The sequence below is a fragment of the Haliotis rubra genome, unplaced genomic scaffold (genome assembly GCF_003918875.1).
Source record: "Haliotis rubra isolate DU_JTF1 unplaced genomic scaffold, ASM391887v1 Scf95, whole genome shotgun sequence".
NCBI classification, from domain to species: domain Eukaryota; kingdom Metazoa; phylum Mollusca; class Gastropoda; order Lepetellida; family Haliotidae; genus Haliotis; species Haliotis rubra.
Window position 1 is genome coordinate 1973043 of NW_025767690.1, and position 72089 is coordinate 2045131.

Here is a 72089-nt window from a genome sequence, read left to right on the forward strand (position 1 = left end):
TTCAATGTGTGGTGTGGTTCCACCTAGAAGGGTGGTAATCTTGAGATCATTATCATCCCTCTCATTCAGTGACATGTGTTCAATGTGTGGTGTGGTTCCACCAAGAAGGGTGGTAATCTTGAGATCATTATCATCCCTCTCATTCAGTGACATGTGTTCAATGTGTGGTGTGGTTCCACCTAGAAGGGTGGTAATCTTGAGATCATTATCATCCCTCTCATTCAGTGACATGTGTTCAATGTGTGGTGTGGTTCCACCTAGAAGGGTGGTAATCTTGAGATCATTATCATCCCTCTCATTCAGTGACATGTGTTCAATGTGTGGTGTGGTTCCACCTAGAAGGGTGGTAATCTTGAGATCATTATCATCCCTCTCATTCAGTGACATGTGTTCAATGTGTGGTGTGGTTCCACCAAGAAGGGTGGTAATCTTGAGATCATTATCATCCCTCTCATTCAGTGACATGTGTTCAATGTGTGGTGTGGTTCCACCTAGAAAGGGTGGTAATCTTGAGATCATTATCATCCCTCTCATTCAGTGACATGTGTTCAATGTGTGGTGTGGTTCCACCAAGAAGGGTGGTAATCTTGAGATCATTATCATCCCTCTCATTCAGTGACATGTGTTCAATGTGTGGTGTGGTTCCACCTAGAAGGGTGGTAATCTTGAGATCATTATCATCCCTCTCATTCAGTGACATGTGTTCAATGTGTGGTGTGGTTCCACCTAGAAGGGTGGTAATCTTGAGTTCATTATCATCCCACTCATTCAGTGACATGTGTTCAATGTGTGGTGTGGTTCCACCAAGAAGGGTGGTAATCTTGAGATCATTATCATCCCTCTCATTCAGTGACATGTGTTCAATGTGTGGTGTGGTTCCACCTAGAAGGGTGGTAATCTTGAGATCATTATCATCCCACTCATTCAGTGACATGTGTTCAATGTGTGGTGTGGTTCCACCTAGAAGGGTGGTAATCTGGTAAACTATAAACAAGAAACTCTATAAACAAGAAACTGGGTTTAAACAAGAAACTTATATAAACAAGAAACTCTTCCAGCATTATCATCCCTCTCATTCAGTGTGCTAAACAAGAAACACTATAAACAAGAAACTCTATAAACAAGAAACTCTTTAAACAAGAAACTATAAACAAGAAACTCTATAAACAAGAAACTCTATAAACAAGAAACACTATAAACAAGAAACTCTATAAACAAGAAACTCTATAAACAAGAAACTCTATAAACAAGAAACTCTATAAACAAGAAACAATAAACAAGAAACTCTATAAACAAGAAACTCTATAAACAAGAGCTCTATAAACAAGAAACTCTATAAACAAGAAACTCTATAAACAAGAGAAACACTATAAACAAGAAACACTATAAACAAGAAACTCTATAAACAAGAAACTCTATAAACAAGAAAAACTATAAAAACAAGAAACTCTATAAACAAGAAACTCTATAAAGAAACAAGAAACTCTATAAACAAGAAACTCTTTAAACAAGAAACACTATAAACAAGAAACTCTATAAACAAGAAACTCTTTAAACAAGAAACACTATAAACAAGAAACTCTATAAACAAGAAACTCTATAAACAAGAAACACTATAAACAAGAAACTCTATAAACAAGAAACACAAGAAACTCTATAAACAAGAAACTATAAACAAGAAACACTATAAACAAGAAACTCTTTAAACAAGAAACACAAGAAACTCTATAAACAAGAAACTCTATAAACAAGAAACACTATAAACAAGAAACTCTTTAAACAAGAAACTCTATAAACAAGAAACTCTATAAACAAGAAACTCTATAAACAAGAAACTCTATAAACAAGAAACACTATAAACAAGAAACTCTATAAACAAGAAACTCTATAAACAAGAAACACTATAAACAAGAAACTCTATAAACAAGAAACTCTATAAACAAGAAACTATAAACAAGAAACACTATAAACAAGAAACTATAAACAAGAAACTATAAACAAGAAACTCTATAAACAAGAAACTCTTTAAACAAGAAACACTATAAACAAGAAACACTATAAACAAGAAACTCTATAAACAAGAAACACTATAAACAAGAAACTATAAACAAGAAACTATATAAACAAGAAACTATAAACAAGAAACACTATAAACAAGAAACTATAAACAAGAAACTATAAACAAGAAACTCTATAAACAAGAAACTCTATAAACAAGAAACTCTATAAACAAGAAACACTATAAACAAGAAACTCTATAAACAAGAAACACTATAAACAAGAAACTCTATAAACAAGAAACTCTATAAACAAGAAACTCTATAAACAAGAAACACTATAAACAAGAAACTCTATAAACAAGAAACTCTGCCTGTATAAACAAGAAACTCTAAACAAGAAACACTATAAACAAGAAACTCTATAAACAAGAAAGTCTATAAACAAGAAACTCTATAAACAAGAAACTCTTTAAACAAGAAACACAAGAAACTCTATAAACAAGAAACTCTATAAACAAGAAACTCTATAAACAAGAAACACTATAAACAAGAAACTCTTTAAACAAGAAACACTATAAACAAGAAACTCTATAAACAAGAAACTCTTTAAACAAGAAACACTATAAACAAGAAACTCTATAAACAAGAAACTCTATAAACAAGAAACACTATAAACAAGAAACTCTATAAACAAGAAACTCTTTAAACAAGAAACACTATAACGAAGAAACTCTATAAACAAGAAACTCTATAAACAATAAAAATTTAAACAAGAAACTCTATAAACAAGAAACTCTATAAAGAAGACACACTATGCACAACGACTTGCACAAATACGGATTTCCTTTGTTAAGAATAATTTGTGAAAAATATAAAAATGTATGAAGAAATATATGCACAGTAATATTGTCAAACAGACGTTCACTGAGTGCATTACGCTTAGATACTAAACTGCAGCAGTTGGTGTTTCACGACATCATCACACTCGGTGTCACGGAGTAGGCACATCCCATCTACAACAGGTGATACACCAAGTTTAACTAGACTGTACACTGGTCTGATTGGGATAGGGTACAGTTCACACATTCCACCAGTCTACAGTCCGTTTGAGTCAGAAACGGACCGATGAATTGCAAATTTTATCATTGTACAAAATTGCCACATAAATATAAATAGTACACATGTTTATCATTTACTGATACCCAACAGCTTTCTTATATTTGAAAATTTTCCGGACTCCACCAAAAAAGTTCTTTAAGAAACTATCATTAAAATTTTGACACAGTTCACTATTTGTTACGAGGGAGGAGTGCAGAGAAAGGGACAGCCAGTTGTGCGAGAAAGGATGGAGACGGCACAGCACAGGCTAATGAATCAATAACTTGGTGGGCACTTGTGCACGTGCTTCTCTAACACCTGGATGTCCCTTTCTCTGTACTCCTCCCTCGTAACAAATTGTGAGTGAGTGAGTTAATATTTAACGTAACATCGGCAATATTTCAGCCATATCGTGACGAGTAACAAATTGTGAGCTGTGTCAAAATGTTAATGATTTTAAAGAACATTTTTGGTGGAGTCCGGAAAATTTTCAAATATAAGAAAGCTGTTGGGTATTAGTAAATGATAAACATGTGTACTATTTATATTTATGTGGCAATTTTGTACAATGATAAAATTTGCAATTCATCGGTCCGTTTCTGACTCTAACGGACTGTATGTCGGACAAGAACCATGGCGTCTGCTACTTTTCTATTTATAGTTCTACCCCATTCCAGTTTGCACGGAAAGCTACCAGTCTTCATAGGTTCACTCACATATGACCAGAAATCGTACTTTTGATCAGTTTTTCAGATGATCATGGGTTAACCACATATCACAAATGTTATCAACAATAAACTGTCCTATTCTATACAGGAATACTATTGAATGGATGCTTCCAGTATCTGCGCAACATAGCCTGCAGAAAAGCATGACTTTAAGGTCTGTCGATGGTTCCATGCATTGACCAGAAACCCAAGCTTTGCTGAAGTTTGATGACCGTTTATGGAAGTTTTGAACAATACGAGCAAATAAAAGTCGATCTCGCTCCATGATGTATATTCGGTTTCCGTGATGTTTGTCCATAATTCACAGGCATAGAATGCACAAGGTAGTAAGACTCTACGCCAAATCTTGACACATCATATAGGACTTATAGAATCAGCCTTTAAGCCGACATCCTTTAGGGAATATCGCAGTTTTCTGGCTTTTGCACAGGGACGTTCTGTTCGTTCATCTTGTTGTGTATTATTTATAAGGGATCCAGCATATATGGTGTTACTCACTGTCGGGAGAACACTTTCACCAAGTCTAAAACACAAGTTTTTGTCAACCGAATGGCCACCTTTGAATATCATCACACAGCTTTTATCTACATTGTACGTAAGGCGCCATTTAATAGCCTACGATTTCAGAGTGTTAAGCATGACCCGTAGTCCGTTTGGCTGAAGACTGAGCAGTGTTGTGTCGTCTGCTAGTAGACTACTTGGGATATGTTCATCTCCAATGACGAGGCTGCGTGATGAGGTCATTAATGTAGACAAGGAACATGAAGGCAGAGAGTACTCTCCCTTGTCCTACACCTTGCTTTATGTTGAGCGTCCGGCTTGTAGATCCGTTATGCACATGAGTGTTCATAGCTGTGGTTCACAAGGTGCCAGGCACGGCCTTGTATTCCAAGATTATACAGTTTCACTAGTAGACCATTATGCCAAGTGCGGCCAAATGCTTTTTTATTGTCGAGAAGTGCAGTTTATACATTTAATCCTCTCTGTGTTTACTGGGAGATTATTTCTCTCACGATGAAGGTTGGCACTGCAGCTCAGAATTATGACGAAGAGTCCCGGCTTCTTAAGCTGGTTATACAATAAGCAAACACACAATAACTATATAGACAATTGGTGGAATGCACACATACAGTAATGGGGTTCTTGTTCAACCTCGGGGCGTTCATGTGTACAGGCACTCAAGTTATACATGTCTTGGTCAATGGTTAAATAACATATATCCCCTTCACCAGTACCCGAGGGCGATGAAGAAACGTACATGTCATTGTCGATTTTTATGTTGTATGATACGATGTTACACTTTCTGGTTTGCCGAGGAACACACGCTCACGAGCTCCCGCCAGTCCTTCAGACTCCCTGACCGTCCTGGAAAGCCGCCTCACGAAATCCTGTTCTGATGCCGCCTGTCCGTTTTGCTCCGATTGAGGCTCAGCACGCGCGGGATGGAGCAGACGATTAGATACGATGATTCTCTTTCCGCTTTGCCGAGGAACAGACGCTCACAAGCTCCCGCCTGTCCTTCAGACTCCAATATTCCCTAACCGTCCTGGAAAGCCGCCTCACGAAATCCTCTTCTGATGCTGCGCTGTCGGTTTTGCTCAGAACGAGGCTCAGCACGCGCGGGATGGAGCAGACGATAAGTGATGACAACAAGCTGACGATGACGGACATCTCGTGATACTTACTGAAGTCCTGAATCAGATCGATCGTGGTTGTTATGAGAAGACAAATGACTGCTAGCTTCAGCACTGACAGGAACACACACACGCGGAAAGGACGATGTTTTTCTATGACAGTCTCAAACAGATCTTTGGGTATTCCAGGACGACTGTCACAAGTCTTCACGAACAACACGTGCATAGGACTGTCACGTATTACAACCCCATGCTCCTCTGCCATGGATGTTTCTTCAACAGACGCAACCGTCTTCCTGGTTGTCGATCTGCCTGGAGTTTTGAAACTTGGTGGTTCTTTTTGTAGGTTTTTACTCACGTTGATAGTTTCTGTAAAGAGGTTCATATAACCAATATCGATGTCCCTGACAGTCTTCCATGTATAATATAAACACGTGATAACGAAGGTATAATAGCCGAAAGCAATGTTGGGGTATGCAACTATACCGATGTAGGTGAAGGTCATCACTCCAAACACGAATGTGAAGCTGGAAATACAGATCGCACAGAATGTATACAGGCAGTATACAAGAACCAGAACCATCGACATGGAAACAGGAAACATCAGTAGACGCAGACTCCTAGCGACAGGATTCTTAGAATTGTTCAACCAACCAATATTGTTGAATGTGTCCAAAACCAACTTGAAGTACACTCTCAAGACAAGCGTGAAAAAATACACAATAGGAAGGCCGTAATATACGACGCAGAGCAGAATCTCAACCAAGCAGACGACAAGATATACTGTACAAATTGCTATCATTAAGACATATTTAAATACAGCTGGTAGAGATTTCAATTTGGTTGATATACTTTGAAGACGTGCATACTGGACCTTCACCACAAAGCTCCAGAAATCAATGTTGATTAGAAGAAACAAGTTGGCTCGAAGAACCCTTGACACCAGTTTGTAGCTGTTATCCTCGCTAGAGCAGTTGAGTCCTCCCAGACGAGATGTATTCACCAAGCCTAAAGACAAGGGTGACCAGATCTTTGCGTGACATTGATGGAGAACGCTACACATGGATTGGGACAGGTTTCTCGGTAGACATAGGAGCAGAGTTCCTATGGTGAAATACACGCCATGGAGGACGTAAGGTCCCCCAAGAGCCGTGAACACATTACGCCGACTTAACTCATGACCAAAGAATACAGAAAGGTAGCCTATCGGAACGTTAACCTTGATACAGTCCTGTAAATACTGAAATTCGCTCGAGTAGTAAAAATACAAACGGATGTACGTGATGGCGGGAGATAGCAACATAAACAACAGACGTTGTATGCGTGACGTCATGTGGGGGTGACGTTTCAGACAGGGAAACGTCCTGGTAAATATTGACGAGAATGTCACGGGGCTGCGCGTGCCTCGATACAGCCAGATGACGTCATGGGAAATATCCATTTCCAGAGTGCTGGTCCGTTCCATATCGGCGTGGCTCGATGGAATGGATTTGGGAGACATGTTGAAGGACCATGCACACAACAAGATCGGGAAATAAAGAATACCAATGACACCAAACACGTAAGGTAGTGTGGTCGTTGTGAACGTCGGTTCCAGGGGTGATTCGCTGCAAATGGCTGTACGCAAGCGGGTTTCGGTGTCGAACTTTAACCGACAGCAACTGTTCACCAACATTCTCGTCTGGATACCTAATGAGTTGGCAATGAAGTCAGACAGATCAATTGTATGTTTGATTTCCTGATAGCACCAAATGCTGCGGTTGTAATCGGCGTTCACGACGCTGACTTTAGTCTTTATGGCATCACCAATTGCATCACTGATGGCTTGAGTTGTCGCCTTGGTACCAAGATGGACGTCGCAGTTCTGAGGACGCGCGTGCAAGGTCACGTCGAGGTTGTTCGTGAAGCTGTCAAGGACACCAAAAGAGAGAACTCTGTAATCCCGTGGCCATGATAGAAAAGGCGCAGCACCCAACGGCGTACGGAATGTCCATATCCACTGCAACGGTCGGAATGCAGCCTTTGTCTTCGACGCAATCGACGTGTTCATCAACGACAACGTCATATACACGACTCTTGGTTTCTTTGACCTTCCAAGGTAAGCGAAGTCATCCACACTATTATCATCTACAGTGAAGACACACCGTGATGCTGCAGACGATGATGGGGTCGTTGTTGCTGGAGTTGTTTTACGTTCAGTGTTGTTGGTTACTACCGAGGTTTTGAAGTTGGTCGCCGATGTAATGGAGCTTACCGATGACCCGACAGTCAACACCAACAACACAAAGACCAGAGCATCCACGCCAAGGTGTAAGTTGGGCATTTCAATTCTGAAATAGATATAAATGGAAAAAACGTGTGATTATATCAGCTTCATTTGTCATGTGACACAAACTCTTTTAGCCGAACGGCGACCTCTGTATATTTCTTTTCCGGATGAAGGTTAAACCCATGTACATACTTTAAAGGCACTGTATCACACCCCACTTCTCTAACAATAGATAATGCATCTCTGAATAATATTAACTATCAGACCCCAGAGAAGCTACCATATTCTTAATTCCAAATACAGTTACGTTGTTAGATTTCAATACTAAATTTAAAAGTTCGAATGAATTAATGCAACGTTGCATTAAATCGACCCTCGCGCCCTCTACCGGCCGAACATTATTTCAAGCGAACCCCATAGAGTTATGTCCCTTGGAGCGCTCTTTACGAATATCCTATAACACAACTTGCGATTGAAACCAGTTCGGCAAACACCGACAACACCGCCTGCGGCAGTTTTCGATGTACGGAGTAGTTGTTTACATTTCACATTTGGCAAGTGTTCTCTGTTTGGAAGCTGTTCGCCTCGAAGTTTCAATATCGATTTGGATCAATAGTCAATCAATAGGAAGCTAAAGTGAGTGCATATGCTCCAGTGTATATAACATATAGGCCAAAATATTGTGGAAAGATTCAGTTTACGTTGACCGATGGATTCGTTAATTTTACATATGGACAATACATGATACAAGACTACCCGTGAAGGTCCGGATTAGAATATTGATCTTCAGTGACCCATGCTCGTCGTAAGAGGCGACTAACGGCTTGTCATCGGTTCCCAATTGCGCAGATCGATGCTCATGCTGTTGATCACTGGATTGTCTGGTCCAGACTCGATTATTTACAGACTGCCACCATATAGCTGGAATATTGCTGAGTGCGGCCTAAAACTAAACTCACTCACTCACTTAATACAAGACCTTACTCCTAAAATGTGTACAGTCCATTTGAATACTCTTCGATGTCAAGATAATAACACTCGTGAAGATCAGGGTTAGAATTGGTCTTCAGCAACCCATGCTTGTCGTAACGGGATCGGATGGTCAGGCTCACTGACTTGGTTGGCACCTGTCATCGTATCCCGATTGGGTGAGTGAGTGAGTGAGTGATCGATGTCCAAGATGCTGACCACTGGATTGTCTGGTATACACTCTATTATTTACAGACACACCGCTGAGTGCGGAGGTTAAGGGGAAGTGTACACGAAAAACATCGGGTTTTTTCTTCATTTGAAACAAAATGGATCTTTTGAACTAGTTAATATCAATGCTTGAAGATATACACTCATTTTTATCACAATGAAAGTATAACCCTCAATATAAGTTCTGATATGTTTGTCTAGCTAAGTTGATTTAGACTAGTCTCCTGTCTAGTGCCAAAGCATATTATATTAAGATTGAAATTAATCTCGTGAAAAAAGTATGTAAATATACGAAAGAAGTATTATAACTAAAAATGTTAACAACAGTATAAATTGATAGTAACAAACAAGATAATAACATTCGTCTAGACGTTCGCGTCTATTCCTCTGAAGCCGTACCGTCAGTAATTGACGTGCCGCTCCAGTGAAGGGGAATCCCCTATTTTTTCCTTTTACGAGCAACGGTGATGAATACATATGTCGTACACATCACAAAACAATTTGCTTATCCTTTTCGCGAGATTTTAGTTAGTATTTCAACCCAAAACAACACAGTGGGGACAGCCAAGTGGTTAAAAACGTTCGCTCGTCACATGGGTACAATGTGGCCCATTTCTTGTGTCCCCTGCCGTAATATTGCTGGAATATTGCTAAAAGAGGCATAAACCTAAACTTACTCAATGCAGCTTGGAACACTATTCCCCCGCCGTGATGTTGCTGGAATATTGCTAAAAGCGGCGTAAAACCAAACTCAGTCAGTCAGTGGAACACTATTCAATTACATCACGGCATGCCAACTGAACATGAGAGCGCACTTAATAATCACTGATGTGACTGTATAGGGCCTTACCACTTTGGACTTATGACAAGCACGGCTTGTCGAGGACAAATTATAACCCTGGTTTTTACGGGTGCATTGTGCTGAATATAGGTCGAGGTGTTATTGTGTGTTGTGTGGAGCTGCCTTACTCAATATTACTAAGAATACTGGTACACAGTTTGGGTGAATATCTCATGTAAAGTAAGGCGTGAGTAATTGAAATTAGTTTTACGCCGCTGTTAGCAATAGTCCAGCAATATGACTGAACTCGTAAAAATAGTAAACTTTAACAAGTATACAGTCATGAAAAATGAGATGAGAAAATCCTTAAATCAATTATTTTGTATATCGTTTAGGATAAAAGAAATACAGGTCGAATGGTATATGACGTTTTTCGTAAAATATATTGTGTACGTGAACCTATGGAGAGTACATCTCAATTGCATCAGCTCGCACCAGAAACCTACATTTTGATTTGAAATTTCAAGGGGTAAATATGACACTCTCCTGTAAACTCATCGATTTTGGATGATTTAACAACTGTCAGTTTGACATCTCGCCGCCCTTAAATACCAAACTAAGAAAACAAATCGTTTACCTTATACTCGCCAAGTCGTGTACCTCTGAGCCGTACCAACAGTGTAAGGGTGTGTCTCGCCAGTGAAGGGGAATACCCTTTTTTCCCCCATGCTGCAGGACTGCTAGTATTCAACGCTGGTGAATTTCGCCAGTAGTGCTCACAAGCCGACCTAGACTAAGGCTTAGTCTCTGAATATATATAATTTTGATAGTAACAAACAAGCCCATTTATATTGAAAAGGAGCCCTAGGGAGACCAGAGATTCAGAACCTGAGGAAATCTAGACTTGCTTTATTTAGGGCTTTAGCAGCGCAGAGAGGGCTTGGCAGTAGGGAAATTAATGTGGTTCAGGGACTGTGAGACAGACTAAAGCCGACCCTGCTCAGGTTTCAACAAACCATCGTGTTCAGTTTCTTTTCAGTATTTTCCTGGCGTCTATGTTGCCCGCGGGCTTGTTTCACAATCTGCTGATTCAGACTGACGCAATAGACTCTGCTGTTTAACGCGAGTAGTGACTGAGGTTTGTTTTACGCCGCTTTGAACATTATTATACATAAATTAAGACGTATCAGCTTATCGGAGGAAAGGTGTTGCAGGGTAACCTCTTTGGGGAAGGGACGGCAGGGTGGCCTTGTGGTTAAGGCGTTCGCTCGTCACGCTGGAGACCCGTGACATGGGTACAATGTGTGAAGCCCATTTCTCGTGTCCCCTGTCGTGATGTTGCTGGAATATTGCTAAAAAAAGGCGTAAAACAATACTCACTCACTCTTTGGTGAAGGGTCATCTCCGTGGTGTAGTGGACAGAGCGTCTGTCCGGAGGGCGGTGGTTCGATCACTGGTCGCGCAAAGTGAGTGAGTGAGTTGGGGATGACGCCACTTTCTGCCATATTCCGGTAACATCACGTCGGGGGACAGCAGAAATAGACTCACTCATTGTACCCTTGTGGAGAATCGAACTCCTCCCATCGGCGTGACGCGGATGCTTAAACCTCTAGGCCACCGCCATGGTCGCGCCAAACCAAACTACGTTACAAGTGATGAAATACCCAATGCCATTTAGAAAGTGGTCAAATGTAGCATATGTTATATTTGGGATTACGTTTTCTTTGTAAAGTACAGATTTTAGTACTTTTGTTGGGTTGAGTCCCATCCGGGATTCGAACCCACGCCCTCAGACTCAGGCACCTAATCGCCATTGTGTGCGTCTGACTTTGTGTGCTAACATATGTTACGTTAAAAGTTGATACTTGTTATTACCCTGCCTGGGGCTCAGCGTTATAGGGATAAGACAAGGACTCGGAGTCAGTATGTTGTGTGTCAACAGGGTACCCATGTTAAAACTGTGGCATGGCATCTCAGTTGGGTAGCATTAGTCCTTACTTCAACTAGCAGCTAAACTCACACATGCATCCACGTCACTACATAGGAGCATGTAACACTAAGCACTAGCATCATGGTCGATATTGTCACTTACCGGGTCTTAGAACTATTTAAAACAAAGGCGGTGGGGTAGCCTTGTTGTTAAAGCGTCCGCTCGTCACGCCAAAGATCCGGGTTCGATTCCCCACATGGGTGCAATGTGTGAAGCCCATTTCTGATGTCCCCGGCTGTGATATTGCAAAAAGCGGCGTAAAACTAAACTCACTCACATAAACGTAAAGGTGTTTAACGAACCCAACCCACAAAGTTCGTTTCAGGACGAATTCAACACTCCTAGCTGTACATATGCCTATAAAACTATTAATACACAAATTTCAATGGGGGTTGACCTACAAAATAAGGCATAAATCACAAAAATCGAATTGGGAGCTAGGGTCTTAAGAAGCCTGAAGAATCGTAATTTCCGGCCATCTTTGCAACTGAGTTCCGTCTGAGCGGAAACGAGCCCAGCTAAGAGAAATTGCCGAAACGGACTGTTCTGTATAATGATTCACATACATTTTGCAGATACTACTCAATCATGTCTTGGGCATATTTTTTAGACAAGACGCACATCAAATCAGAACATATTCCTGGAGGATATTTTAACAAAAATATTTGACCGAAATACTACAATTTTGACCGTCATAAAGTTTCATTTAGTCTTTTTACGGTTTACGGAAAGGGGCGAGAGTTGATGAATGCAACTAGTCCCTTTGACTGGTTCTGGTTGTGTTTGCGCTGAGTCTTCCAACGATTGACTGTCACAAAACTGCAAAGGGTCGTTGGAGTCCAGTGTGACATTGTTGGGGAAATCGTCGTTGGGCAAACGGTATGTATTCTGATGAAATCAAGAATTACTTCGGACTTGGGCGCTTTGGCCAATCATGAACAAAATCTATGGTCTTCCGACGTCTGAGAACTAATGGAAATCTCATTCAGATGTCCCTGTCCGCTGTTAAACTATTTATCTCATTAAAAATCCAAACATCAACAGTTGTGACACCTTTTCTTGAATATGCCCCACTTTTTGAAAATAGTACAGATGTGATTCTTAAATCGTTTTTTTACTGTCTGGGAATAGATAATATATAAACATTATAATAACGTCACTGGACTGAAAACAGTTCCCGACAAGAATACAATCTTAATTGGTCCTCAACATCCAGTGATCAACAGTATGAGCATCGATCAACCCGGTTGGGATACGATGACGAATGGGTTGGGTTGCTGAAGACCAATTCTAACCCGGATCTAAAAGTGTCCTTCACAATAGACCCCAAACCAGAAGCATATTACGAAAAATGTGGTGTCGATTTGAAAGACTATGGCTGATACAGACACGTGGAGGATGGTGGCTGCAATGTCCGCGTGGTCAGTCAGGCTTGTTGAGGAAGTGGGGTGTATTTATACAGCTGCACCGTCGTGGACAACGTACCGTCTCCGTGCTTCGTGGACAGCCAGCAGTGACAGGGGAACTCGTAGACACCAACTCCATCCTCTATGGTGACCTGAAGGCATATTTCAGCTGACAAGAAAAAGCCTTTAAAAAAACGTTGGTTGCACCTTAGTAAATTAAGAAATTTTGTGAGAAGGGCGTGAGATGATTTGGGGTGTGGGATGGGGTGTGTGTGGGGGTGTGTGGGGGTGAAGCTGATTTCAAGCGCATCACAGTGATCATAACTCCGTCAATTTGAGACTTGCTTCTCTTAGAGTTCGGTACTCGCATCGCAAATACGGTACTCCCATCTCCAGTATATGACATATCATTTCAAAGGTCTTTGTCATGTCTGACCGTGTCTGGAAATGAAGTACTAGTGACGGGCGGAGGAAACATGGTCCTATACAGTGCCACTGTCGGGTCAGCGTCTATAAGCACCGGTGGGTTCGCACAGTTATTGCAAAGACGGTATAACATGTACGGTCAGCACTCCGGTACTGTTACTGAACACGCTTCTCGAACCGATTCTAGGAAACCAGTTGACCTTTTCGCTAATTTCCAGGAAAAGCTAATGGGTGTTACTGAAATGGAATGGATTTTCCGATTCTGCAATTCGAAATTATGCACTGAACTAGTACAAGTGTGCTCTATTACGTGTAAAATTGTTTTGAATTGAAAGTGTATCGGTTTATTAACGTATTTGATCAGTAAAAACACAGAAAGTGTTCAAATTAAAGATTTATAGAAAACTCGATTTTCGCATTAACTTTATATTACGGAAGCGTCCTAGTGCAACAGTCAGAATATTTTTATCTCCTAATTAGGACATAACTATCTCCTAATTAGGAGATACTATCTCCTAATTAGGACTTAATATCTCCTAATTAGGACTTAGCTATATATATCTAAGTCCTAATTAGGAGATAGCTAAGTCCTAATTAGGACTGACTGACTGACTGAGTTTGGTTTTACGCCGCTTTTAGCAATATTCCAGCAACATCACGGCGGGGGACACCAGAAATGGGCTTCACACATTGTACCCATGTGGGGATTCGAACCCGGGTCTTCGGCGTGACGAGCCAACGCTTTAACCACTAGGCTACCCCACCCCCCATCCTAATTAGGAGATAGTATCACCTAACTAGGAGATAGCTAAGTCCTTATTAGGAGATAGCTAAGTCCTAATTAGGAGATAGTATCACCTAACTAGGAGATAGCTAAGTCCTAATTAGGAGATAAAAAAATTCTGACTGTGGCACTAGGACTAGGAAGCGTCCTAGTGCCACAGTGTCCTAATTAGGACATAACTATCTCCTAATTAGGACTCAATATCTCCTTATTAGGACTTAGCTATCTCCTAGTTAGGACTTAGCTATCTCCTAATTAGGACTTAGCTATCTCCTAGTTAGGTGATACTATCTCCTAATTAGGACTTAGCTATCTCCTAATTAGGACATAGTTATCTCCTAATTAGGACTTAGCTATCTCCTAGTTAGGTGATACTATCTCCTAATCAGGACTTAGCTATCTCCTAATAAGGACTTAGCTATGTCCTAATTAGGACTTAGCTATCTCCTAGATAGGTGATACTATTTCCTAATTAGGAAGGGGGGTGGGGTAGCCTAGTGGTTAAAGCGTTGGCTCGTCACGCCGAAGACCCGGGTTCGAATCCCGACATGGGTACAATGTGTGAAACCCCCGCCGTGATGTTGCTGGAATATTGCTAAAAGCGGCGTAAAACCAAACTCAGTCAGTCAGTCAGTCCTAATTAGGACTTAGCTATCTCCTAATTAGGACTTAGATATCTCCTAATTATGACTTAATATCTCCTAATTGGGACTAAGCTATCTCCTAATTAGGTGATACTATCTCCTAATTAGGACTTAGCTACCTCCTAATTAGGACTTAGCTATCTCCTAATTAGGACTTAATATCTCCTAATTAGGGCCTAGCTATCTCCTAGTTGGGTGATACTATCTCCTAATTAGGACTTAGCTATCTCCTAATAAGGACTTAGCTATCTCCTAATTAGGACTTAGCTATCTCCTAATTAGGACTTAGCTATCTCCTAATTAGGACTTAGATATCTCCTAATTAGGACTTAATATCTCCTAATTGGGACTTAGCTATCTCCTAATTAGGTGATACTATCTCCTAATTAGGACTTAGCTATCTCCTAATTAGGACTTAATATCTCCTAATTAGGACTTAGCTATCTCCTAGTTAGGTGATACTATCTCCTAATTAGGACTTAGCTATCTCCTAATTAGGACTTAGCTATCTCCTAATTAGGATTTAATATCTCCTAATTAGGACTTAATATCTCCTCATTAGGACTTAATATCTCCGAATTAGGACTAAGATATCTCCTAATTGGGACTTAGCTATCTCCTAATTAGGACTTAGCTATCTCCTAATTAGGACTTAATATCTCCTAATTAGGACTTACCTATCTCCTAATTAGGTGATACTATCTCCTAATTCGGACTTAGCTATCTCTTAATTAGGACTTAATATCTCCGAATTAGGACTAAGATATCTCCTAATTGGGACTTAGCTATCTCATAATTAGGTGATACTATCTCCTAATTAGGACTTAATATCTCCTAATTAGGACTTAATATCTCCTAATTAGGACTTAATGTCTCCTAATTAGGACTTAAGGATCTTATAAATATGTTTGAAAAAGTCAACCAGTAGTCATTCACTTCTTCTGTTTGGGTTTAGCATCTTGGATGAAGTCATGGATGAAAGCATATGCATTTGTTTCATGTTGGGCATGCAGTATTCAGAAATTGTGTCTTGTTTGGTCCATGTAAATGGCATCATTATCAGCATGAAGACTTTGAAAAGGAAATCAAAACGACTGAATCTGTTTAGGCGAAGACATAATAGTGATATTGCAGAAGTTGCTATGTTCGTAGTGAAAGTGAGTAAGTGAGTATGGTTTTACGCCGCTTTTAGCAATATGCCAGCAATATCACGGCGAGGGACCGTAGTGAAAGAGGTGGAAGAATCAGGACAAATGTCATTCTCTTCCCACAGAGGTTACTCCTGTCATATCTTCCTACGTAACCTCTGTTCTAATACGGCCCTTTCATGGTGTGAGCGTTCAAGACTCGTGATTGGAGACAATCAGATTTAGTTGTGCAATCAGCAACGTTGTTTCAAAAGTGATCATTCGCAAGGCCTCGGTAATTTCCGTATGCTTCGAGAAAACTAAACTTCTTCCCCTGCGCGATGCGCAAACGTTTCTTCTAGACAGAACTCAGTTATGTTATGGCGGATCAGTGGCGTCTCCATCGCCCTCGTTGACAACGGACAAGCTAGCCATTAAACGTCTTGTGTGTAACATCAACACAAGTCCCCGGCAGATGGGGGATATTTGTGGCCCCACATTTGCTTGTGTTAGTCAAGTTGAATCTAAGTCGATGTAACAGGTGTTCTGATTGGATAGAAAGAAGGGAGATAATTTGTGTTGCGATCTTTTGCCGCTAGGGGATTTTACGAGAACCGGGAAATATGGCCGTATTAGAACAGAGGTTACGTAGGAAGATATGACAGGAGTAACCTCTGTGGGAAGAGAATGGACAAATGTGTGCTTACAAGCTTATGCATCTGAAATGCATACAAGAGGGATTCATTATCAGTCAAGACATGGTGCTTCATTTGCTGCATTTAGTAGTGGCAGAAATGAGAGTACAAGAACACCCAACTGCATGTACTTCCACAGAGATCGGGTAGACTCCCTGAATGTGAGAGGCTACCACACTGATGACGTCACGAGGGGGAATCCCCCTTGTTTCCTCTATAGCATGGCCGACGCCATGTTGAAAAAAACTCAAGTCGTCCGTTTGTGTAATGACTCATGCCTGCACAAATGCACATTTATAGAGCGAAATAACAATGACAACATACAACTTCTACACACAATATTTAATATCCCCGTGCATGGGTCGGAGAGCCTCCCCAATCCACCCTTACAATCTATATACAAATGTCTCTTGAAATATACAAAGACACTTTACACATTTCTCTACCATGTGGTGGTGTCTGGTGGTTTGTGGTGGTGAATGGTGATGGGTGATAGTGGTGTGTTGTGGTATGTGGTGGGGGGTGGTGGTAGGTGATGGTGATGGTGGTGTGTGGCGGTGTGTGTGTGGTGGTGTGTGGTTGATGTGTGTGGTGTGTGGTGGTGGTGCTGGTGTGGCTGTGGCTGCTGCTGCTGTGTGTGTGGTGGTGGTGGCTGCGTCTGTGGCTGCGTCTGCGTCGTCAGCGTCAGTGGAACCACATTTTGGCATTCATCAGAATGTTTGACTCTCATGTGTCTCTTCAAATCATAGGGGCGGTGGGGTAGCCTAGTGGTTAAAGCGTTGGCTCGTCACACCAAAGACCCGGGTTCGAATCCCCACATGGGTACAATGTGTGAAGCCCATTTCTGGTGTCCCCGCAATGATGTTGCTGGAATATTGCTAAAAGCGGCGTAAAACCGCAGTCAGTCAGTCTTCAAATCATAAGACCATGTATAAGTATTTCCACACAAAGAACAGATATTCATCTTGTTGTTTCTCCTCCAAAGGTCAGTGACAGAACAACAAGGTTCTGGGTTATTCATGCCTCCATTCATTGGCTCTTCTCTGATTTTCCAATGACCATAGGCCATCTTCGGGACGATATCGCTTGTCATTGAAGGGAGACGACCGCATATCAGTGCATAAAATGGGGTAATATGGGAAATGCTAACGGAACTACTATTAAATTAATTGTTGTGATTGCACGTGTAAAAATGACTGTAAAACTTAGTGATTACATTTTGTTTGTTTTATAAACATGGTTTACAATATAGTTGTGCAAGATGATTTGAAAGGTAGGCCTACTAACCCACTGACCTAGTTATACAGGTCACGTCTGTTGTACATAGCCAGGCGTGTGTGCACAGGCTAAGACTCGAAATATATTATTGGATACAAGTGGACAGACATTACACGATATGTAAAACTATATATAAACCTGGGACAGCCTTCTGTTCAGTTGGGAAGATTTATGTATGTAGCCTGTCACAGATTCGTAGGACAGTAAGGACTGTGTTTATATGACAAGGCATGCTTACATGACGATGTGAAAAAATGTGACTGTTGATCTCATAGATTATATGGATTATGCGACACTGTGGATAAATAATAATGAACAGGTGACGTCATTGGCGTTGGGCGTTCTGGTACTCTTATTTCTACCACTACTAAATGCAGCAAAGACGCACCGTGTCTTGACTGACAGCGAATACCTCTTGTGTGTATTTCAGATGCATAAGCTTGTAACTACATATTTGTCCTGATTCTTCAATAACATATGTTATATTTGGGATTACACTTTCTTAGTAAAGTACAAATTCTAGTACTTTTGTTGGGTTGAGTCCCATCAGGGATTCGAACCCAGAGTCAGGCATCCAATCGCCAGCACACAAAGTCAGCCGGCTCAGTCACCGCGACTTCCAGCAACCGCTGGCGATTAGGTGCCTGACTCTGAGGGTGTGGGTTCGAAACCCGGATGGGACTCAACCCAACAAAAGAACTAGAATTTGTACTTTACTAAGAAAGTGTAATCCCAAATATAACATAGGTTACATCTGACCACTTTCTAAATGGCACTGTGTAATCACTGATTCTGCTACCTCTTCTACCTCTTCCACTAGTATGTCTTCGCCTACACAGTTTCAGTCGTTTTGATTTCATTTTCAAAGTCTTCATGCTGATAATGATGCCATTTACATGGGCCAAACAAGACACCATTTCTGAATACTGCATGCCCAACATGAAACAAATGCATATGCTTTCATCCATGACTTCATCCAAGATGCTAAACCCAAACAGAAGAAGTGAATGACTACTGGTTGACTTTTTCAAACATATTTATAAGATCCTTAAGTCCTAATTAGGAGACATTAAGTCCTAATTAGGAGATACTAAGTCCTAATTAGGAGATATTTAGTCCTAATTAGGTGAGTAAGTGAGTGAGTTTGGTTTTACGCCGCTTTTAGCAATATTCCAGCAATATCACGGCGGGGGACACCAGAGATGGGCTTAACACTCTTAATTAGGAGATATTAAGTCCTAATTAGGAGATAGTATCACCTAATTAAGAGATAGCTAAGTCCTAATTAGGAGATAGGTAAGTCCTAATTAGGAGATAGTAACTCCTAATAAGGATATAGCTAAGTCCTAATTAGGAGATATTAAGTCCTAATAAGGAGATAGTATCTCCTAATTAGGAGATAGTTATGTCCTAATTAGGAGATAAAAATATTCTGACTATGGCACTAGGACGCTTCCGTACTTCCGTATTATATGAAGGAAGTAAAGCGGGACAATTATTTCGGATTACCCACATGGTCACGTGGCTCCTAATTTGCTACAACTACCTTCATTGGTCATTTGGAATTGCCAAAATACAAACACACTAAGGATCATTGGCTGAAAGTTCATTTTGAATAATCCAAGTGTATACTGTGGAGAGACATTTCACTTGAGAGACATATATTCAGCCTGATGGAAAGGTCAGAGGCTTTTGCTCCTCCAACCAATAAGGCAGCTGTCCTGCTGGTCGCCTCTTAGGAGAAGCATGGGGTGCTGAAGACCATTCTAACCCGTATCTTCAAGAGTCGGATGTATTAATGAAATGTACAGCTCCCATATTGTAAAGGATACCCAATTTCCTTGAACATCCACAAATACGCATGTACAGTGAGTCAGGTATAACAGATGCAGCTTGTACATTCCACCCTCAACGCTGTCTCTTGTTGCTATCCCTCAAAGTAGTCATACATTTTCTTATGGCTCCCACAGAGGAAATTCGCTATGACACCTCACACGATGCACTTTCATTATCTCACACAGTGGACTAACATTATCTCACATCTCACAGTGGACTAACATTATCTCATATCTCATTCGATGGACTATCATTATCTCATATTTCACACGATGGACTATCATTATCTCATATCTCACAAAGGGGACTAACATGATCTCATATCTCACAGTGGACTAACATTATCTCACATCTCACAGTGGACTAACATTATCTCATATCTCACAGTGGACTAACATTATCTCATATCTCTCACAGTGGACTAACATGATCTCATATCTCACACAGTGGACTAACATGATCTCATATCTCACACAGTGGACTAACATGATCTCATATCTCATACACAGTGGACTAACATGATCTCATATCTCATACAGTGGACTAACATGATCTCATATCTCATACAGTGGACTAACATGATCTCATATCTCACAAAGGGGACTGTCATTATCTCACAATGTGGACTAACATTATCTCATATCTCATAAAGTGGACTGACACTATCTCATATCTCACAAAGTGGACTGACATTATCTTATATCTCATACAGTGGACTAACATCATCTCACATCTCACAGTGGACTAACATTATCTCATATCTCACAATGTGGACTGACATTATCTCATATCTCATATAGTGGACTAACATCATCTCACATCTCACAGTGGACTAACATTATCTCACATCTCACAAAGTGGACTGACATTATCTCACATCTCACAAAGTGGACTGACATTATCTCATATCTCATACAGTTGACTAATATCTCATATGTCTCACAGTGGATTAACATTATTTCACATCTCACAGTGGACTAACATGACCTCATATCTAATACAGTGGACTAACATTATGTCACATCTCACAGTGGACTAACATTATCTCGTATCTCACTCGATGGCCTATCATTATCTACACACGATGGACTAACATGAGCTCATATCTCACAAAGTGGACTAACATTATCTCGTATCTCACTCGATGGCCTATCATTATCTACACACGATGGACTAACATTATCTCATATCTCACAAAGTGGACTGACATTATCTCATATCTCACTAAGTGGACTGACATTTCGTATGTCTCACAGTGGATTAATATTATTTCGCATCTCACAGTGGACTAACATGATCTCATATCTCACACACTGGACTAACATTATCTCACACAGTCGACCAAACCGCACATGGTACATACAACCACACAACCTAGGTCGATATACCAAGGATTTCGACATAGGAGGGGTAGTATTACTGTGCTCCAAATGTGACTATGAGTTTACAGTTTTTGTCATTCTTTACGTGGACGGTCGGGTAGCCTAGTGGTTAAAGGGTTCGCTCGTCACGCCGAACACCCGGGTTCGATTTTTCACATTGGTACAATGTGTGAAGCCCATTCCTGGTGTCCTTCGCCGCGATATTGCTGGAATACTGCTAAAAGCGGCGTAAAACCAAACTCACTCACTCATTCACTGTATTTCTTTACAGACCACACCTGTTCGATGTACCAGCTGGGGTTGTGCCCGTGTGCGTCATGGCGGATGTGGATGCTTCGTATGTGGCCGACAGATGGCGCAAATATTTCAACTTTGTCCACACTGCAATGGAACAAACCGTTAGTACACGTCGTATCACATGGTTAGTACAAGTCGTATCACATGGTTAGTACAAGTCGTATCACATGGTTAGTACAAGTCGTATCACATGATTTGTACAAGTCGTATCACATGGTTAGTACAAGTCGTATCACATGGTTAGTACAAGTCGTATCACATGGTTAGTACAAGTCGTATCACATTAGGTCGTACAATTCGTATCACATGGTCTGTCTGTCTGTATCACATGGTTAGTACACGTCGAAACACACAGTTCAAGTCGTAACACATGGTTAGTACACGTCCAAACACATGTTTAGTACAAGTCGTAACAAATCGTTAGTACACGTCGTCACGGACAGTTAGTATACGACGTATCAGACGGTTTGTAGACGTCGAAACACACAGTACAAGTCGTAACACCCAGTTAGTACAAGGCGTAACTAACGATTTGTACAACTCGTAAAGCATGGTTAATACAAGTCGTAATAAACGGTTTGTACGAATCGAAAAATAAACCAGTTACTGCTTGACAGAACACGCGATTACAACCCAGAACAAATGAGTACAACACAGAACATATGAGTACAACACAGAACAATCGGTTAATGCACAGCAGAACAAACGGCGAGCGAACTCTTCATCTTCAAAGCTGTTCTATTACTGTGCTCCAAATGTGACTATGAGTTTACAGTTTTTGTCATTCTTTACGGGGACGGTCGGGTAGCCTAGTGGTTAAAGGGTTCGCTCGTCACGCCGAACACCCGGGTTCGATTTTTCACATTGGTACAATGTGTGAAGACCATTTCTGGTGTCCTCCGCCGTGATATTGCTGGAATATTGCTAAAAGCGGCGTAAGGCTGAACGCACTCACTCACTTGCACTCACACCACATATTAATCTCTGAGCTACATTAAGAGAGGTACTAACTGTCCTTGACCGTACAGGTGCTTGTTTCCTGCATTGAGATTTGCTTCATTGGTCACTCCTCCGTCCCCCGTCATAGAGAGGAACACGTTGGAATGAGTGCCCGCGTGAGATATACTGCCCGTCGTTATGGTCACTTGGAACTTGGTCACTGCAATGAAGACTTTCGTAAACATTCCACTCTTCAAGCTGCACATGCCCGTATTTGTGAAAAAGAATCGTGTAGTTCATTGTTGTGTTATCATGGCAGCGGCGGGGTAGCCTAGTGGTTGAATTCTTTGCTTGTCACGCCGAAAGTGATGCAGGTCTGAGATGTGTACAGGTACAGATGTACTTCTGACAACATCCGGGTTAGAATTGGTCTTCAGCAACCCATGCTTGTCGTAAGAGGCGACTAGCGCGTGGTCAGGCTCGCTGGCTTGGTTGACACGTGTCATCGTATCCCAGGTGCGTAGATCGATGCTCATGATGTCTATCAGTGGATTGTACAGGCTCGATTACGTACAGACCGCATACATATTGCTGGAATACATACATATTGCTGAGTGCGGCATAAACAACAAACAAACAAACAAATCATACAAACAAACTTATAAACATGATCAGAGCGAAACTGGGATTGGCGTGATGCACGTTAAAGGGACGCAACTCATCCCAGCTAATTGTGGAGGCTTTGACGAGTGGTTCCTTCGTACCTCTCTCGCAAGGAAGAATTCAAAGAACATTTATTACTATCACGATAGTACTGAAGCTAGACACACAACCAAGTGCTTACTATCCCCAACAATGAGCCGTCTCTCTGCAAACACCGATAGCCAAAGGCTGAGCAGTACAACGTAGACTTTCATTGTTGAAGCTGGAACAAAAACAATCACGGTTATCTAACTAGTTGACGTCAAAAGAAATTCCTGGTGACATTCGTAACTACTCGTGTCATTCCGGCAAGCCGGATGGTGCCCTCTCGTGGCCATGTTTACGACTGGGCCCTGTCTAAGCGCAAACGGGCATGGAGATGAAAATAGTCAAGTACTATTACCAAGGAAAGATAACTCTGAATCTGGCTGACAGAATATCCTATATCCCGTGGGCAAAAGAGCAAAGCAGTAATTCCCTTTGTAAATATGTTTCAGTGTTTAAAGTTGCTGATCCTTTAGCTCAAAGTTTATGTTTAAATTGTGTTTTGTGCTTTGCATGGTTTAGGGAAGTTTCAAAGTTCAACGGTGCCGCCATTTTCATGCTTCGAAATGCGTTTTACTACGCACGATTTGATTGGTTTGCCACGATTCTTGGCGTACGATAGGGGTACAAGTCTTCTTGTAGGTCACGGAAAGAGGTGTGCAGTTATGAATGTCATGGTGACGGTGGAACAAATTACTTATGGTGAACTAAGCGATATCTCAATAGCCTTTTGTGATAGCATCAACGACGGTACGAAAAACAGCAGGTGATCTGGAGAAACTTGCAGTCCTTTATCCATGTAATATTTTTAAATGATGTAAAATAACGTCATACATTTGTTTACTTTTTCCTGGTGCATTAATAAAGCATGAAAACATCTGGAAACATGTCTCTATTTATTTATATGAATATCAAAACAATATTTCGGATTTTAAATGTGTAGTTTAGGTTCTTAAATTGCGTTTGCTTTGGTACAGTTGCAACTGGGAAACATCTGTCATTAGTAAAAAAGAATATACTTTAAATGAGAATACTAACGCCAAATTATTTTTTCATAGGGAAAAGCATTCTAAAAGTCACTTTCCATTATTAAAACACCCGAAGATAATAAGCAGAAGCAGGTATCACGTGACATGACGTCATATGTGCATGCAGCAGATGGCTTCCTCTTTGATTTTACCAGACAATTTGACAGTGACCATGTCATTTCTGAAGCAGTAAAATGTCACATATAGAAAACTCGCTTTCCGCTTTAACTATGCAGTAAAGCGGGACAATTATTTCGGATTACCCGCATGGTCACGTGGCTCCTAATTTGCTACAACTACCTTCATTGGTCATTTGGAAATACAAAGAGACTGAGTATCATTGGCTGAAAGTTCATTTTGAATATTCCATGTCTATTTAGAGAGAAATTTCACACGAGAGACAAATTCATGCATGTTGATTAGGAGGTTGGAGGCGCAAACACCAAAAAGGGTTTACATTACTGTGTAGCACTTGGTCTTAGACAAGAAAGCCGACTTTAGTCACATGTGACGTCACGAGTGAAAAGGTCACGTGGATTGTACATAATGGCCGAAGCTGAGATAACAGAAACTGTTTTCGCGATTAAAATATAAAAACTATATAATGAAAATACTTTTGCATTAAAAAGTGGGGTACATGTTTCCGATGTTTTATGACCTTATCTTTCACCCAGTCATTTACTGCAATTGTCTAGTATTCTCCCTTTGAAGTGAAGACCCTTCGCGACCATAATTCAGCTCTAACAACATGCCCCTTATTTATATTCAGACAGGCGCTGGGATAGCCTTGTAGTTGTAGCGTTCGCTCGTTACGATGAAAAACCGGGTTCGATTCCACAATGTGTGAAGACCATTTCTGGTGTCCCAGCCGTGGTATTGCTGATATATTGCTAAAAGAGGTGTAAAACTAAACTGACTCACTCACATACTCACTATTTAGACAGACAGGCATATTTTTCAGAATATACAGATTACGTGAACATTTTAAGACATTTATCACTTACCACGTATGTGTCGCGAGCAGTTAATGCTGTCTGCGCTTTACGATCACGTGACCCAGGAAAGATGAGAACAGACAGATGGGAAATATATCTAGGCCTGGTTTTTTATTTCTACTTTTGACAGTGTAAGGAAAACTGTAACCATCAGTGATTTAACCACATGCACAATCATATGAGTACTGGATGAAACAGCTTGTGTTCAGTGAGTGAGTGAGTTTAGTTTGACACCGCACTCAGCAATATTCCAGCTATGTGGCGGCGGTCTGTAAATAATCGAATCCGACCAGACAATCCAGTGATCAATAGCATGAGCATCGATCTGCGTAATTGGGAACCGATGACATGTGTCAACCAAGTCAGCGAGCCTGACCACCCGATCCCGTTAGTCGCCTCTTACGACAAGCATAGTCGCCTTTTGTGGCAAGCATGGGTTGCTGAAGACCTATTCTACCCCGGATCTTCACGGGTTGAGACAAGCATGGGTTGCTGAAGGCCTATTCTACCCCGGATCTTCACGGGTCGTTCAGCCATAGCAGTCATTCGTCAACCTCATTCCGAGAGAAAAACAAAAGCATTGTCAACAAAACCGACTGCCTGTCGGTTACGAAATAGAGAATGACAAAGTACATGTCCAGTTAATGTTTTTACACAAAATTTTGTTTAGTAATATTTTGTTGGATTGAGGTGAATTTGTTTATGTGGTTGTTGACTGGGGTAAGATTGCCTGTTTTAGTGCACTGTCTTCCTCACTTTGCATGACATTCACTCAACCTGTGCACTAGTAGTGAGTGAGTTTAGTTTTATGCCGCTTTTACTAATATTCCCGCAATATCACGGCGGGGACGCCAGACACCAATGTACCCATGTGGAGAATCGAACCCGGGACTTCAACGTGACGAGCGAACGCCCCACCGTCCTGGGTGTATTCAGAAATGACTGATGTCTGATATCGTTGGTCTAACCAGTGACTGAATTAAGCAGGACCTGTCAAGATCTATTCTTCTTATTATTATGCTTTACAACTTCAGCCAAAAATTCAGCATTCTTTTCTATTTTGTTATTGTTTCCTCGAAGGGTGTAGCCTCGTGGTTAAAACGTTCGCTCGTCACGCCGACGATCCGGGTGCGATTCCCAACATGACTACAATGTGTGAAGCCCATTTCTGGTGTCCCATGACGTGATATTGTTGGAATATTGCTAAAAGCGGTGAAAAACCTCAATCCCTTAATCAATCGTATTTTAGCAATGGATCTCTGTAAGCCTGGAAGTTCTAAGACGAAAGGACACTGTCATAACAAAGAACAATCGTTTATTTCACGATCATGGCATGTGACAACACCCCGCAGTTGAATACGACTCAAAGAATTCAGGATCACCGAGTTCTTTCATAATATACTACCAAAAAGAAGTTTTCACAGGATTCTTTCATATTACTATACTCAGTCTGGCATGAAATATGTTATAGTAAATCCATTATGGCATGCTATGGGTCTCACTCCAATCCTTTCATGTCACTACAGTTCATCTGAAAGAACTGAAGGATCTTGAGCTTTTTTTTAGCAGTATAAAAATAATTATACATCTCTATGACTCGTGTCACAATATTATTAACAGCTTTGTTGCATCTGTAGCGATTAAACATATCCACTGAATAATAGGGGAGAGGAGAGGGGGGGAGAGAGAGGGGGTCATTGACTTTGTACATGACATGCAGGGGAGTCACTTACTTGGTACATACATTTTAGGGGGGTGGCACTCATATTGTACATGCTTCTCCATAAAAATCATCATCACCCATCCCCCTTGCCATAAATTATGAACGGTCCCTTAGGCTTATACTGAGTTGATCATTCCATGAACAGCCAGGAGGTGGGGCGAACAATGATAAAAAATGCCTGTGGTCTTTGATAAAGGTTATTTTGTTGTTTAATGCCACATTCTGTAGATATGATGTAAATTGGTTGGTTGGTTTGTTGTTTAACGCAGCACTCAGCATTATTTCAGCTTTATGGTGGAGGTCTGTAAATAATCGAGTCTGGTCCAGACAATCCAGTGATCAACATCATGAGCATTGTTCTACGAAATTGGATATGATGACACGTGTCAACCAAGTCAGCGAGCCTGACCACCCATTCCCGTTAGTCACCTCTTACAACAAGCATGGGTTACTGAAGACCAATTCTAACCCGGATGTTCAGGGATGGTGTCCTGTAAATACCTGATATGACTTGACTTACAACACTGACATTAGGAACATTAGGAACATTGACACTCATTGAATACATTATAGTCTGCCAACCGATAAATGATGTTCTCGAACAGCCATCATGGGAGCTGGTGACCTCATCCAAATGGGAATCTCCACCATGATTACAACCACCGAGAGGGCAGTCTGGTCTCAGGATGCTTTCGGTACGATTCCTGCTACATCTCGGAGAAACCACAATGGTTGTCAGGAGTACGCATGTCAGGAATCAAACCCTGGTCTAAGACAAGTGGCAAGGCTTTAAAGACTGGGCTAGCACAGCACACTGAGAGGTATGAACATATCAGGAAAACTTCATTTTATAATCCAATATTGCTGGAGAGGATGCACCTACTAACAGCTGTGTGTGGCCAGGTAGAACTAATTTAAGCTGCTTCAATACATGACATGATGCATATGAAACAAGAATATTCTTAGATGCTTGATTGGCACTATAGAAGATGCTATTTGCTGAACGTAAAGAATATTGCTTGGATTACATCTTCTTTTCATTCTTAATAAAATAAAAATAGAATAAAAGAACACGTAATCCAGAAAATTCTTTATTTTCAAGAATATTCATGTAGGCCATTCATATGTTATATATATGTATGTCTTATCTCTTAGCTCAACCCTCAAGAGAGCATGTGGGAGATGTCCTCTAATTGTGTGTCTTGTTTATAACATTTAGATTCCATGGTCATAGTTTCTAAATCATTCACAACAGTTTTTTCATAAATGTAGTTACAAAAAAAAGATCAAATTAACCTGGATATTGTGAGTGTGATACCGTAAAAGTATTTTTTGTTATCACCTTATGGCATAAATTTCTGGGCAGTGGGGTGGCCTTGTGGCTAAAGCGTTCACTTGTCACGCCGAAGACCTGGGTTCGATTCCCCACATGGGTACAATGTGTGAAGCCCATTTCCGGTGTCCCCTGCCATGATATTGCTGGAATATTGCTGGAATATTGCTAAAAGCGGGGTAAAACTAAACTAACTAAATCAGAAATTTCAACAGCAGTGGGGAACATTGACATTTTTATTATTTCAAGTTGGGGCGAAAAATTCTGGGCAGACAGGAGATTGGAAACAGAAGAAAATTCTGATCAGCTTTAGTCTTAACTATAAAATGAATGAAATAAATGAAAAAACATTAGCACTGTCATTACCAAAGCACTTTTTCACATATGTAATATTTTCTTAAAACATATTCTGTGAGAACATCTGGTTATGTCAAACACATATATACACACAAATAACAATAAACAAATTCATTTATCACAAGACCAGTAAGATGGTTATGACATTCAGGCAGACATGATCCAAAACCTAATAACACCTCATTGTATGCTACTAAACATTTGCTAAGTAAATCAGCCAAACTACCATCTAAGTCCCAGGTGCGGCCCTTACCAGATGTTGAACTGTATTGTAATCCATGTTGTGAGGATGTTGTGAAATATACTTCACTTCTGTTTCCTCTTAACAAGTAGTTACATAAAATTCCCCTGCTGTTAGTTGATTATAATAATAATATTCTTAGGATGTATATTTATAATGCACCAAACCCACACCCTAAAGTAATATCAGGTTCTATATCAAGGGCGGATCCAGGAATTTTGAAAGGGGGTGGGGTGTGGGGTGTGGGGTGTGTGGTGTGTGGTGTGTGTGTTCAGGGTGTTCAAAAAAAAATAAATCTTCAATGTGGTCTTAAGTTATTTTCAAAAGGGGGGGTTTGAACCCCCTGAACCCCCCCCTCTGGATACGCCAGTGTATATTACTACCCCAGCCAGTTGATCAGTGTACACCCAATGGTCAATCTCACCTCTATGGGACCAACCATTTCATATACAGGGAGGGGTGGTGGACACTGCTGTTGTTCATTTTCAAAGAAACAAATTTCAATTAACTGTACAAACTTGATATTACCTGATATTCTGTACATAATATGTTGTTCCGACATAGAAATACTCTTGAAGCAATGACTGAATTTAATATTTGAACCTTTAAGAAATCTGAGGGCTCCCCAACACCCCCTCCTGAATACTACATGGTATGCCCCTTAGGATGTACCACTATGACATTATGGAGGGCAACAAATTAGCCAAATCTTGATGGGTCCATGATCACTGGATTTTTTTACAATAAGCAGGCCGTTATTATTGTTTTCACCGGGTCACGAACGTATTTTCAACAAAAATAGGAAAAATCAATTCCAGTTTAATCTATATTTTTCTTTGATGATGAAATCATAGTTTCTGAAATTATCCTCAATGACATAAATGTATTGTTTTATTCCACATTCATATTTCATCAATCAGCTGTAACAGATTCCAGGTATAATAACTCTAGAGTTATGTACCTTAACAAACAGAGAGTTATGTCCCTTGACAAACTGAGTGTTGAAACTGACTCCAAGTAAAAGTAAATCTCTTGCACACTTGTGCAAATCAAGAATCAAAGTTTTTACACTGAGGTCTTTCTCCAACATCTGACTCAATATGTGCTTACTATGATGTAAAATCTTGGCTGACAAATATACAACTTTCACTTCTAACTCTGAGAGTAAAACTCTGGATATGGCTTATCAAATCTTTGTGATAAGATTAATAGCTTGATTTTATGATTTCTTCAACCTAAAGTATCACCCTTTTGAATCATTAACGCTGAAATTTTACACACATCAAGGTTGTCTCCCTTGAAAGATCGAGCAGCTGTCTGATGTCTGATCAGCTGACAGAGAAGTCGAAATAGTCAATGGCTGGAGCGGTTGGGGTTCTCTCTCTGCGGTTATGGGACGGGGAGTTGGTCTCCAGCTTCACCACGTTGGATGCTGGGGAGCCTTGCCTGAAAGTTGAAAATCAAGAGCATGAATTTCTTACAAACTAATTACTTCATTTACAAAACCTGTGGTCTAAAGTTTCATGTCAACAACCTCACAGTACACAGGGCCACCTCTGTGGTGTAGTGGTTAGAGCGTCCTTTTGGAGAGACGAAGGTTGTGGGTGTGAACCCCAGGCCACGTCACACCAAAAGATGTTATAATATGGTACTTGTTGGCTCCTGCCCGGCGCTTGGTATTAATGGATACAACAAGGACTGGTTGACTCGGAGTCAGTTTAATGTGTCTGTGTGGGGTATTCATGCTTAACTGCGGCATGGTATTGTGTGTATGTGTTTGTGCGGCTGCTTCTACTAGCCCAGACTGACGCTGGTTTTATAGTGCTAGCTCACTGAGATACCATGCCGCAGTGAAGCATGAATACCCCACACAGACACATTATACTGACTCCGAGCCAACCAGTCCTTGTTGTACCCATTAATGCCGAGCGCCAGGCAGGGACCAACAAGTACCATATTTTAACGTCTTTTGGTTAAACCGGCGACCTTCCGCTCTCCAGGTGGACGCTCTAACCACTACACTACGGAGGCAGTCAAATGGGGTTTTAAGTCACTAGGTATGAAGAAGCTCTAAACAGATATATTATTTCTGTCATGTGTTGAAAAATGCCCAATCTTGTCAATAGTCATAGACCTGTATCTTGCACAAACTTATATGAACAGTAATCCTAGTGGTCGATAGTGTGAGCAGTGTCAGGGTATGTTAAAATCTTTATAAAACACATACCAGTGTTAATATTGGGCAGTGGAACTTCCTCAAACTAACCTTGGCTCACTGGATTGCTGGAAGTGGGGTATTGGAGGTGGTGCCGTGCGGCAGTGTTCACGCTGCACCAAAGTGGTCAAAGTCGCATTGGGCAGCCAACACTTGTCCCTGGAAGTAAACACAAGTTGTTGAAAAGGGAGAATAAATACAGGAGAGGCATGTTTAACCTTTGAAGGGTTAGTGAGATATCTGGGTAAATAAATACATTCAAGCATATACACCATACTTCAGCACCTACCTTTTTGCAATTGCAACCACATTCTTGTTAGGTTCCGAATCATAACTTTGTGTCTCACAACCGTAGAACTCTGCCAGCTCATGCACAAGATGGCGCTGATCCCGGTTCATTGGACTGAAGGCGTGGCTCCGAGTTGCATGCTTTGACTGAAACAAACAAATTGCCAGATACTATCATCTTAAAATATCTTGGATAGACAGATGAGTGAGTGAGTTTAGTTTTACGCCGCACTCAGCAATATTCCAGCTATATGGCGGCGGTCTGTAAATAATCGAGTCTGGACCAGACAATCCAGTGCTCAACAACATGAACATCGATCTACGCAGTTGGGATACAATGACGTGTTAACCCAGTCAGCGAGACTGACTGACTGAGTTTAGTTTTACACCACTTTTAGCAATATTCCAGCAATATCACGGCGGGGGACACCAGAAATGGGCTTAACACATTGTGCCCATGTGGGGAATCGAACCCGGGTCTTCGGCGTGACGAGCCAACGCTTTAACCACTAGGCTACCCCACCGCCCCCAGTCAGCGAGAAGGACCACCCGATCCAGTTAGTCGCCTCTTACGACAAGCATGGGTTACTGAAGATCAATTCTAACCCAGACCTTCACGGGTGATAGACAGATGAACAAACACACATTATAATCGTGTAACTATGCTCTAAGCTATCACACCATCTCGAGGCTTGATGTTGTGATGAGGACAATGTATCAAACTGAGGCATTTCCTTCATATAACAAACGTTACAATGATCTTCTGTGATGAAGTTCAGCAGACAAAGACAGTCTATTAACCTGAGCAAAGTCTCATTTACATAGAACTAAAATGACAGTAATCTACTAAAACACTGGTAGTACAGTGCTGCATATTGATTCTGATGTTACTGACCAATAGGCAAATTAGGCAATATTCACATATGCACCTGGAGTCAAATGTAATAGGCTACAGGACTTTATTGTGTGATTGCAGCAAAGGTGTAATATATGTAAAATGGCCAATAAGGCTTATGGGGGTAATACAATTTCTACCACTTGATCAAAACTAAGCATTCAGACTGGTCAAACAGAGGCAGTGTGCAAAATAGTTTCCAAAGTTTGCTTGCCAGTTGGGCTAGATGCCTGAAAGTTACTAGCCCATAAAATAATTCACTTGCGAGAAATTTGAATGTAGAAACTAAGCAAAAGATAACAAAAATAGATGAGAATAAGATAATGTCGGCATGACATGGGTTTCATCATTAAGCTCCTAATATGATGAACATTGTTATCAGGCCATAATCTTGCATGATTTAAAAGTGTATTAACTTAAAGATTACATATATACTCTAGTGGGGCACAAATACATAAATCACGAATTGGCATCGTTATAAATGAAACCCCGTCATTAAAACTACTCATTTCGATCTTTAATTAACTTTAATCGACCGTTTTGACAACAGTGCACAATTCTCACCCACGAACAAAATTTCAACCAATCAGAGCGGCGCGTCTCTGTGACGTCATATGAGGAATAGGTATGAGGGCCGATGCAGAATTCATGTACATTTCAGGGGGTAAATTATCTTGTTTACAGGTTTGTATAAACCTGAAATCGTGACAACTGTTGTGAAAAATGAAAGCCAGAGCTACAGATAACTTTTTGGGTCAATGAGTTATGTACTCACTTGTGTTCATCTCAATTGGGTATCCTAATTCTTCTTTGAGTAACCAAATAAATTGTACTCACCTCACTCAAACTCAGTTGGGTATTTTGCCATTTTCCATTAAATTTGAAAATATAGTGAAGATTAAAAGTTAATGTTTGTTATTTATATTTGATCTGTAATATGAGAAACGATAAGAAAGACGGCACGTTGTCAAGTTCATGTCCTGAAACAGAACCTCTCAGTATACTTCAGTTATTTTATCTATCCACCGGTATGCAAGCTAAGATTTGACATTTTTGTGTGTACGCATGTAAGATCACATTCATAGTATTTACAAAATTTCAAGCGTACTTGTACGCAATAGACTGAATAGAAATTGAGTTTTCACATAAATATTTGCGTAATTTACGCAGATATCGCAGCTTATCTGTACCTCTGGAAAGCTATATGTTCTCACAATCTACTGTCACTTAATTTTGTCTCCTGCTTTGCCTAGTTTCCGAGTTACAACTTGTTTTCATAGACGATTCTGTCAAAATCGCTTGGTGTCGCTAGGCCTTATTTGTTCGAGCCAGATGCTAGTGATAGCTGAAAACGATGATCAACCTCGCTTATCTCGGTTACGGTTAATTTCTTGAACTTAAACAGTGTGACATTAAGAAGGGTGGATGCCCATCAGATGCAGTTATTTGAACATATCCCTGGTAGTTCTTGTCTGATTGTAATAAAGTATCAAAGCAGTGTGGGCTTTTTCAGGTTTTCTAATGCCTGGATGGTATAATGACTGATCCAAATTGATCCCATTTCTGTGTTATTTTTAACCTCGATATTTAATCATGTCATGTAAAAATATGACGTCTATTACATATGATATTAAAAATTGACATTTGATTTATTTGAATCCATAAACTAAACAACCCTACTTAGCCATTGCTAGAAGAATCTGAAAATTTAATTAGGTAAATAGGTACATACAGTTTTAGCACACAGCAAATGCTTATATGTATTTCTTATGCAACAATGAAGTTCTGTTCGTATTCTCAAAACAGTGTCGGCCCATAAGTTTTCACATGCAATTATAATTGCATGCAATACAGCAATTAATACTCCCTTGTTGTAACCCGTGTTAGGTGGTATAAACCTACACGTTATTTGTCATCATTCACTTGATGGTCAGTTAATGAATTTATAACAGATATAATTAGTGGTAACACCACACAGATTACCCGACAAAGCTTCCCATTTGGCATTTCTTGTGTCTGGAGTAAATACTCAACATTATAAACATAGATCAAAGGATTAACCGATAACACGCTGATTGATTAATTACTTTTATCTTACACAGTGGATTTGTCAAAAAGGTAGTGTTTATGTATGTAGATTTACTAATCTATACTGAATACACTCTTGTCGTGTCTGTGTCTGCGTAAAAACAACGTCCTTCTTTCAAAGGATTAACCGCCAATACATTGATTGATTGCTCATTATTGGCTTACTAAATTACTTTTTTTTTATAGAATGGCGGACATTATGCAATTAGTTGCCAGGTGTGCTATCTTGGGTGACCAATGAGACTATACACCAATGTGACATACCTGAAACGATATATCACTTTTTCGTATATTAGACTGTTAAAAAGACACATCACTTGGAACAGCTGCAGATGAATGACATATCACTCGTTTTTTGTGGATATTGATGGATACATTCCTCGAACAAGGTAATAGCCTGACATTGTTCCTACAACTTTAATCTGTTTTAATTTGAATATTTGCATTTTGTTTTTATTCATTTGTCGTAGCATTCAACAGAATCGTTGTTTTCGCCGTGAAGTGTACTGGGACAGACAACATACACTAGGGCGTGTGCGCAAATTGTGATTCACATTGGCAACTATAAAATGTCTAGATATTACAGTCCTGTTATAAATGCACTATAAGTATTAGCAGATCGTCTGCTCTTTAATCAGTTTCAAAATGCATACAAGTATGAAAATAAACTAATTAGGATTATAAGACCAAATATAAAGACGTACATTGACTAATATCTACATACTGGTGAGTGGATGTTAACCACGTGAATTTAGCAAGAAATTTATCGCACAGTATTGTCACTTCGATCCCCACCTCGCTTCCGTGGGAGAAAACGTTATGTCATAAGTTGTGTCATGCAAAAGCCTTTTGGTCATGATTCAAATACATATTTAACTACGAGTAGAAAGTAGTTTTGATTTTCTAACTTGATGAAAACAAACAATAATCTCATTATTTCTAACAGACTTTATCCCGTGACTTTACGATTTTCAAAAATGGCGGCTCCCTGTCGTGAACATCAGCCAGTCTGAGGATAAATGCTATTAAGTTTGTTTTCACCGAGTTACAAAATCAAAACTGCTTTCTACTGGTAGTAAAATATGTATTTGATGGATGGCCAATAGGATTTTGCATGACATAGCTTATAACATAACAATTTCTCTCGTGGAAGCGAGGTGGGTGTGAATATAATACTACTTGTTACTTCGACCACAACCTCGCTTCCGAGGAATAAATCGTTCTGTTACAAGTTGTGTCATGGAAAATCTTTATGGTCATCAATTATATACATATTTTACTACAACTAGTAAGTAGTTTTGATTCTTTAACTTCCAAGAAGCGATCTAAACACAAGTAAGATATCGTTTCAGGCTTCCACAATGTTCGTTTCGCACCAACAAACATAACCCATTTAGCACGAACTGTGGGGTCCTGTGGAAATCTGTGCATGGTGACACCATCCCCCGACCCCTAGGAGCAATTGACGACAACACAACGATTTGGCATGTCTTCGTTGATGTCGAGAAATCATCAAAATGACGAGCGTGCTACACACTTCATAAACAACTAACTGCAAATTCTTCCTCATATGACGTCTCTGCAGTGCTCAGCGACAGAGTTACGTAACCTGTCTGTGGTTTCGTTGGCGGGCGAGAGTGAAGCAGGCGACTTTTTGGCAACTTTTAATCGCTCGGTATTAATTAACCACAAGTTTTTTAAGAATGAATTTGGTGTTCCGCATAAGACTAACCACAAATCTTTCATGTGTAATAGTTAAAAGAGTAAAAAAAACCCCAAAGTTTATTTGTTCTTTAACAAGTTGGAGAGAGTGATATATTTACAAAATGACCCCATGAAAATTCACAGGCCAGTCTGGCCAGTGACTCTGGAAATTTAATGGCCCGACTGGACTTTTACTAGCCACGGGCTAATCTGCCAGTGGCTATTTCGCACACTGAACAGAGGCATTGAAATCCATGCTTTGCTTCATGAGTACACCATGTACCACAAATGAAAACATTTATTAAATGTCACATTAAATACCAGTCAATTTTGAAATTCACAACACACACACAGCTCAGATTGGAATGTTATTTCCAGGTATCAAACTCTCACTAGATATGCTTTCAGATTTGGAACCTCACACCTGTGTGATTTAGCATGACATTTAAAAGTTTCACGTGTAAAATGTGAAACTTCACTACAGAGAAAACAGTAGATTTTAAATTAAATTTATCTTTGTTGGAATAGAAATGACTCACTTGTTTCGCAGAGTGTACAAGATCTGCCAGTGCCTTCTCCACATCTGACACAAACTTAGGGTACTTCCTGCAAAAGGAAACATATACGTGTTTGAGAAATGCTACACAGGATATGTCAGCCAATGTCTTTCTACACTCGCATAACCTTGATTCGTGGATATAAGGGAAGTGCGGCGAAAATCATATTTTAAATGCACAATTTCATTTTGTATGCTCACTGATTATTTTATTTATTGATTCAGCAAATTGAAAATGCCTATTATTCCACTTGTGAATGAAACGTTTGTTTACGGAAGCCATTTGCAATCATCACCCATTCATGTGCCCACAACATGTGACGTCATCTTGTTTCGTGGATTACGTAGTCGGTTACAATATATTACTATGTTCGACAGCACAGTATTGACACCTAGGAAAGCAGATGATGAGACATGAGAAGGTTGGTGCTAACGGTATCTTCTTTACTTAACATTTTGTAAAAATAAAATATGGTATTGATGGCATTAGTGATCTTGAGCTATTTATCTCAGTGCTGGACAAATATTTTTTGTCAGCAAGAAGTGGCATTGTACGTACACCAAAAGTACCGCTCCGTGACATCATACAAGACTTAATTTACAAGACAGCATGATAATTACCACAATCCACGAATCAGGCTATCCACAAATTTAGGTTATCGTTCTGTCTATATATATTACACAAAAGAAGTTAAAATACACCAGATTCTTTACAACATGTTAAAGAACTTCAACAGACAGTTCTTTCAGATAATGAAAGAATCAGGTGTTGCTTAACTTCTTTCGAGTAGTATTGTTTGTTTGTTTGTTTGTTTTTTTTATTTCCATTTTTATGTTACAATTTCCATTACAGCAGCTTTATGTTCTTCAATTGCAAGAATTATAATTGTACAGCGAGTAGTGTTGATGTAAATACATAATGTGTACATTACCTCTTATATATATAGTACACATATATACAAAATACATGTAGTTACAGTCTGTCAGTTATAGTATTTCGAAAAAGTAAATGGAAGGATGACCAGAAAGAATGAAAACTTGCATAGTTACAATTAGAAAAGGCAATAAATTTTGAGATTTCATAATATTTTAATACTTCTTTTTGAAACCATATAAAATTAGGTTTCACTGCTTTCTTACTACATTTGTACAACATATAATTGATTATTATTATCACCACATTAAGAGGATTATTATGTTTACCTTTAAATCCAAATAATATATGTTCTTCACTTAAGTGAATTTTACTTTCGATGTATCCTTACTTTCGATGTATCCTAATATGGCCGATAAAACAATACTTTTGAGTAGTATTGTTTTGTCGGCAATATTAGGGCAGTATCAGACCTTTCAATCAATGATTCACAGCATAAGCAAAGATGAACAGGATATTAGGAAACATCCACCAAGTCATATGACTGGCCTTCATAAGTCAGTGTTGGTGGTTAGGATGACAAAAAAACATCTTCAAAATGTACCAGGAAGAGAAAGGTCAGTCTCACAAGATTCAACCTGTCACATGTTTAGTTTGACATTTAATTTGAAATTCTTTGGAAGTTTGGAAAAACTTCCTTTTAGAGAAGCATCTTTTATGCTAGTGTTCAAAGCTTTCTAATACTATTGTACAGTAGAAAGGCCTTTGATAGTGATCCTGCTATGTTACTGGGACAATGACATGTCAATATAAGTGTTCAAAAGACTTATTTCAACTGCAGCAAAAGCTTCAATGAAACGTGAATCATGAAAATGTCATTTGTCACCAACAAACTCACCGCTCCTAACCATGACTGTCACTTACTTGGCAAACTCTTTGAGGAAATCAGAGAATGTAGGGTTGCCGAGTTTCCCTTGGAAGTCTGGGTTCTTGATCTCCAAGGCAAGTGCTACACGGCGGTTCCGTTCGATGATGGCACACTCAGCATCACAGTCCAAGCTAGAAGAAGTGATTCTCTATCAATATACCAACAACATTAGACTGATAAGTCTACTTCTTGAACACTATTGAATAATATCACGGTGTGTCAGCTTGTTAAATGAAAGCCTGAAGTCATACATGTCTCAGTTTATCAACATAACATATGTCTTGGTACAGACAAACCCAAATGAATTGGGGTCCGAACCCATGAACATAGTTCTCTTGCATGCATACATGACAAACCACTGCACATAAAGAGGCAATAGAGGTGGGGCAACCAGATAATGTAGTGGATATAATATCAGGAGTGGGCAAGTGAATGTAACTGACAAGTCCAGGTTTTAGAATAGAAAGGCGATATTTGCCTCCAGTTGTTTCAGGTTATAAAGAGTCTACATGAGTCTACAAAGACATCTCCCAGAAGAAAACAGCTACATCAATGAGACTGACTACTGTGAGGCTTACTCCTTTCTCAGCAAACAAACCACTGGCTAACAAGACAGTGAGACACTTGGTATTAGCTGGATGCAGCATAACATACCTCCGTTGTCCGCCCTTCATGGCACTCGCCAACTTGGCCATGTCCATGACACGCCCACTGGACAGCTGCTGAACGGTCACCCTGGAAACACAACACATGGTCAGTGACAATCTACAGGTATCTTCTGTAAAGTGGGTAACCGGGCTTTCTAAAAGATGTATAGGTGTGCCCTCTAGTGGTGTTCCGATTAATTGAAATAATCGAAGATTGGTCGCAGTGGCCAAACGACCAAGCAATCGATCACATTTTCTCATAATCGAACACAAACGATTTTGGAACTGCTGTAATAGAGTTTGAAATACTTGGTGATGGAACATATCTAGGACGTTGTCAGGGCTGGAAATACTTGATGATGGAACATATCTAGGACTTTGTCAGGGCCTGAAATACTTGATGATAGAACATATCTAGGACGTTGTCAGGGCCTGAAAACGTCTTTAATTCTTAGAAAACTTTATAGAAAAAGTTTATGTTACACTGGAACTGAATCATTTTCCACTGGATGTGAAATTTGCAAATGTAATTTGTGCAGTTTCTAAATATAAAAAACCAAAAACAGAGAACCAAATGTTTTTTTCTTTATACTTGTGTCCAACAACAACCTGAATAGGGAAATCTGAAAAATGACGCTAACCAATTTTTTTCGATGATTGGTCGTTGGTATCGAACCAATCATCAATTGTGAGATTTCAACCAATTCCCAACACTAATGCTCACTGAAATTAGTTACTGATAAGTGGACCCAGAACAATACTAACTACCATCCATCTTCAATATGGTGAAGATCCGGGTTAGAATTGGTTTCAACAAACCATGCTTATCATAAGGGGAAGGTAAAAGGATCGGGTTGTCAGCCTTGCTGACTTGGTTGACACATGGCATCTTATCCCAATTACATAGATTGATGCTCATGATGTTGACCACTGGATTGTTTTGTCAACTTGATCATTTACAGACCACAGACATATAACCTGAATAATGCTGAGTGGGACGTTAAACAACAAACAAACAATCAAACAAATACATGAAAGGTGAGACTGGGTCTCTTATAAAGGAAGGGTGAGCTTAAACCTTTTATACAGGAAGGGAGAGTTTGGCCACATATAAAGGATGGGTGAAATTTGGCCACATATACATGACAGGACAGTTTGGGCAACATAAAGAGGACACATGAAACTGGCCCACATATACAGTCAGTACGCGAGACATTCTTACTTCTGGTACTCGGAGATGTTTGTGTTGTCCCCGCCCTGTAGACAGGGCACCCTGGCACTGCGATGGCCGCACGGACACTTGATGGTGATCTGCAACAGATGGATACTTGAAGTCACATGCTAGATACAGTCAGAGGACAAGAGTCTCAGACTGTGACTTGTTGTCAAGACTTATCATGGGTATTGTCAGAACCCCAGAGTCGGACTGATTCAGACACAACATACATATTCCTTGTACAAAATGAGTTGAAAGACTAAAAACTTAACACTAAGAACTTGTGTTAATGATCAGTGAGTGAGTGAGTGAGTGAGAGAGCGAAATTCCAGCTTAAACACTACATCCTATGAATAATACTTTCAGAAAAAATGTGTTACACTATCAAATAGAGCCTGGATTCTTATGTCAATGCCACATTCTAAAATATTTATCCTACTTTGGGCTGATCCTTGTGTACCTCTAAAGTTCAAGTTTTGCAGCTGTCTATGAGTTGAGAGAAAAAGGAGTGAGTGAGTTATTATTTAACGTCACATCGGCAATATTTCAGCCATATTGTGATGAGGAGAAAAAGGACTTTATCATCCCAAACTGTGTTCCACAGGAGATATTGCTTGTGAGAGATCATACGATATCTCCTAGGAGCTATCATTTTGACAGTAGATTGTGTACAATGGCCTGACAATGCTATGACATCATGAATTTGACGACATCGCTGCACTGCAAGTCTAATGGCAGAACCGTGTTCAGAGATGTACAGTTTTCATTGAAAACTAATGAAGAGTGATTTTTTATGATAAATAGAACCTCACCCTCGTGTCTTCTGATATCAAATATATCAACACTCCTTGATAAAAGTAAAAATATCCTCGGCAAGCCTCGGATATTTGTAACTTTATCAACTCGTGGTGATATATTTGATATCAAAAGACACTCGGGTGAGATTCTCTATTTATCATGATCACATGTATTCATAACTTACCTCAGCTTTACAAGGCACTTTAGGACAAGCATCATCGGGATGACAGGGAACTGCACAAGGGTGGTCACACCCCTCCCTCTTCCTGACACACGGCTGTGTACACACGTCCCCTTCTCTCTCACAGTCTCCCTGTAACACCATACAATACATGGCTTGTTATCTTGCCTCACACATTAATGTCGTTTTCTGATTGGCTGAGCGCTCTTCTGTTATTTTCAATGTACCCCGCTTACAAGTAAGTAACATTTTCTATGTACCCCGCTGGAAATGCCGAACTCATCTGGTACTTTGTGGTAGTAATTCTTTATCTCGAATAACATTGAATCACGTATAATGAACAGAAATTACTGATGTTTTGCAAATGTAAATCGATGGAAGGGAGATAACTCTAAATTTGTTTTTCTTGTCGTCTTGTACTCCATACTATGATCCGATACCCGTGCTTCAAGCAGTTCAAAATTACAATTGAGGTGTTCGGTAAGATAAATACATTGTTCACTGGTCCCTCGGGGCCCATGGGTTGACGTGCCTTCGGGCTCAGGGAACATAAACAAACATCGAGGGTACATCAGCCCATGTCCCCTCGAGACCAGTGAACAACTTCAAGGTGATCGTAAGTCCTTTATCACAGACAGATGTAGGGCAAAGGTTGTTTTTGTACTCAATTGCACATATGGTTGATAGGATCAATAATAACATAAGACACAGGGACATTTGTCACTGTCTTTTACTTTGCTGTTGTGATATGCATGAGGCACTGTTGATCTAGGACGAGTGGAAAATTGACACTGGATACTTGGAAGTCTCCAATCCATCCTGACTAAGTAATTGAGATTGATTTTACACTGCTTTTAGAAAAATTCTTTTTATGCAATTTTCAATATCACAGCGGAGGACACTAGAAATGGGCTTCCCATACGGTATCCCACTGGTGCCCCGACGAAGGTACCGACCCGTAAAGATCCAGCCCCGATTTCTAGAAACAAACTGAGTTTGACAATTTGAAACAGCTGAATTCTTAACTCGACTGCATTTTCTAAATAAAAAAGCCCAAACAACTTAAGTACCGGTAATCTATCCACCAAACTCAAATTGTCTACTATGTTTGAGTTTAATATCGATTTCAGTTTATTCTGCGAAATGCATTTTCTCAAATTTGAGTAAAACTTTAACTTAAGTCAAAAAGTTTGTTTGTTTCGAGAAATCAGGGCCTGGTGTTCGAATTGGTCTTCAGTAACCCATGCTTACGGTGGTGACTAACAGGATCGGGTAGTCAGACTCGCTGACTTGGTGTTGACACATGTCATCATATCCAAGTTGCGCAGATCGATGCTCATGCTGTTGATCACTGGATTGTCTGGTCCGGACTCAATTATTTACAGACCGCCGCCTTATAGCTGGTATATGGCTGAGTGCGGAGTTAAACAACGAACAGAGTGCTGTGAACCTGCTGATGGGGCTTACCTTGTGACAGATACGCAGACACTTGTGTATCCCACATGTTAGCAGTTTACCACACGGTAGCCCACAGGATATGTCGGTCATGTGACACGGGATGTTCTTGCGAGTCTGAATCAGGAAATGTTTACAGCTCAATGAAATGACTGACTGACAAAACAGATAAAAATACCTATGAACATAGAAAGTGAGTGAGTGAGTTAGTTTTACGCCGCTTTTAGCAATATTCCAGCAATATCACGGCGGGCGACACCAGAAATGGGCTTCACACATTGTACCCATGTGGGAATCGAACCCAGGTCTGCAGCGTGATGAGCAAACACTTTAACCACTTGGCTACCCCACCACCCATTGAGTTTGTGACCTGTGTTCAATGCTGCTTGCAGAGCGGTGGGGTAGCCTTGTGGTTAAAGTGTTTGCTCATCACGCTGAAGACCTGGGTTCGATTCCACACATGGGTACAATGTGTGATGCCCCTTTCTGGTGTTCCCCGCTATTGATATTGCTAAAAAGGCATAAAATATACTTATACTAAAATTCAGTGCATAAAACAGTATTTCACTTCTAAGATGGCAAGTCAACTCATGGTCAGAAAGCACAAAGTGAAGGCGATCAAAGATGTACCATTTTGCAAACCTAGCTTGGGTATGGTGCTCACAAACACATTAAGAAACACAGATGACTTTTGAATAAGCACAGTATTTATACATTTTTGAATACGTAGTTAAATCAGTTAGCATCTAGCCTTAATGATGACACACTTATATAATAATATGTTCCTGTAAGGAACCCGTGAAGGGTTGGGTTAGAATGAACCTTCAGTAACCCATGCTTGGCAACTAACGGGATCGGGTGGTCAGGCTCGCTGACACATGTCATCGGTTCCCAATTGCGCAGATCGATGCTCATGCTGTTGATCACTGGATTGTCTGATCCAGACTCGATTATTTACCGACTGCTGACATATAGCTGGAATATTGCTGAGTGCTGCGTGAAACTAAACTCACTCACTCACTCCTGTAAAGAGCTTGTGATCTTACCTCATGTCCTCCCATACACAGCTTCTCTGTCAGCTGAGTGCAGGGTGGGCACACACTGTCACTGTGGCAGTTATGGCGAACTGTAGACAACAGAATGTAGATGTTATAACAGTATAATAACATTACAAAACAATTAATTCTGAGTTTAAATGAGTGTGTTTAACATAGTTTGTGGAGTGACATGCAGAGAGGCAATGTGGATCTGTTTCAGGTCAGCTTTCAAACAATTTAAACCAATGAACTCAGGTACTGAGCAGACAAAACAGAGATCAAGGATCATCTGATCCTATCACAGCTAAGGGAGGCAACTCAACATAGGGTAAGAGACAACTGGGCCCAGTTCCCTGAAAATGGTCATACTAGAAATGACACAGGAGGAAGACCAACTCACCTGGATGTTGACAAGTGTGGGTTCGGACACAGGTTCTGTGACACTCTGGTGGGCGTGTACCGCATGGTATGGGAGGGAAGATGATCTCAGCTCCACAGTGGCATGATAGCTCGTCAAAACCTGACAGATTTTACACAGTAACTTGAACATAACAGCAACTAAACACTGATTTTGAGACATGTGTGTCATTGCTGTAGAGTTGTCAGGTGCTGGTTGTGTACAATTTGATTACCATATTTGCTGTAATAGGCATCCAGGCACTTAATAATATTTACTTCTAAAAACCCAAATCTAGCCTATAAATTTGTGTTCAGAGATTCTGCATAAGGGAACAATTTTTTTTTTCACACATCCATTGATAGGCTATGAACTTATACTTTCTCTCAGTAATAGTTACAAGGCAATCATATATAGCCTCTGTACTGCTGTTTCCTATATAAAATGTGACACACAAAATTAAAAATGGACTGATCAGTCTTATTAGAAAGCACATTTAAAGATTAATAACAGATAAGTCTAGAAGTTAGACCGGGGCTTTAATTGAAGCAGGGTACTACAGGGGCGGATCCAGAAAAGTGTGTGTGTGTGCTCATGCACGCACGCACTCACGCGCACACACACACACACACACCATCTCCTTTCAAAATCCTGGATCCGCCCTGGCACTCAATACTGTGTATACCGTATGGAGGTATGTACTGTTAAAGACTTACCTGCAACAAGACAGGGCTGACAGTTGCCACGGTGACACAGTGCCTTACACTTATGGCGGCCACACTTGAGCTTCTTGCTGCATGTCACTTCACAGATGTGAATATCTCTCTGGAAAACACAGATAAACCAGAGATTTAGCCAGTGAAAAGAATGCATCACACAGGCATTGAAATTGAGAACATATGAGTCTTTGGGATGCAATACGTATACGTTGATGAAAATATGATTACTAAGTCATGAGCACAAGTCATAAAAAAATAATTGTGAACTTTAAACTTTGTCTGTGTGTCTAACCATAGAATAATGCTTAGTCCCTGAATATATGTAATTTTGGTGGTAACAAATAGACTCATTTAAATTGAAAAGGAGCCCAGTGGGTTTGGAGATTAGGAACCTGGGGAAATCTAGACTTGCTTCATTTAGGGCTTTAGCATTGTAGGGAAGATTAGGCAGCAGGGAAAATAATGTGATTCAGGGACTGTGAGACCACTGCTTAACAGAATAGATTGTCATTTCTTTCTGTGTATGTAACATGAAATAGCTAATATATAGTCTACTGAGCATGTGATTCATGCCTTGAGCTCCCGAAAGATTCTTACCGTACAGCAGGTTTCAGTGCATTTGTGACGACTACACAACTTCTTCTTAGTGCAACGCCGCTCACATTTGTAAGGTTTATCAACTACAAAACACAAGTAAATATAAATAATCTACATTGTTTGTTTGCTGTTTGATTTGGACATAGCAATATACCACTTATATCACGATGAGTGAGTTGAGTTTTATGCTGCACTCAGCAATATTCCAGCTATATGGCAGCGGTCTGGACCAGACAATCCAGTGATCTACAGCATGAGCATCTATCTACGCAATTGGGATACGATGACATGTGTCAACCAGCAAGCCTGACCACCCGATCCTTTTAGTCGCCTCTTACGACAAGCATGGGTTACTGAAGATCAATTCAAACCTGGATCTTCATGTCTGTATCAGATAAACCTGAGCGAGAATGAGTGATTGAGTGATTTGGGTTTTACCCCATTTTTAGCAATATTCAAGCAATATCATGGCAGGGGACACCAGAAATGGGCTTCTAACATTCTATTCATGTGCGGAAACGAACCCATGTCTTCGGCGTGACGAGCGAACGCTTTAACCACTAGGCTACTGTCCCACCTGAGGTGGTGGGGGAATTGGGTTTAACGTCGTTCTTGAGAATATTTCGCTCATATGACGACGTGCATGCGTGTGTTTGTGTATGTGCGGGTGCTTGTACTAGCCCAGACTTAAGCTAGTTTTATAGTGCTAGCCCACTGAGATACCATGCCACAGTGAAGAATGAATACCCCACTCAGACACATTATACTGACTCCGAGCCGACCAGTCCTTGTTGTACCCATTAATGCCGAGCGCCAGGCAAGGACCAACAAGTACCATATTTTAACGTCACTTGGTATGACGCGGTCGGGGATCGAACCCGCGACCTTCCGCTCTCGGGGGCGGACGCTCTAACCACTACACCACGGAGGCGGTCTGTCCCACCTGAGTGAGAGGAGGAGATATATAGAACATTGTGGAGTACTATAAAACGACACAATAACTCAGCACAAGCTGCTGGGTACTAATTCCTAATGACTATCCCTTTTAGGTAATATTTAACACATTGCTCCCAATCAACTCTCTTGCTTGGAAAACCTTCAAACACCGAATTTAAAAAAGCTTACCTGTAAATTTAGTTGTCTCAGAACAAGAGAAAACCTTCTCCTTGGCCCCACAGTGACACCTCAGAGTTGTCTCCCCTTCACATGGGCCACAGTCTCCAGTGTGACAAGGACGCTCACATTTATGAGGGGCATCTGCAGAATTAATAGGTGTAAATACTCAGTGGTTTACAAATGTCATATAAACTTTCCTATTCATCTTTGCAACAATATGTTTGATATTTTTAGGATATTTACCCTAACAGTCACCATAAAACAGAATACACTTAAAACAAGACTTGAAATTCAAATACAGTTACAATACTCTGGTCAAATCAATTCAGATTTCATCAGACTATCCCTGCAGTTCATTATGCAAAAGAGAATTTTGCCTTGCTATGGATTACCATATATTACCATAGATAAGCTGAATTTTGAGGACCAAAAAAAGCAGGGTGAAGAAGGGGGTCGGCTTATCTATGGGTTACACTTTCGTCAATTTTTTTTTCTGGTGGTAAGAAAACCAAATCATATCGTTTCGCGTTAAAGAAAACGACTTTGTCACTAAAGATGTCATATTTGTAATCAAACATCACAAGACAAGATGATGTACCTTTTCAGTTTTCATTTGTTTTTGCTAGGCATCGTCTTATGCAAGGATTAAGATTACCATGTGTATTTGTCCCGTACACAAAGCCGGAAATAGCAATCAGCTGTACACATTTTGAGTCAGTGATCGGGCCACCACGACGAGATGAATGAAGGTTGGTAGTTTGGCTCATGTACGGGACATACCATTTTGATACAGACTTTAATGGTAGGACCTCTGCTTATCTATGACATTGACTTATCTACGGTAATATACGGTAATATTTCATGAGCCAGCTAGCTGGCTCATGAAACGAAGGTCCCACATTATATTTGAACAAAATAATAATGTAATTTTCTGACTAAAATTGATATTTTATACTTATCCTGACTCATGCTAAATGCTTGTCTCCTTCTCCTTGCGAATGATAGTGGAACACTTGAAATCCCTTGAAGTTCCCTTCTAAAAACCGGACATAATATCACCACTCACCCAAGAGTTACCTCCCTTGCCTCCCTTTTGGTCACCTGACCGGCCATGTTTTGTCACTCGCTCCGTATGTATGCCCGACACCCGGATTTACAGGGAAATCCAGAGTGTCATAAGAGGGGAGGTTGGGAGGGCTGACCTCATGAGTCAGGATAAGTATAAAATATCAATTTTAGTCAGAAAATTACATATTTATCCTTATCCTGACTCATGCTAAATGCTTGCAGAATTCGTCAGAATCGGTGGTGGGTCAGGCCACTTCTGGATTCTCTGGCTGCTGTTTTGCGTCCTGTATAACCCCCCATGGGAACTTATGACGGCACTGCTGATGATTCTGTTCTTCCAACTTCCATCTGATGAGTCGGGGGGGGAACCACAACTTGTCAGATTTCTTCCGAAACTTCTCCTGACATTTTGGTGTGGATTTTAGATATACTAATGTTCCATTAGTTATCTATTGCAACTCCATCTCTTGATGCGCGCATCAAGTGGAGATGCGACCCTTCTTCATGTACGAGGATGTCCTATACAAGTACAGGGTCTATCACTCATGCTAGTCTGTCCTTGACGTGTGCATGGACTTTAATCATTTGCTCTCCAGAGCGTTGGTTTTCACAAGTCACGTGATAAAAGGGTGATATTTTCCCAGCGCCTTTGTAGATCCATTAGTTGTTGTGCTACAACAAGTGGCCCAAACTGGTGAATGCCTGAGGCGTCTTCGGTGGCAATGTCTCTGAGGTAGTGGTTGGCAAACACCATTTCTGATTTCCAAAAGCAGCCCTCCATTATTGTTGTAATCGAGCAGTTTCCATGCAGAGCAAGTGTAGACGCCAGGGCTCTGACTTCGTAAGGATTGGAGGCACGTGGAGGCTCAAGTCCTGCTGCTTTGTAGGCCCTTAGTATAACTGCTCTCATCCATATCGATATCGTTGTCCGTGAGACTTCCGTGGGCGTCTCAGTGGATAAGGGGATGAATGGGCGCTTGAATTTTTGTCTCCTTGTTTTTGTCCTTTGTAGGTAGACTTTTAGTGCTCTGACAGGGCATAAGGATAGACTGTAGAGAGTGCTGGGATGTGAAACTGTCTGTCAGGCTGGCCGGGCAGTTGGTTCTTAGCAATAAAATCCCATTTCAGTCCTAGATGTACGATGTCACGATGTCTTGATTCAAATCGTGTTCGTTCAAAGTCCAGAGCATGAATTTTTGACATCCGTGCTGCTGTTGCTAAGGCGATCAGGAACAGCGTCAGTAGTTCAAAGTAGTTCAAAGGATGTCCGTTCTAGAGGCTCGTAGGCATCACTGGTGAGATGTTGTAGAACTATGTTGAGATCCCAGGCAGGAGCCTTGAATTTCTTTTGTTGGTCTTCCAACTCGAAAGAGCGTAGTAGTGCCAGTATCTCTGGTACTTTGGTCAGCATGACACCCGGTTTCCAGGTGATAACGTTGAGAGTGTTGAACCTTTTAAGTGTCTCGTCTGTCGCAGATGACACAGGTATTCCGCCACTTGAGGATGGGTTGCTTTTACCACTGTACAGCCTTTCCTCATTGCATACTGTTCAAATCTCTGCCACTTCTCATCGTTGCGAGTTGATCCGCGTAGAGCTATTGTTACTGCTTTCGCTGCTCTGGCGGAGTACCCTCTAGTCTTCAGGCAAGCCTTGATACGCTACACGTGTGTAGCTGGAACAATGCCGGATTCCCATGAGCTTGCTTGGTGTGTGGATGGACGAGCAGGTTCGACCACTCTGGTAGTTTCAGGGTTGGACTTCCGAGTTCTTGTATGAGGTACCCTCGCTGGCCAAAAGGGCGTGACCAAAATCAGTTGCAGCGTTGTCGTCTGCTTGATTTTCTGTATTACTTGTGGTAGTAGTGCTGGAGGTGGAAACGCATAAGCGCTTAGTCCTTCCCATGAGATGCTTAAAGCGTCTGTTGCCCATGCCTGAGATCCTATTGTCCGTATGACGAACCGGAACGCTTCTGGGTGTAACATCCACTCTGTCGGGGATGGTTGTAGTAGACATCTCCCGCTCTGTGTGAAGATCTGTATGACGAATTGCGCCTCGGTGAACGATCCCGATGTGATCGTGTATCCTTCCTGGAGTCTTGAGATCTCTCTCTAGGCCTTCGTGAAGGTTGATTCTTAGACGTAGTTTCCCTCTGTAAGATGTGGAGTGCCTGCGTTCACGTTCTCGATGTGCGTCTGAGTCCAATGGTGATGATGACCTGTATCTACGACGTCTGTAGGGTTCGGGAGAATGCTTCAATCTGCTTCTGCATGGAGAATTCTTAGCGGTTCCTTCAGGGACGTCAAAGACTGAGCTGACGTTGGTAGCGTTGTCCAGGCTCCTAACTTCAGTTGGGGAAGATCGTCGGGTGCGTGAGCCTTCACGCAGGCTTCCCTCTTCTTCCAAGTGCATTAGAGAGACTGCTGAATCTTCACGCAGGCTACTAGTCATCATAGTGGTCTTCGTAGCAGCTTTCTCCTGCACGAAGCAACGTTCCATCATCGACATCATCTTGGGCGAAAGGGGGAGAGTGACAAGTAAGGCTGGTCATATGACTGTTTACGCGGGAAAAGGGAGGTAACTCGTGGGTGAGTGTATTTTTACGTCCGCCTCGGGAACTTCAAAGGATTCAAGTGTTCCACTACTATTCGCAAGGAAAAGGGAGATAAGCAAAAGATCATGAGTCAGGATAAGAAAAAATAATAAATACTTCAACTTTACCTTTTGGGCCGCAAGTCAGAGGCTTTGAGCATACTTTATCACAGACAGGGATGGGGTCAGCACAGCTTGAGCGCTGACCGTCAGGGAGGTCAGTAAGGAGAGTCTGGCCACACTGGCAGTGTGTGACAATATCTGGGAGGAGGGGGCACCTGCCACACTCCCCAGGGTGACACGGCTGTTCACATGTGTGAGTGCCACACTTGAGGGCCCTGGGGACACAAGGACCATTGGTCAGGACAATCAGCAAAACAAGTCAAGTGCAAAATTGGTTTCACCTGAAGTGTTCATAAAATCTAAAAGCATAACATCATTTTTGTTTTTTGTTGTAGAAGTCACAATCTGCAATATCCCAGCTAAATGACAGAGGTCTCTAATTGACTGAGTCTGGACCAAACGAATAAAATGATTAACATCGTGTGTATCAATCAAAGCAAGGGGTATACGACATGCATAAATCACTTGATACAAAAAGTTGCCTGTTATTATAATCATGGGTTGCTAACGAACAATTCAAATGGACTGACTGACTGACTGACTGAGTTTGGTTTTACGCTGCTTTTAGCAATATTCCAGCAACATCACGGCGGGGGACACCAGAAATGGGCTTCACACATTGTATCCATGTGGGGAATTCAAATGGAGGTTCTTGATTATCAATCAAGCTTAACCTTTGCTATTTCATATCTCTCAAACCTGCATCTTTATAGTGTAAACAACATATAATTTAAATTTCTTTAGAACTGCGATCTTACCCATTTTAGCACTTACATATTTATACAAAAGTAATGTGGTTAAATAATGTCATTATGATTAGTAAACAATTCTACAATACAAAATGGACAACTTGAACTTTTTTTCTGGAAACTGAAACACCTACTAAGGCCAAATAAAAAAAATGTTGTGGTTCCGATTACAACTCTTTAAAATTTAGGGTAGGTAAGTAGGATCTTGATTTTTTACATTTTTTTTGGAAGAAGTAAGCTTGCAGCCATCATGTCAAGTTTCTCTATCAGAATGATCGATGTCCGTCTGTGCCAGGAAAAAACAATGTTATCTGAATGCATATTTTATTCATACCGCTAAAAAAATAGGATCGGCACCAGAATTCAATGGTCGGTCGGGTAATAGGAACCACAACATTGTTTTTTAAGGCCAAATAAATAACCATCTCTCAACACACAGTAATGGTAACTGACATGAATACTGGGAAATGATAAACATGATTTTCCAAGATCAAGATCTTTATGTTGCAAAAGAAAACTGCAATATTTTGTTTTATATTGCTGTCGGCTTTGATCTTGCCTCTGGCCATGACTACATATATCTTGGTTGGAGAAAACATAGTTTGGTCTCAGATGTATATTCATGACAAGCTCCATGCACTTACCGTCTACATTCCTCATCACAGGAGTAGGACACCTCTCTTGACTCATCACTGCCACAGAGTACTGTCCTCTGACTATGGTCGCCATAACACCCTGTAACATACAGGTAGGTCAGTGAGTCAGCTCATGGTTCATACAAACCTTAAAACTCCAAATTCAAGGTAATCTCAACACCTTTTCAAGTCCATGACTTAAGTGAGTGAGTGAGTTTAGTTTTATGCCGCACTCAGCAATATTCCAGCTATGTGGCGGCGGTCTGTAAGAAATCGAGTCTGGACCAGACAATCAACAGCATGAGCATCAACCTGCTCAATTGGGAATCGATGACATGTGTCAGCTAAGCCAACGAGCATGACCACTCGATCCCGTTAGTCGCCTCTTATGACAAGCATGGGCTGAAGGTTCATTCTAACCCGGACCTACACTGGTTCCATGACATAAACTTTTAAACCTAAAAGTAAAATCAAGCGTATTTGTTTTTCTGTTGTTTGACGCCAAACAATCCAGAGATCCAAACAATCCAGTGATCAACAGCATGAGCATTGATTTACACATTTGGGATAAGATGACTTGTATCAACTAAGTCAACCACCCAATCTTCTTACGACAAGTTTGGGTTTTATGAAGACACTCACTATATTTGGTAACTGACTGATTTTTTTGCAAGATGTCTTTGTTAACTGCATTAACAAATATAATCAAACTATTATTTACTATTTCAAAAGAAGATACTTAAATGATTTACATTCTCATTCCCATCCTCATATTACAGTTCAATACATTTCATACAGTGATGTTCACATAGAAAAAAAAAAAAAAAAAAAGAAAAAAAAAAAAGTGTAAGGAAACCCAGGCCTTCAGAGTGATAAATGGACAGTTCAGCCATATTGAGATCCAAATGTTCCAGATCAGAGCTACATCAACATACCCTGTGTGACTTTCTCCTCACAAGCGTGGCAGTCTCCCTTGTGGCACACCTTCTGGCAGTCATGTTTGCCACAGTTGAGGGACTTGCCACAGACAGCCTCGCACTTGTAGCTGGTGTCGTGACCACACCGCACCAGATTTCTGGACACAACGAATAATGGCTTTATGTAATCACATGGAAATCTACAGTCAGACTAGGTCATTAGCAGGGCAAGGAAAATCATAGAGAATATCACCAGAGTATATTTTAATATCAAATACATCAACTCGAGTCAATAAAAGTTTAAGACTTTGAGTGAGTGAGTGAGTGAGTTTAGTTTTACGCCGCACTCAGCAATATTCCAGCTATATGCGGCGGTCTGTAAATAATCGAGTCTGGACCAGACAATCCAGTGATCAACAGCATGAGCATCGATCTGCGCCATTGGGAACCGATGACATGCGTCAACCAAGCCAGCAAGCCTGACCGACCCGATCCCATTAGTAGACTCTTAGGACAAGCATGGGTTACCGAAGATCAATATTCTAACCCGGATCTTCACAGGTTTTAAGACTCTGAGGCTCACTGAGGTGTTTCAAGTTTTAGCCGATATGTTCGATAAAAAAAAATAAGGTGGCATGTGTATTAACGATCCTTGATAGCTTTTTCAACTTTTTCTGTTCATAAACAGTAATAACCAGTGCTTACATGTGAACTCAAGAACTACCAGATTCAGTTGCAACACAATCCCCATTTTGGTCAAGCATAAAATACTGGGGAACTATAGGATCTTCTGCTAGCTGAGATGAAGCAACTTTAGATGATAATTCTTTTGTATTTCAGTGTCCTTACTTTGATTTTCCACAATCACAGGTTCTGTTGACAGTAGCACTGCATGGCGGGCATGGTCCTGGGTGGCAGAGCCTGAGGGGTGGAAACAGACAGTGGGAATGATGCTGAGAACTTGGCACATGATGCATAACAATGTCAATACTGTTTCCCAGAAGCTGAATTATGAAACAAATTATGCTGAACAAGTACTTTTCCTCTGGTTGTTTGCTTTATATGTCGTTTTGCATTATATGTCTTTTAAAAGTGTATTTGATGCTAATCTTAAGGCATAAGCCACATAATGAGTGAGTATGGTTTTATGCTGCTTTTAGCAATATTCCAGCAACATCATGGCGGGGACACAAGAAATGAACTTCACACATTGTACCCATATGGGATATCTAATCCGGGCCTTCAGCATGACGAGCGAATGCTTTAACCACTTGGCTACCCCACTGTCTCAAAAGGCACAAAGAGAATTTAATGGCGAAGGAAGTGAAGAGACGTAACTCTACTCACAAAGTACAAGGGCAGTGAAGAGACGTAACTCTACTCACAAAGTACAAGGGCTGTGAGGGGACATATCTCTATTCACAAAGCACAACGGCTGTCAGGGGACATAACTCTATTCACAAAGCACAACGGCTGTCAGGGGACATAACTCTATTCACAAAGCACAACGGCTGTGAGGGGACATAATTCTATTCTCAAAGCAAAAGGGCAGTGAGGGGACATAACTCTAATCACAAAGGACAAGGGCAATAAAGGGAAATAACTCTACCTACTTACCTACAAGGGCAGTGAAGGGACATAACTCTACTGAAAAGTACCACATTGAACAATGGCAGTCAAAAACATACAAACTTGTTTTCCATAAAGTTTGTCTATCAAGTACTTCCCAGCTTCTAAAATGCCACTCAGAGAAGTTAATAGCAGTGAAGTCTACTCACAAAGTACAAGGATGAGGACAATCCCCCTTCCTCTTCTTGTGACACACCTCCCCACAGCTGTGAGGAGTCTCATACTGACTGTATGCTGGGTCTCGCACCTTTCCTGGAACATACAATCTCTGTTATATTGCACAGTAGCAGTAGTAGTGGTTAGGCACGATTTCCCAAACATTTTGACAAGAAAGGGACGAGCATGCATTTACCTCTGTAGCAATGGTTCTGATTCAGCACTTTCTCCATGAAGTTCTGGCAAGCACAACATCCTCACACATTTACCACAGTAGGAGCAATACAGGCTTGGCACCTGTTCTTTGACATTTTTACAAGAGGGGCACCTGCACACAATCACCACTGTAGCAGTGGTTCTGGTTGGACACTTTCTCCATGATGTTATGACAAAGACGAAACCTGCACACACTTACCACAGTAGCAGCGGTACTGGTTAGGCACTTTTTCTGTGACATTCTGGCAAGCCGGACACCTCCAGCCTGTAACACTGCCTGAAAGATTGAAACAAGAGAGGGGTATGAACAACATTTCAATGATGTATTAGTTCTAGTTCTGTTGAAAAATTATCTTGAGCCCTGAATATGCATTGAAGCATAGTCGTTACAAATATCCTGTCAAATATATTGTAAAAATATAACAAACTTGCATTGATCAGTAACGCTAAACGTATTGTCTAGTATTTTCTAGTGTAAACAAACAAATAAATAGACAAGATAATATAATCCATCTGTAACATTGATCAGTAATCAGTGAACTACTTGTTTCTATCAACTCTTGCTTCGCCTCGAGAAGCTATGTCACCGAAGGTTCTTTCTTTTGAAAATGACATCACCATTCCAACTTTTTGCAGCTTACACCTTCTTACAGTTTCTCACCGTCTCTCTCTGTGACAGTGGATGTTCGTGCCCACTTCTTGATGCAGTGAAGATGGAAGACATGGAAACAGTTGCCGCAGCCCCAGATGGCGTGTTCACATCGCACATTGTCATAGCACACCATACACTCATACTTGCCGCGGGACAGCTGGTCCAACAGCGATCCTGGTCAACAGAAAATATTCATTTATGATTTACCAAAGTTACATATAAAACAGAACAACTTCTACAACAGCTGTTATTTTTTGTTTTCTCATACCACACTATGCCATATTCTGGAGTGAGTGAGTGAGTATGGTTTTACACCTTTATAGCAATATTCCAGCCACACCACGGCGGGGGACACCAGAAACGGGCTTCAAACATTGTACCCATGTGGGTAATTGAAGAAGGGCCTTCGACGTGACGAGCGGACCCTTTAACAACTAGGCTACCCAAATGCCCAGAATATATTCCAGAAGCAGGTAGGGGTGGTGGGGTAGCCTAGTGGTTAAAGCATTCGCTCATCATGCTGCAGACCCAGGTTTCATTCCCATCATGGGTACAATGTGTCAAGCCCATTTCTGGTGTCCCCTGCCATGACATTCCTGGAATATTGCTGTGGCACCCTTTGAAAATATTGCATTTCTATTCCTGCTGTGAATTTGATACAATATGTAATGTAGTTTTCCCAAGCTCCAGTGTTCATACATTCATAATCAAAGTTTATCCTTTACTGATGACAAAGACATAAAACAGCTATTTCTTCTTACCTCTCTGTGTTTCATCCTTGACCTTCTCTATGCGGTGACCTTGCCCTCTCCTTACACCTGACTGTCCGACCCCTTCTCTCCTGTCATCACGTCTGTTCTTGTCGCTGGACCTTGGTTGACTGCCTGCGCTCCTCGCTTCATCAGTCCTGTCTGTGACTGGAGAAGCCCTACCCCTGTCCTCATTCGATCTTCCCCTCCCACTGTAGTTATACTGCTTCCGTTTCCCCCCACGATCACCCCCATATCTTGGACGGCTTGAGTTTCCATCTCTTGCACTCCCTGAGGTAGAACTGTTGTACTCTACACTTCTACTTTGTCCCTGGTTGGGCTGTTGTGCCGAACCGTTACTTAGTTGAGTCGCCTCTGATAAACTTGCACCAGAATTAGCTTCGTAATATTGCTGATCGGACAAATTTTGGTTATAATAAACTTGGTTTTGTCCATAATAGTTCTGGTTATGATAATATGACCCCCTCCCTCTTGCAATTTGTCCCCCTCCACCACGCCCCCTGGGACGATTCTGCCTGTAGGAATGGGAGGGTATCGACTGTTCCTGTACCCACTGTGCATCCTGGTATTGATACTGTGGGTACTGCTGGGCGTACACAGCCTGTTGAGGGTATGCTTGTTGGTAGTCGTACGTGTAGTAGTACTGACCGTTATAGGGGTTAAAGTATGCCTGGCTGGCACCTGCAGCGTTGCCAGGGTCGCTGTAGCCGTAGTCACTGTAGCTGTTTTGGCTGTAACTCATACTTGATTCTTGAATCTCAACTTGTGTCTTTTTCGCAGATATTTTCGTTTGTCTCCTCCTGGAAAGAAAACTATGCAAATAGGACACTAACTTCATATCTCAGGTGGTTCCTGGGGGGATGGGGTAGCCTGGTGGTTAAAGCTTTCACTTGTCACGCCAAAGATCTGGGTTCGATTCCACATGTGGGTACAATGTGTCAAGCCCATTGCTGGAATATTGGTAAAAGTAACCAAAACTTAACTCTCATTCCTAGGAGGATTCCAGTTTCCATCTTTTTCAAGATGTTATTTACTGAATACAGGTACAGATATCAAAGGTGCATGGTTTTTCAGTATTAGGGTTAATTCTTTCCATGATGTACATAGCAATAAGATTTCTGAATGCTCAGTATATTGGGTTATTTCAAATAGTGATTTTTATCCTGTGGTTAATGTTATACACTTGCCAAACACCTTCGAAATATTCCTGTAATTCCTGAGTGGAAGTCGGCAAAGATATGAAGTTAATTCTCATTCCTACATTTCCATCAACAACATCACAACACATTACGATACATTTTGAACCTCCAATACAAAATCTTGACTAACATTACTGGTCTAGTCATTTGCAGTCAGCAAAGAGATAATGAATCCCAAAGAGCTAGCGGTGGGTATGGATGATTTTATGCTGCTTTTATCAATATTACTGTAATATCATGTTCCTTTGTTTAAGAGCGCCACACTCAGCAATATTCCAGCTATATGACTGCGGTCTGTAAATAATCAAGGTTGAACGCATGGTCCATAGAGGTTAAACCTGTTAATCCTGCAAGCAAGCTGACATGGCAGGGGGTCATTTGTCAGATATTACATATTACCTCTGTTCTCTCAACAGTGAATGGGTAGCCTGTGTGGTAAGTCATATGACTGTTAACCTTTTAGGCAGCTTGGGTTCTCCAGGGTGATAATGCATTTACTTAAAATATTGTTTTGATTATAATGGTGACTGACACACATTTCATCTCAGTGACATCGGAAAGGTTATTAACTTCATGAGATTAACACTGATGAGTACTTATTCGTTTAAATGTATTGAAAAATGTTGTTAAGAATGTTGTTTTCACAAGTCACATTGCAGTGACAGGAAATCACTTTTGGCTGAACTATTTCGGTAACAAGTTTATATTTCAACAAAGTTCACTTCACCATTAAGCATGAAAACCATATGAACGATTGGTTACAAGAATGACAGACACTTTACCAGCGTTTTCACACTGGGTAAATTTCGGCGTCTGGTTGTCGGTGTCGGGCTACCGTGAGACGTCTGTATCACACATACTGAAGAATATCTTCTGGTTTTGAGTTTGACACCTGCTTTGAAAACATAGTTTCGTAAAAGAAGGACTTTTACTGTTGGCAGACACATCATAATCAATAAGAAAATCCGGTATTAACAATGCCGGTATGTTCACGTCGGTCAAAGGTTAGGTTTCCCTGAGATGTTATCCAAAATAACCTGACGACAGAATAACACGATTTCCCATCAACTGTCAGAAAGTGTAAGGCTTCTCACCAATTAAACGAGACACTCGACTTTCTGGCAATAGTTCAAGAATGTTGTTCTGTGGCTGCGACTTTCAGAATTGTGTGTGTCAGTAATATTGTGCTGTTAAATACTTTGTGATTTCCTACTCAATACCTGCTTCCGTGGTGCAATATGCTTGTGAAGCAACAATAGAGTTACGTCCCTTGTATAATATTTGCCACATATACTATTCTCTTAAAAACAAATTGTAATAGAACTGTCGGTCGCTTTGAACATTTTGAATGAAAATATATTATTGAATGTGTCGCATTCTGTACACCAAATAACATTATTTCCTTGTCAGTGTCACATACAAACCGATAAACAACTCATGAAATTACATATCTAGGCAATATTTATATCACTGAAAAGTTTGCATTATATAATGATAAATGTTACATTCTGCAAATGTTAAAAAGATGTTTAAAGTTAGGGAAGATACTTGAAGAAGATTACATAACATATGTTATATATAAACTAAATACATATTTTCAGATGGATTCAGAATGCATTTTTATTAGGAACAAATAATTTTATGTGAAACTCCCTGGATTATTTTTGTTAAATAGCAAAATATTTACAAAGACTACATTTGTTCAATCAAGTTGTCCAAACGGCACCCAATTTGCAAGGTTAATACGGGACTGTAACCACCATGACAGAAGGTCTTAATACTGAGAAGGACATTTCTGTACTTACTATGTATTATATTCTGTTCTAATAAAGAAGGCAGTATTATACAAAAAAATCATATGATTAGTTATTGACAATTCGGGCCGATAAGCCCCGCCCACTTCTGTTTTGACGTTAGGGGACAACCACTAAAATCACAATGGCGTCACTGCCGGCGAAACGTTACGTGATTGCGAACGTTGTTGATGAATTCTGCTTGTGATACTTTGGTATCCGTCGTTTGTGAATGTTATTTAAAGAGTGCGCGTTATAGAATGTATATATATTTTTAGCTGGCAGATTGCAAATGGCGAGTGAAAATGTGAGTTACATGCCAGATGAAAACCGTCTCAGACTAGCTGCTGAGATCAGGAAGCGTAATTTCTTTCGAATCAATCAATTAATCTATCTGGCAATTCACCTCCAGCTCAGATAATACATATTAGCAGGGGAAGGATAACTGAATTTTGTTGTTTGGGTTTATACTCTTTAAAAACTCGTGAATAATAACCACTTGCTCATGTTGCAGATCTTTCGGTATCTATACAATAGATTATCAACACTGCGCGTGGCGCTGTTCAAATTTGCAGTAGTTCAATAATCTGGAAAATACGGGTTTTTATCTTTAATGAATTAAGAGAATGGTAAATAAAAGCAGAAAAATATTTCCCGTCTACTACTTCATGCCCTTATTTGTCTGTATAATTAATGTAAACAAATCAATCACAGCATATAATCTATTAGATCTAATTTGGAAATCTGAAAAGGTAATTGAGCTTGTAAACAATATGTTTCCATGGAGGTATTCCGACATAGCCTAGAAGCAAATATTCAACAGCTGATCTCTCAGCACCTCTCGCAAAGTTTCTCTCTTCAAAAATCTGTACACCATGATAAAATGACATCGAATACAAGGAAATCATTTTAATCATCATTTCCATTTATTTTTCTATATGTACTTTGTTGTGGAATCCTAATTTTACATACAAATCTCCATAATACTGGACTTCATGAACTGCCAGTGTTTATGTACAGGTATGTCACAGCACCAGAACACAAAGAAGATCCAAGATACAGTCTGCACCTGTACACTAGCTGGACCCATCTTCCAGAAATAGAAACGTGTGAGGTAAATGGAACAGAGAATCCACAGTTATCCGAACAATTAACTTAGCATTGAAATAGAATGGTACACAAAATACAAATGTAGATCTATTGTTTTTTCATCAGAGATGTTTAACTGCTAACTACTAGTGTAGAATAAGGTGCAAAGAATATATCTTATGTTCAAGTTTTCCTCTTCTGTCAATACATAATTACATATTGACATTATTGCTTCTAATTGAACAATGATAATCTTTTGTTTTATTAGATCCGAGATTACATCCCTAGAGTGACATAACACTGATTTTGATCTATATTTCCTTTTCTGAGATAATACTTACTGGTATGTCATAAAATTATAGTAAAGTTGATTCAAAAATTTGGTAAAAGTCATAACAAAGGTTTAGGGAAAACAGACATGAAAAATGTTGTCCTGAAGCGTTCACCTACGCTACAAACTATTAGTGTAATTTAGTATGAAGCCTATTTTGCAAATAATCATCAACAAAACCCTTGAACACCTTGTCCACATCCACCATCTTAATAAACACACTAGCTTTGGCTCTGTCTTCTTGCCATTAGTAACCTTCTAAAAACCTTATATGATTTATCAGAAGAATTAATATAATTTCAAATATGGGTTAAAATATATGTTTCCAATCTTTATTCCGTTACATGAAAAGTCACCTGTGATTTTTGTAAGTTATTCTGTTCCAGACTGGATAATGCCTGACTAGGGGTTTGATCAAAACGTAGCGTTTGTTTTTCTTAAATTTTCTGGATGTTGAAATAATCTTAATGAGTTATGATACTAGCAATCACTGTCAGAATTATCTTATTAGTAAACGTAGTGCATTTTAAAAACATTTAAAAGCTATGGTTTTTCGTTAATACTAAGTGATTGTCCTGCTATGATATGTATGGTGTTTGTTTGCCTAGTTCTGCCCTTTAAAAATCTAAAAAAAATCTGATATGTCAAACTCAATTCAACAATTATTTATTATTGATTATTGATTAGATTATTATTACCTTCCATTACCCTTCCGCGTTTGCCAAGCAAAAAAAAAAAAAAAGCAAGATTCTTAAAACATACCTTGCTATCATTTCCAGTGAATTAATCAAAAATTACAGTTGTAATATTAATCTTTAAAATGTACCATTATATGTGAATAATTTATGTGGCAACAAAACTTCAAATACTGCAGTAATGTACTCATAATTAAGATATACACTTTTATTTCACTCCGTCCAATACTCCAGAAAGTCACTATTCTCCGCATAGTTTTCGTATTCAATCAACATGGAGGAAGGTAATCCAGCCTCAAAGTCCTATGCAACCCTTTATGTAAAAATCTGGAAATATTTAAAGCATGGTTTTATAGGCACTCCATAAGGAATCTACTTCTTGATACTCTTGGATATTGTATGATAGGCAACTGCTGACATACTGGACAATATTTCCGTTTGAATAAAAAATATTACATTCTAATATTTTGCTCTGTTAACAAGATACCGTAGGCCTTCAGATTGTGCTTTATAAAACTTAAAACATCCTAAAATGTGTGACAACTTGAAGAATATCTAAGAGCGAAGGGGACAATATCCGCCACATTGTTCTTTCATGTATGTAAGCCTTTTGCTATTTCGGGTCAATCCTAACTGAAATAAAGATTTGTTTACATTTTCAGTTACGGCTTTCGCTCTGTCTCATTTGGAGCTTTATGGCGTACCAACTCAATGCCTAGAAGTGACTAAAACGTTAAGCAAAAATAATTTTGTAGTTATAAGAATTGTCCGTGTTTATAACACTTGCAAAGTCTTAAACTGCTATTTGTTGTCAATAATTGGTAATGATTTTACCATGTGCAAAAGTGTGGAAATTCGTGCAAATTCTCATCAGCAGGCAGACGTAGGTTTCCTGGTAGATGGCAGGCGACATTTAACTGATCGTTAGGCCTATTGCGTTTCTTTTTGATCCGCTCTCCATTTTTGTCATTGTCTTCTTGACCGTAATGGTTTTGTTATGTTACACATCAAATCGCAGCAATATGCAATAAATATCATAGCGAGTGTGTAAAATGGCATAATTCTGTGCCAATATCGCTTTTACGCATCGTTTGACCCCGGAAATAAGTCTGACAAATCCATACTGCGCGCCCGGCCTGCTGATTGGCCAAAATTGACGCATGCGCCAGTTTTGATTGACAGACTGGATCGGTCTATTGTGGAATGTCGCTTGACTACTCAACTTCCTCTGGATGTACTGATCTAAACTTACGCTGGTAGTAGAAATGCAACGTTCATATTGCCCCATATGGTTTACGTTAATGACAGATGTAATTAAAATAATTCAGAGAAGATATTTAATCCGAACGTAAACCGTCATCAAACTGTTATCATTTGTTTTTTTCTGGTAACGTTCGTCTTAACGTTAAAGGCAGACACATCAATAGAACAGCGCCAGTTAGCCCCTGTGCGAGGATTCTTAATTTAGGTCACCGACACCGTCGTTTGTTCTTCGGTTTAAATTAATCGTAATTATCTTTAGAAAGCATTAAATTTGGCATTTTAGAAGAATGAATACTCTTTTCCTACCAGGTATATATGGGGAAGGTGTCGACAATTTTGCCCTGAACTATTGCAGTTAGCTAATGAGGACGCTTGCGTCCGGAGTGCAGTTTAACTTTATAATAGTTCAGGGCAAAAGTGTGTTTTATTACACTATACATGGTGGTAGAGCGAAGTGTATTTCTTAATTAATAGGGCTACCACTTCAACTACATCATGATATGGCTAAAAAACCCGGAATACTTTAAAGTATCATAATTGAAAACGGTAGAAACTTTGTACAAATGATTTTTTCGTTATCTGCACCGGGTATGTTGTTTCTGCATGTTGAATCTCTAGTTTGTGTTATATATTATTTGTTTTTATTGCATATTATTTAAAAAAAAAGATATTTCTCGAAATGTACTCTTAAGGTTTTCCAGTACTCCTATACTGCAAAAATAAGGAGTACGTACTCCTGATGTTGAAAAATTATCTGGAGCCCTGGTCAATGGCAATGAAGAAAATAGGGAAGCTCTTGTGAGTCTTGTAGTGAGATGAAGCTGGGTTTCAGTATCGTGGTCAAGATAAGTGATATCTGGGTGTATACATGCGCATTTGTGTGCGTGTGTGTATAGCTGTTCGTACTAATACCACAGTGCTAGGCCACAGAAATGCGTTGCCGCATATTAAATGGGATATCCTATCCAGATACAGCATGCTGAATCCGAACCGACAGTCCTTATTTTATGTTCGTATATTAACGTTGAACGCCACAGGAACAGGCATCAATTATGTACCATATCATATATATGGTTCAATGGTTCTCGGTCGCTATAGCTTTATAGAAAACAAAGTCTTGTAACACATAACTGTGATTAACAAAACATAATTGCGAATTACGTTTTACGGAGTTAAAAGAAATGTGCTGTGGTAAAAAATAAATTGTTTGACAAGCAGGCAAGAGCAAAAATATCCCAGTACCACCCCAAAGAGCCAAGCAATGAAGGCTCCACTTGGTCTGGAATAGGAAATGAATGTTGGTGTTATTTTCTCTACAGACGGCTGATCCTATCATCAACAGGGACAGGGATAGTGAACTGATTCTGCTCCCTGAGAAGACTCTGGCAGAGTGTGGAGTAGGTGAGTCTGCAGTGAGTGAGTGAGTTTAGTTTTTCGCGTCTTTGAGCAATATTCCAGCAATATCACAACGGGGGACACCAGAAATGGGCTTCACACATTGTACCTATGTAGGGACTCGAACCAGGGTCTTTAGGCTAAAGAGTGAACGCTTTAACCACTAGCTACTCCACCGCTCAGGTGAATCTGCAGGAGGTCAAAGCAACATAAATCGTGTATCTTTAATGACTGGAAATGCCCACACATTAAATTTGTTTTTGATAATATTGAAAGTTTGAGAGAAGTGTTTGAAAGTAATTTGACAGATTTAAGGTTAGGACCTGGACTTTGTAATGTAACTGAAAAAAGTCACTCGTTCATGTGATCAGGCCTGATTTGGTCTTTCAGAGAACGAGACTGAGCTGTCCTACTTCCTAATGGCGGACTACAGAGCCTATCAACAAGACCCCACCACAGTGTTCTGACGGAAGTGAAGCCATCAGGACACACATTCCACAATCATTTCCACAATCTCCTCGTGGGATATATAATTACATCAGTTCGCTGTGGGCATCTTAGGCAGTTTGGGAATTTCCGAGCGCTTCCAGTTAAGGTTGAATCCGCACTGCCAATCAGTCACAGGTACTTTATGGATATATCCAGGGATTCCCAGCTGGAATGGAATCCAACCTATCTGCTATCCTGGATCAGATGGACCGGTGACTTGGTTTATTACGTTTGCATCCAGACGCTAATGGACTTTGCTCATAACATCAGTGACTGGTTTCTCATCCCAAGACTGGAATATTTCCAGGCAGCTGTTCTATAGCTGGCATATTGTCAGTGGCGTTAAACAACAAAGAACAGTTCATAGTTATCTTGACTGAAACGCCACTGGTGGAAAAGTACCTGTGTAGAGTGGCGTCCAGTTACACGTATCAAGATTCATGGTTCATGGGATGCGATGCGAGATTCGACCAGGTTAGGATCTCTGGTTTGTCAGCAACATGTCGTTGTACTGGTGTTTCACTAGAGCAGTGTCATAACTGAAATGCCCATCAAAGCATGGGCAGGCATGGGGTGATGTTCTAGCCTCATTTTAAGGTCGCTCGTGAGAGCTATGTGTCCCCTCAAGCTACGGTTTTTCCTGTTGTGTATTTGTCTATGGCGTGAGCCATGGAATCTGTACCATGTGAGTGAGATCCGAAGGATTTTAGCTCGAGAGGGCGATATTTCCTCTTACACAGACCCTCTGTGTTAAGATCTGACGGCTTCAGTAACCCATGCTTGTCATAAGAGGCGACTAACGGGATAGGGTGGTCAGGGTCGCTGACTTGGTTGACATGTCATCGGTTCCCAATTGGGCAGATCGATGCTCATGCTGTTGATCACTGGATTGTCTGGTCCAGACTCGATTATTTACAGACCGCTGCCATATAGCTGGAATATTGCTGAATACAGCGTAAAACTAAACTCACTCACTCACTAAGATCTGACGGCACTGGAGCGATTCGGAAATTTGGAGTTTGACTCACAGAACATATATATTTTCCCAAAGCAGAGCATCAACATGATGTGACCTATAGAGGCTTCCTCTAATCTTCTGCATCTCAGGTTAATGAAATTATATCAGGAGCAAGGTCCACGTTTGAGTTACCTTTCAGCAGAGTCTCCACACAAGGGGTGTCCATCACGTTTTATTGTCAGTAATCACTATGATCGTTTCTTCTTGTTTTGATTCATAGTATCCAACTTGTTATTTGACCAGCTTTATTGATGCGTTTGCTCCGAAAATCACAAATTAGGTATAATATTTAAATTTTCTTATCCGCGTAGTAAAAGAAACATTCAAAACATACAACAAAGCTTGAGGTAAATAGTAAGTTTCTGATTTGGTCAGTCTTAAAGACTCTTTGTTTAAAGAATTTTTTATTCCGACCATCGAATCATTGTTTTGCATACTAGTATTCTTAACTCCATAAATGAGTAGAACTTAAATATTTTAAGAAATACGCATGTAAATATTTTCATAATAAAATGTACATGTTCTTTAAATGTTGCTGCGTATGTGTGCCCCTGTTGTGCTATGTATTTCTTTACTCATGTAGGCCTACCCGTGAACATCCGGGGTAGAAATGGTCTTCAGCATCCCAGGCGACTAATGGGATGGGATCGGGGTGGTTAGGTTCGCGGATTTGGTTGACACATGTCATTGTATCCAAATCGCGTAGATAGATGCTCATGGCGCTTGTCCAGACTCGACTATTTACAGACCGCTGTTATACAGTTTGGACCTGAAAATCCAGTGATCAACATCATGAGCATTGATTTACGCAACTGGGATACGATGACACATGTCAACCAAGTCAGCAGGTCTGACCACCCGATCCCGTTATATGTCCCTTACAACAAACATGGGTTCCTGAAGAAGAAATTCCCCGGATCTTCAGGGGTTATATATAAAGGTTATAACAAAGCACTTGTTGCCTATAGATCTACACGGTCCAGAGCTACAGATAACTTTTGAGGTCATTGAGTTATGTACTCGCTTGTGTTCATCTCAATTGGGTATCCTAACTTTCCTTTGAGTAACCAAATAAATTGTACTCACCTCACTCAAACTCAATTGGGTATTTTGCCATTTTCCATTAATTTTAAAAATATAAGAAAGTTTAAATGTTAGTTTTTGTTATTTATGTTTCATCTGTAATATGAAAAATGATAAGAAAGACTGCAAGTTGTCACGTTCATGTCCTGAAATAGAACCTCTCAATATACATCAGTTATTTTATCTATCCACCGGTACCCAAGCTAAGATTTGACATTTTTGTGTGTACGCATGCAAGATCACATTTATTGAGTATTTACAAAAATTCAAGCGTACTTGTACGCAATAGACTTAATAGGAATTGAGTTTTCCCAAAAACAATTGCGTAATTTACGCAGATACGCAGCTTATCTGTACCTCTGACGGTCTATGCTTGTATATACAATGATGGATGGTCGAGGGTGAACAAAGAAAGATGATGGCGGTGGCTTTCTATATGGGTACTATCCTACGGTGTCAAAACAACTTGCTTTGATTCTATGTCTGAAGGCACTCAACACGATTTTCTACACACCAAAAGACTTCTAGGTTTCATGATAAAATATCAAAACTCGAATGAAACGCTTAATAGTTTAATTGGAAAATATTTACAAAAATATGGCGAAAATATATTGTGAAATGTACATATGCAATAAATTATATAAGGAATGACACGTAGCATGTCCAAACAAACCCGGTCTGCACCAGGAACTATAACAAATATTCTCAGTTTTCATTCCAATATCTTGACTTCTTCACCCGTCAGGAGTAGGTGTCTCAGGCTAAACAACACACGTTCTTCCATGTAGCTCTGCTGATGCTCTGTCTAGTTTGGCCCCAGTCTGGTTATCGGCACCGCATCCACAACTACCTCATCAACAATGCAAATGACGTCATCAGTGCTGCCGAGAGGAGACCAGTCACTGATGTTGTGTACTGTGGCGCTGCCGTCCCGCCAACGCCTCGCCCTTCCGATGTTCCTGGAACATAGGAGTATAGAGGTTATACAACGGTGTTTGTACGTACATCTGTTTTCTGGTGAACTGTTAAAATAGAAAGTGAGTATGTTTTAATAATAATAATAATACAGTAGATTTGTTATGCGCCAAAACTCCAGGCACTTGGTGTCTGCTCATGGCGCTACACAAAATTAAAAAACACTGCAGTAGAGGTGCCATATTTTCACTGGTATATCAATCGTTATAGAACTTTTGGAAGAGATGAGTCTTTATAACGCCGATTTTAGCAATATTCCCGCAATATTACGGCAGGGGACACCTAAAATGGGCTTCACACATTGTATCCATGTGGGGAATCGAACCCGGGTCTTCTGCATGACGAGCGAAGGCTTTGACCCTGGCGAACTGTTGAAAAATGTACACAAATCAAAGTATCAACAAAGTTGGATGTTAGATGTTTGACATGCTTGATGCGCCATATAGCTGGAATATTGCCGAGTGCGGCGTTAAACAACAACCAACCAACCATGAACGGTCAAGCGAGTGACGTCTTGAATACACGTGCAGTCTTCGTCAAATCTATTTCTAAGTCGATACATGAATCGTTCCCGTCAGTCTATGAATTTTTCTATTATTTATTATCAGTTTTTGGTTATATATATATATATTATTATTATTATTATTATTATATTTGACAGATTTACATAACTGAATGCAGCAAAGAGGGTGATTATTAAATATTATTGCAGACTTGCACATTCTACGCCCAATAAACGTTTCAGGGGATTGTGAGGACTGGTAAATAATTTACTCTAAAAATGAACGCCATGTCCATTTCAAAAATCGAAATGACTTGAAGCAGTTAACGTATCACGCTTTCAGAAACCATTATTTTTACTAAACCATTGCGTAGTACGGTCCGCTAGGCTTGAGTATTTCGAAAAATATAGAATTGTATATACCTAACGTACATTATTTAAAAAGACATAAGACACATTAGCACTGACTGCTTTCCAGGGTATTTAGTACGCATTGCACACGTGCGCATATATGATCACAAGAGCCCATTACGGGAGGTTGTTGGGTAGACAAAACAAAAAAAACCAGTACAGGCGGTGTGCAGCTCACCTTTTTTGGTGAGTAAGTGAGTTTAGTTTTACGCCGCTTTTTTTAGCAATATTCCAGCAATATCACGACGGGGGACACCAGAAATGGGCTTCACACATTGTACCCATGTGGGGAATCGAACCCGGGTCTTCGGCGTGACGAGCAAACGCTTTAACCACTAGGCTACTCCACCGTCCCTAGCTCACCTTCTGGGTTGGGAGAGGATGTACCTGGTGGTGGCGATTGAGATCCGGAGAAGGAGAGGGCCCCGGAAGAAAGCACTCCGAAGTATATCTGCCTGCTTTGGAGCACAGTGCCGCTGAAAGGAAGAACATACAATGAGTAAGTGAGTGAGTGAGTTGAGTTTTACGCCGCACTCAACAATATTCCAGCTATATGGCGACGGTCTGCAAATAATCGAGCTTGGACCAGACAATCCAGTGATCAACAGCATAAGCATCGATCTGGGCAATCGGGATTCGATGACATGCGTCAACCAAGTCAGCGAGCCTGACCACCCGATCCCGTTAGTCACCTTTTACGACAAGCATGGGTTACTGAAGATCACTTCCAACCCGGAAATGTACAATGAAACACACGTGACATATTTGTTAGTGGTCAGGTGTTTTAATTTGTATTGTGATGAAATGGTTAAATAAAATCACCGTTGAATTGAATTGCAACCTGCAGTTAACAAGACCTTTCCCTGATTGACTCTTGGAACATTCATCTATCCCGTCCGCCTCATATTCATGTTTTTATCATTCTTCAACCTCATTAAGATCGAGTGATGTGCTCTGATACGATACTCTCCGCTAAAAAATCTGACAACCCGAATGCCATGTAAATTTGTTTTGGATTAAGCATTTCTCTTCATCATTTCGGCAACGGAAGAAAACCACACAAAACACAAATACATATTGGAATGTATTTCTACTTCAGGTTACGTACAGACGGGGTGTTTAAAATATCCACAACGATAGAATGATTCGGCTTTCATGAATACATTCGGAACTGGTTGGCAAGTTCGTTTTCGAGACGCATCAGAAATAGCGACGCTCATTGTCTGATTTGAACGTTTTCGCATCATGCGACGTACAAAGCCAGGCCTTCATGAAAAGAGGCATCGCATTCAAGTAGGAAGGACTAATTTGAATGAGATTGGACTTTCTTGAAAACTATTTAAATAATTTCTATAATATAAATGTTTGGGGTATCCGTATACTTTAGCTTCACGCTGTCAATCTTGGTAACAAAAGAAATAATAAACAAATGAAAATCAAGAAATGAAAACAGATACAAAAAAAGAAAACCCGAAATAAACACTCACAGTATTTCAATTGTATCCTTTAGCTTACATAGTAAATCTTGGTAACAGTGTAGTAGATATAGAAGTGTGTGTAAAAAAACACCCCCCAAAACCCCCACACAATACCCAAATACTTTCCAGGACGCACAAGATCAGGTCTTTACGCGAAGGGGCATCGTTTCCGAAAGAACAGAAAATGAGATTAGACTTTTTTAAAGTCATATTTTCTGAAATAATAAATGTTTGAGTTTTCCATGAATTGTATCCTTTAGCTTCACAGGTAAATCTTGGTAACATTGTAGATATCAAAATGTGAATCAAAATGTGAATAAAAAAAGAAATTTAATATGAAAAAGACTGACTCACAGTATTTCAATCTGTCCCACGTTTCTGGCCGGTGGCGTCCACGTCATCTGAAGCATGACTCGCGGCTGCGCAGAGGAGTGGGTGATGGAGTCCCCGGATGAGAAACAAGAAAGAAGCTTTGTTGAAACTGGAGGCTGGGAGAACTGGCCAACAGATGTGCTGTTGTTCCCCTTGACTCGGGCTTGCAACAGGAAGGCCATGAATGGCATCGACTGGTCATCTGCTTGGATGGTGACTGCAACAGACACGGGCATATTTTAACAGGGTGTGAGTTCAATATTTCAAGCGATAAATCTTTCAAGCGAAAAAAAAATATCCTTAGAAATTCCAAACACTGAAACCCCGTTTTAACGGACGCTGCCGTTACCAAGCATCCAGACTAAAAATTTTGGAGTCGTAGTTTATAAATCAGATCCCGGTGTTCGTTTCTTGCACTTACATAAGCGATCTGAGAGCTAAACTATCCTAAGTCAGTGTTTGATTATGGAAGTAACGCTAAGATCGCTCTCAACAAGTGGGGGGCCACTTGCTATTAGAACAGCCAGGTAATCAACAAGCGTGTGTAGTGAAATTTAGTTCTACCAGCAAGTGGTCCCCCCTCGTAAAAAATAGCGAAAAGCGACAACAAAATAATGATCGTTTGTTAGCAACATTTTTATTCGGGTGTCTAAAATTATGAGATAAATCATCAGAGTTGGTCTGTCGATTTCATGTGACTGTGCAAACTCTGGTTTTTGTTGCAATACTAGATTTTGTGATAGTGAGAAATTCATCGGTCTCAAATGAAATCAAACGGACTGTAAATTGGATTCCGATGCATAGACAGAGCAATATTCAGTTAAAGTTTGGGTTAATTCGGCGTTATCAAATCCTATACTGAACGTTGAGATGTTCCCCTACAGACGTCGCTCATTCAGCTAGTTACGACGCCTACTACCCAGTGGCAATATTTGACGTGTTTGTTTTTTCACGGACATGGTTTTGCAGTATGGACTGCTACTAATTACTTCCCTAATATTTGTGTGGACAGCTGAATTTGGCCAATATAGGATCATGTCGGTTCAGTGATTCGCGATGGCGTCAATGAGCATGAATCACGCATATAATAACCTGGAGGCGTCGTATCTCGCCCGAATAGGGCTCGTAACGTGACCAACTCGTGTAATTCCGGGACAAGCCGAATAGCAAGGTTACGGAAAGGGGCGAGTGGTGACGAATGGGCCTTTAAGTAGGTCACGGCACTTCGCGAGACCTTACGTTGTTTAATACTTCTGGTGACAAACAACATTTCATACCTTTTCGAATGGTCTCATGGTGGTCAGTTGTAAGTAAGGAACCGATAATACTTGAAGGAATAAAAATTTCCAATCTAACCATTTCCAAATTAGCCAACTATTACGATTGTCAACAGCTGGGACAGCCAAGTTTGGCTGTACACTTGGTTCGGACTAGTGAAGTCATACATTCGTTGGTTTCACATTAATTTTCGACTCGCTGTGCGCATGCGTAGAGCGTGTAAAACATCCACTGGTCAACTTCCGGTTTGGTCGTATTAGCGATATTGTAAACACACTCTAAATAAATGCTGAATGAATATTATTTACACGTGACAACTGTTCATAGTTGAGTACATACATCCATTTGCCTATGCTTTTCAATAATTGTCAATTGGCATTGCATCAGAGATGTGTTTTTTTACTTGTGAGAAGGGGATGTGCAGGAAGGACGGTGGACGGGTGGTGGTGAGATGTGTTTATACAAGAGCTTGTTAACAAACGTTAAGCTATTTATTTAACTAATCCCGGTCCCTTCCATTCATAAATGAATTGAGATTAGTTAAATTCGACATAAAACCATATA

At 40.3% G+C, this 72089-nt stretch overlaps 3 protein-coding genes across 3 annotated transcripts; all 3 read right to left on the bottom strand.

Moving 5' to 3' along the window:
* Window positions 1-4735: 4735 nt before the first annotated feature.
* On the bottom strand, window positions 4736-7783 carry LOC124264926. The gene has a single exon (XM_046699707.1). It carries the CDS (start codon window positions 7781-7783, stop codon window positions 5282-5284), a length of 2502 nt encoding a protein of 833 aa, XP_046555663.1. The 3' UTR covers window positions 4736-5281.
* Window positions 7784-12797: 5014 nt separating this feature from the next.
* On the bottom strand, window positions 12798-25341 carry LOC124264893 (lipoxygenase homology domain-containing protein 1-like). The gene is made up of 5 exons (XM_046699671.1): window positions 25294-25341; window positions 23359-23439; window positions 22587-22734; window positions 21557-21659; window positions 12798-13258 (listed from the first exon to the last, which is right to left on the bottom strand). The coding sequence occupies exons 2-5, from the start codon at window positions 23429-23431 to the stop codon at window positions 13127-13129; spliced, it is 456 nt and encodes a 151-aa protein (XP_046555627.1). The 5' UTR covers window positions 23432-23439; window positions 25294-25341; the 3' UTR covers window positions 12798-13126.
* A 2741-nt stretch (window positions 25342-28082) lies between these two features.
* LOC124264882 (transcriptional repressor NF-X1-like) lies at window positions 28083-58613 on the bottom strand. Its single transcript, XM_046699656.1, has 23 exons — window positions 58574-58613; window positions 56146-56954; window positions 55394-55558; window positions 54932-55009; window positions 54510-54612; window positions 53581-53652; window positions 52750-52889; window positions 51824-51914; window positions 50437-50645; window positions 46659-46790; window positions 45534-45616; window positions 44934-45042; window positions 44221-44340; window positions 43830-43909; window positions 42796-42900; window positions 41332-41460; window positions 40356-40444; window positions 39141-39221; window positions 38483-38617; window positions 36668-36734; window positions 31443-31588; window positions 31205-31312; window positions 28083-30384 (listed from the first exon to the last, which is right to left on the bottom strand). Exons 2-23 carry the CDS (start codon window positions 56894-56896, stop codon window positions 30267-30269), a joined length of 3111 nt encoding a protein of 1036 aa, XP_046555612.1. The 5' UTR covers window positions 56897-56954; window positions 58574-58613; the 3' UTR covers window positions 28083-30266.
* Between the last annotated feature and the right edge of the window lie 13476 nt (window positions 58614-72089).

Coding starts and splice junctions, on each gene's coding strand:
- LOC124264926 (XM_046699707.1), bottom strand. CDS start 7,783: ATGCCCAACTTACACCTTGGCGTGGATGCTCTGGTCTTTGTGTTGTTG.
- LOC124264893 (XM_046699671.1), bottom strand. CDS start 23,431: ATGAAAGTCTACGTTGTACTGCTCAGCCTTTGGCTATCGGTGTTTGCA. Junction 22,735..23,358: donor ACGGCTCATTGTTGGGGATA/GTAAGCACTTGG, acceptor TCTTCATTGCAG/TGACCAAGTTCCAAGTGACC. Junction 13,259..21,556: donor CCAGCTGGTACATCGAACAG/GTGTGGTCTGTA, acceptor ATATGCCTTCAG/GTCACCATAGAGGATGGAGT.
- LOC124264882 (XM_046699656.1), bottom strand. CDS start 56,896: ATGAGTTACAGCCAAAACAGCTACAGTGACTACGGCTACAGCGACCCT. Junction 43,910..44,220: donor CCACACTTGTCAACATCCAG/GTGAGTTGGTCT, acceptor TGTTGTCTACAG/TTCGCCATAACTGCCACAGT. Junction 39,222..40,355: donor AACATCTCCGAGTACCAGAA/GTAAGAATGTCT, acceptor TTGTGTTTCCAG/GGTGACCGTTCAGCAGCTGT.